General features: G+C 39.3%; 2 protein-coding genes across 2 annotated transcripts; both read right to left on the reverse strand.

The window, feature by feature from the left end:
- Nucleotides 1-6,955: 6,955 nt before the first annotated feature.
- Nucleotides 6,956-8,076, reverse strand: LOC138170616 (dimethyladenosine transferase 1, mitochondrial-like). Its single transcript, XM_069100073.1, has one exon. It carries the CDS (start codon nt 8,074-8,076, stop codon nt 7,054-7,056), a length of 1,023 nt encoding a protein of 340 aa, XP_068956174.1. The 3' UTR covers nt 6,956-7,053.
- Nucleotides 8,077-17,359: 9,283 nt separating this feature from the next.
- LOC138168426 (V-type proton ATPase 16 kDa proteolipid subunit c-like) lies at nt 17,360-18,646 on the reverse strand. Its single transcript, XM_069097455.1, has one exon. The coding sequence runs from the start codon at nt 18,504-18,506 to the stop codon at nt 18,048-18,050; it is 459 nt and encodes a 152-aa protein (XP_068953556.1). The 5' UTR covers nt 18,507-18,646; the 3' UTR covers nt 17,360-18,047.
- Nucleotides 18,647-72,089: the final 53,443 nt, after the last annotated feature.

Genomic DNA, 72,089 nt, shown 5'->3' on the forward strand with positions numbered 1-72,089 from the left:
AATTTCTTTTGGTTCTGAAGAGTGGGGATTCTTGACCACAAAGACCTTCTCTGTTAAACATGGGACCAAAATTCTGAACCTTCTCTAGATAGTATACTCTCTTAAGGAGGTAGCTTTAAGAGGTAGTATTCATATATTGTAAAGGCCACCAAAGAGGGTATCTGAACAGGCTGTGGGAAACCAAATGGCAGAAAAGGCTGCTAAAGCCATTGCTCAGAAATAGACCTTGATGACAACCCTGATACCTCAGGTTACTACCATTTTCATTCCTCAATATACCACTGAGGAATGATATCAGGGTAATGGATTTGAACTTTCCCCTTCTGGTTGGTGTAAGTCACCCTCTAGTCAATTAGTAATCCCAGGATCTGGAATGTGGAAACTCCTTTTTGGACTCCACCAGGTTACACATCTAGGAAAGCATGCATTTTATAATCTGGTGAAACCCCTCTTTACTGTACCTAAAATGCTAGAAACAATTAGGCAGGTTTGCAAGGCTTGTTCTATATGTGCCCAAGTCAACCCTGAAGGAGCAGTAAGACTCCCATCTCTCCTTGTACCTGTCCAAAATCGAGGGACCTGCCAAGGTGAGGACTGGCAACTACATTTTACACATATGCCACCCTGCAGAGGCTGTAAACATTTCTTACTGCTAATAGATACCTTTATAAACAGGGCAGAAGCCTTCCCTTGCTGCACTGAAAAATCTGTGGAAGTGACTAAGGTACTTTTGAATGAGATCGTTACCAGATTTGGGTTCCCTCCATCCTCACAAAGTGATAATGGACCAGCATTCACATCCCAGATCACTCAGGGAGTTGCTGAGGTGTTAGCCATAACCTACCATCTTCATTCTGACTGGTACCCTCAGTTCTTGGGCAACATTGAAAAAATGAACCAAACCCTAAAAAGGACCTTGACTAAATTGTCCTTAGAAATCTGGCAGGACTTCTCCCTCTAGTCATATTTCATGTCCGCATAGCCCCTCAAACAGACATCAGACTTTGAACATATGTATGGCAGGCCCTTCCTAACCACTGATATTCTCATAGACTTGGAACACCAACTCCTGACTAAGTATTCCCTCACCTTGGGGCTAATGCAAAAGGCATTATTTGACTATGCCAACTTATACCTCCCCAAGCCAAATAAAACAGTTTCCATCTTCTTCTTATCAGTTAGCCCCAGAGATATGTATGATTTATTTAAAATCTTAGAAGCCAGAGGGTACTGACCCTTTGGGGGTAAAATGGAAAGGGCCATGCAAGGTCATCTTAATAACCTCCCCCACTGTGAAGCTTAAAGGCCTCCTTAGCCACACTCATGGGTCCAGGATAAAACTTGTCTCTCCTCCTATCACAGGGCAGCCTGAACAGTACACCTGTGAACCAAATGGAGGCTCTTTAAAACACAAAGGAGTATCGTAATCTGCGGTGGTTGAGTGGCTACTTTGTTTTTTCGTTCTACCTTCTATTCCTCTGCTTTTGGTTCTGCTTGTAGGGACATTATAGTCTTCCTTTTCCTATCACTGATTCCCACCCTGTGCTTAGAGTCAGGCCTGCTTCCTTGTGACTGAAGTCTAATGCATTGATTCAAATATGGAACTCTGGCAGGGAGGAGTGAGTGACTGCTGGGTACATCAACTTTCAAATTTGACCCCTGAGACACCTTGCTTTTGGGCTGGGAGTGATCCCTCTTCCACTGGAATTATCTATATAGCCCATAAAAAGATTAGAACCAACTCGACAGGTCCAGGAGGATCCGATGGGGTTGTCCTTATCCCCTATGGACATTTGACATGCCTATCAGGTGATCCTAACAATACCAGCTATGGTTGTTCTTTGAACTTTACTTCTGCAATAATTGTTCCACAGGTTTGCATCCCACCCTCATTTTGGAGAGCTTACCTTGGTGGAATTTTTTTAGTTCACTTTGTGTCTTCTCATATATAGAAACTCCCTCTTCAGCTCCTGGGTGCTTTATATAGGGGTCTCCACCTTGGACTTCACTGGTACCAAGTTCAGACACCAATTCCCCCACCTGTCTGGTTCCCCTTTTCCTTAGGGACAGCTCTATGCCCCTTGATAGCAGAAAGAAATTACTCAAGAAGAGACCGCCATCCATTTTCTTGAAAGATTTCTTTTATCAATAATTTGAGGGGGGAATGATGAGGCTGACTTCTGCCCAGCAACAATGAAAGCTTTGCCTAAATCTAAATCTGCCCAGTAACAGGGGGCTTACCTGTTAACAAGACACATCTGCCTTTCCCTTTCCTTCCTCCCCTTCCCAACATACCTGCTTCCTTTTCTCTGTGCTTAATAGCCCACCCAGGAGCATACCTCACTCCTGGTTGGGTGCCCAAGATTTATGTAAAAGATCAAGCCCCTGTCCTCCAAGCTGCTGGTACCCCTAAGGACTAGCCTGCTGCTTTTGTGTCAACAAAACCCTCTTGACTAGAAGAACACCTGCCTCTTGGATTCTTTCCAGATGACCCAACTCCTGAACCTCATCCTCCTCTTCAATCTGATCTCACAACAATTCTATGAGGTAGATGCTATTATTATCCCATTTTATAGACAAGGTAGCAAGGACATAGAGATTAAGGCACCTGGCAAGAGTCACTCAGCTTGTAAGAGTCTGAGGCAGGATTTGAACTCGGGTCTTTCTGACTCCAAGACCCCTGCTTTACCCACTGAGTCGCCTAACTAGCATGACTTGGATTTGAATCCCAAGTCTACCTATGTGACTTCATTTCTCAAGACTTTAGTTTCCTAATCTGTCAAACAACAGGGATAGAGAAGAGGATCTCAAAGATACTATTCTTGACTAAAATGTGAATGACCTGTAAACCAGGGATGATAATAATGGTATATGCACCTAACACATAAGACTGAGAGGATCAGTTCAATTCAATTGAATCCATTTCAGTTCAGTTCAATGCAGCAAACCTTTTAGAGAATATGTTGAAAAGTACTTTGCAAACCTTAAAGTGTTATGTAAGTGTAAATTAGTCTTTTTAGTTATAATCTAAATGTTTAAGTGTGTGTGTGTGCGTGCGCGCGTGTGTATGAAGTGTGGCTGGACTTGCAGCTCCTCCAAAGTTCATGGAAAAGAGACATGCTATTCTTCCCCTCCCCCTTTTCCTCCACCCCCACAGCCTTGTTTCCCACAGATATTACCTAGCTACCAGTTGGGTGTATGTTTGGACAGTGGTGGTGGTAATACAGATTGGTATCCCTGGTAGTGGCGTCACCACTATACCTCTTTTCCTGTATGGTAGATATAGATGCTAATGTTTTCCATTAGCACCCTTCCACACATATACATACAGTTGCTCCTTGCAGCTTCACATCAATAACATGCAAACACCAGAAAGGATGGACATAGAGGATGGAGAAAAGGGCAAAATATATACCCCTTCCCACTCTAAAAGTCAGCAGGTTAGTGTTGTTTGAGGCCAGGGAACTGTACCCCCAAAGTGGTTTATTTCCCCATGATTGTTATGTTTGAGCAACTTTTCCACGATTTTTGGTTCTACTTTTCCTCTCACTTCATATCCCTGACAAAATAAGTAGTATCCGCTTTTAAAAGTATATTCTGTGTTGTTCTGGTGAAATCAAAAGGGTACAGTGGGAAGTCTACTGGATTCAGAATCAAAGGAATTGGGTTCAAGTCCCCAATCTGCTACTTTGGGTGAGTTACTTAACTTCTTTTGGCCTCAGTCTCTAAATCTTTAAAATTAGGAAGTAGGGGGGCGTCTAGGTGGCGCAGTGAGTAAAGCGCCCACCCTGGAGTCAGGAGGACCAGAGTTCGGTTCCGGCCTTAGACACTTAACATCCACACCAAAAAAAAAGAAAAAATAGCCGTGTAATCTTGGGCAAGTTACTTAACCCCAATTACCCTCCAAAAGGCAAAAAAAAAAATTAGGAAGTAGGGGGGCATGCAGAAAAGGGAGAGGGAGTGTTGACTAAATGGCTTTTTGAAGGTCTTTCTAGCTCTAAATATAAGATCCCAATTATTTTTTTATATTGCTTTTCTAATTAAGAAATGTGGCAAAGTATACGTGAGTAGACCCTGACTTTGTTCAAAAGCTACTTTCCTACTGGTAAAAGGTTCTTTGCTGTGCACTAGCAGTATAAGGAGTGACTATGAAATTATTAGATTTATTTCCATAGCCACATGTGAACATCAATTTCATAGATGTGAGAAGTTGGCTAATTCAATCACATTCTGTCCCAAAGGTATACCCAAAGGAAAAAGGAATTTTTTGATTGTACTATTCTTGATTTAATCCAAGGAAATTTGTGGAAATGAAATTTGTCATAATGATGAAACAGTTATTGATCATAGGTGGAGTTATTTTTCCCCCAATTTCTTCCAGCTGAGAAAAGATTGCTTCCCATAAATAACTTCATAGAGGTTTGTTGGTGAGAGTGTGATTGGTGAATTTCTTACTGGATTGAGTTAAATGGAACAAAATGTTAGTCCCATGTAGTTGATTGTTGGATGCTATATTTTGAAGGACTTTGATAAACTGACAAAGATTCAGATGGTAGAGGGCTCTGAGGATTGATTAAAGGAACTGGGGATATTTAGTCTGGAGAAAAGAAAATACATAGGCACATGAGAATTGTCTTCAAGAGTGTGAAGGGAAGTGTTATCTTATGGAAGTAGGATTAGCCTTGTCCTTCTTGACTTCAGGGGATGGAATGAAGAGTAGAAATATACCTGAGAGCCATTTTATCAATCTCATATAAGGAAAAACTTCATTAGACTCAGGGGACCCTGAAAACAATGAAAAAAAGTCATTGCCCTCAAGGACTTTATAATGTGCTAGGATGCAGATTGTGTGGGGATTTGGGGTAAGGTACAAGGTGGACTGAGGACCCTTCAAACTCTGACATTCTATGATTCTGTGTCTCTTTGATCATCTTCAAAATGCCTTCAAACACCTTCAAAATATCTTCATCATGATAATTACAAGAAACATAACACATGATCCTTTCACTCGTACATGTTATTTTAAAAAAGGTAGACTTTTATTAAGGTATATTTTATCAGTTATACTTTACATGTAATTATTTTAAAGCTGAAAGTAGTTATCATTTTGTCCTGCCCAGTCTAACCTACCTCGAGGTAGGAAGTACCATTTGGGACAGCTGAGAGTCCTCCATGGTGCTTGGTCAGTGTCCTTAGCCTCTGGGAATAATCATCTGATGGGGGGGGGGGGGAGGGTGTGGAGTCAGAAACATGAAAGAACTGGGGATTTTCTGTTGAGAAAAGATGGATAGTGGATGAGCCTAAATAATCAACAGGGCCAGAGGCAGAAGGACTAATGGGTGTAAAACAAGTGATGCGGGGGAGAGAGTGGGGCAACATGGGATCATAAAACAAGGAGGAGTAGCAGTATCAAAAAGCAGAACCTGTGGCAACTCCACTTGTTAGGAGCATTTCTGACCTTTACTACAAGTGTGAATGCCTCTTCTAATTTCCCTGATGGACAGCTGATGGGAGTGTCAAAAACTTACCACTGTCCAGAAGGGCTTAGAATTGTCATAGGACATGATCTTTTCATTTTACAAATTGGGAAACCCCAGAGGGGCTGTGACCTGCTTAAGAACACACAGCTAGTTAGTGACTGATCTAGAATTAGAACCCAAATCTCCTGAGTCCTAGTCATGGGTTATTTCTGCTGCCCCATGGTGCCTCCTTTCTATTTACATATGTCATTATAATGGTTAGCTCAAGGGTTAAAATAAAATGATTATAAGTACAAATCTAGTTCTCTTATACTTAGTTAACTGTTAAAAGTTTTCATAATGCTCTCTCTACTAAGAACATGCTCTAAGTTAATCATTCAGTCAATAAGCACTTAAATATATGCTAAGGCACAGTGCTAAGTTATTTCCCTGATAACAATTAAGTAGGTTCAGTGTACTCTATACCACAAGAAAAACCCAAAAACTTACACTAGGTCCCCTCATCATACATCATATGTGGAATTAACAGTAATAGGTGATTTTTTTAACCAAAAAGATATTACCTGTTTTCCTTTCATGCTTGCTCAATGCTTCCATTTAGTTAAAACCGATATTCTGGAAGAAGGAGATTTTGAATATTTGTCTACTAATATAGAGAGAAGGCTAATATATATATATATATATATATATATATATATATATATATATATATATATATATATATATATATATTTACACACACATATTTATATAATTTTCAGAATTTATTTACTTTTAGTTTTCAACATTCATTTCTACAAGATTTTGAGTTCCAATTTTCTCCCCATCTCTCCCCTACCACCACCCCAAGATGGCAAGCATACTAATTACTCTTTTCCCCAGTCTGCCCTCTCATATATCCCCCATATCTCTCCCCTTACTCCCTTCCACCTTACTTTCTTGTAGGGCAAAATGGATTTTTATACCCCATTGCCTATGTATCTTATTTCCTGGTTGCATGTAACAACAATTTTTTAACATTTGTTTTTAAAACTTTGAGTTCCAGATTCTCTCCCTTCTTCCCTCCTCACCCACCCCCACTGGGAAGACAAGCAATTCAGTATAGGTTATACATATGTAGTTATGCAAAATATTTCCATAGTAGTCATGTTGTGAAAGACTAACTATATTTCCCTTCCCACATTTATTCTGTTTTATATATCCCACCCTGCATTTATTCTATTTTCTCCTTTGACGCTGTCTCCAAAAGGCTATTATTTTAAAATTGTTTCCATGTTTTATTTATGTGGCTTATGATCAGCACAAATCCAAAGTGATCTTTTTTTTGGGGGGGGAGGGGTATTGGTATTTTTATTAATACTTCTTACTGAAATATTATCCTTATGAATGAGTCTTTAGATAATCTGTGTAATGCAGTATCTCTGTCCCAAATAGAGTAAATGGAAAAAAAATCCACATTTGAAATTTGACATTATGAATTTAAACATTATGTACATTATTATAGTTCAAATGACAGATATATATATATATATATATATATATATATATATATATATATAAAATCTAAATCATTTTAATTATCTGCATCTTTTATAGGCTTTTTGCTTTTGTTTTGCTTGAGTCCATTCCTGAAATTGTAGGTGAAAAGATTTGGGTCTTCATCGCACATTTTTCTGTAGACATCACAGAGGTTCCTGAAATGCAAGATGGAGAGCTGGGCTGGCCATAAAGTAGGATCCACATCAGCCAACATTAACATTTTTTCAGTGTTTTTTGACCGGTCAGCTTGTGGGAATAGGATTCCAATCCCATGATGGCAGTATTTCCTTCTGAACTGAAAAGTACTCTGAACAACTTTTTCCACAAGCTTAAATGGCTGATTTATCTGTGGTTGCACCAGGGGAGTGAAATAAACCACTCCCACATCCACCTCTGGTTTGGGAGCAAAAGCTCGACCTGGAATGGTAAAGGAATGCTGAACCTTGCAGAGATACTGGGCCATGATGGAAAGTTGACTTTGTTGTTTACTTCCTGTATTGGCAGTCAGTCTCTCAGCCACCTCCTTTTGAAAGGTCAAGGTCATCTGTGTCCTGCCATAAACAAAAGGTCCACCTCTTTTAGAAATATTTTCAAGCCACTTAATAATCAGTGGAGTAGACACACTGAAAGGCAGGTTACCAATAATATACAAATTTGGAGGATCATCTTCCCACTTTCTTTGAAGGTGCTCTGGAAAAGCCTTTTCTAATTTAAATGTCAACACATCCCCATGGACAATTCTCAGTTTTCCAGGTGCTGCATCAGATAGCATCTGTAACCCAGGAATAAACTGAGTGTCCTTTTCAACCACAAGAAGATCAGCTACTTGAGCATTAAGAATGGATCTTGTGATGCCACCTGGCCCAGGGCCTACTTCATAAACATGAGCATTTTTCAGATTGCCGGTCTTTCGTATAATCTTATCGGTCAGTCTCAAGTCCAGGAGAAAGTTCTGGGACAGCTGTTTCTGGGCTCGAAGTCCAAAAATTTTAATGATCTCCCCAATCATGGGCAAAGGCGGTAGGCAGAAAGCAGCTAGCTTTGCCTGGGCACCCATGAGTCCCCTCAGATAGGTTTGGGCAAAGGCCAAAGTGATCTTAAAAACATTGTTCTAAAAAACACTGCTTTTACAGTAAGTAATGATAATAGTCATGAGAAAGTCTATCTCTAAGCTCCATTTCAAAGGAAAATTTATAATTGTTTGAGCAAGGACTTTCTTGATATTTACCCAACATAGGATGGCCAAAGTTTTATGTTAGGAGTGAAGATAGGGAAGAATTTACAATATTGGTCAACACTTGATTTAGAATTGTAATCCATGGTTCTCTGGGCCTTGAAGTCTCCGATTTGAATTTCTACAGTCACATTGGGGTAGATCGAAATGAGAGAAGAGTGGGGTTAGACATGATGAATGTTTATGCCAGTAAGCTACCTCTCCAGTTGTATAAACATAACAGGAGAGTGACAATATGGGAAGAGTGAAGAGCAAAGAATGATACATTTTGAGCTGAAATGGACTTCAGAGCCAAGCCCCTTTATTTTGCAGAAGAGCCAACACATACTCAGAGAAATTAAATGATTTAGTTAAAGTCTCATAGGGAGTAAGTGGCAGCCATTTTTCATGTAGCTATGTTATGGTGCCTCCTAAACACACTGAATTTTCCCTATACCACCTAAAGAGTCTTGGACATTCACTCAGTGTGGCTAGCTAGAAAATTCCTTTTATTTTTATACTGAGTATACTTTTAAAAAGTTATTGATTCAGATTAGGAGGTATGTACCCTTACTCTCTTCCTCCCTCATTGTCATACATCCAAAATATAATAATATTTAGGGCATTAGGTTAAGGTGGGGTGGACTAGTGCTTTATTCTTTAATGTTTTTTTCTCTTGGAAATGGGCATATATCAGGTTCTCACCAAAAACTATTTGGATAAAATTTAGGAACAATGAAAAGGGGCCAATCTGGAAGGAGGGGGACAGAGCCAAGATGGCAGAGTAGAAACAGGACTTCTATGGGGCTCCCTCTTCCACCTCCTCTAATTCATGTAAAAGGTAACTCTGAACAAACTTTAGAGCTACAGAACCCACAAAATGACACAGAGAAGCTAACCTCCCATTGAGAACAGCCTGGCAGGCTAGCAGGAAGAGGCCAGCCCAGTGCTCTGGGAGCCAAGCCCAGCCCTGGGCTGAAGCCCAAGGTTCTAGCCTCAGGGCAGCCTCACCAGCTGCCGGCTAGAGCTGCCGGCTTAATAGGTAACAAATTAAAAAAGACATTTTTTGCTTGATGTCTAGAGCAAGAGTGTGAGGTATTGTGTGTAAAATAAACTAAGATCACCAGCAGCTGTGGCGGTTTCCAGAATTATCAACCCATAGATACTAACGACAAAGTGAGAGGTCAGTGCACTGTGGCCTTTGGGACCTGGGAATTCCAGAGTGCGGTTGGCCATTTCCCCTGGGTCTAGAAGTGGCTGGGCCAGCCCTGCAGCCATCTCCACCTGGTTGCTTCAGAGCTCCTGGTCTGCAGATTGTAGAGGGACGAAGCGACCAGTCTAAGGGGTAATCACTCTTACTTTAACCTGCTTGGATCTGGATTGCTATCTAGGGTGGAGGTCCTGACCAGTTTGCCAGAGCGTGGGGAGGCTTTAGGAAAGGCACCCAACTAATAGCTCCAGCAGCTGAGAAAACCCCAGTGATTTGGGACAAAGCTCTCCACTCTGGTAGCAGAGTTCTACTGAGGCAAAAAGCTCAGAAGTCAAGTAATTAAGTAGTGACATGAGCAAACGAGGGAAGCAAGGAAAGCACAGTAATATGACTTTGGACTCCTCTTTTGGGGACAAAAAGGATCAGGGCATGGAAGAGGAGGAAGACGATGAAGTCAGAACTCCTGCACCAGAAGCTTCCAAGAAAAGAATAAGCTGCTTACAGGCCATAGAGGAGCTTAAGAAGGATTTTGAAAACCAAATAAGAGAAGTGGAGGAAAAATTGGGAAGAGAAATGAGAATGATGCAACAAAATTATAAAATGAGAGTCAACAACCTGACTGAAGAAAATAACACTTTAAAAAATAGACTAACTCAAATGGCAAAAGAGGCTCAAAAAGCAAATGAGGAGAAGAATGCCTTAAAAAGCCAAATTCACTAGATGGAAAAAGAATCTCAAAAGCTCACTGATGGGAATCATTCCTTCAGAATTAGATTGGAGCAAATGAAGCTAGTGACTTTATGAGAAATCAAGATATTTTTAAACAGATCCAAACAAATAAAAAATAGAAGGCAATGTGAAATATCTCATTGGAAAAACCACTGACCTGGAAAATAGATCTAGGAGAGATAATTTAAAAATTCTTGGACTACCTGAAAGGCATGATCAAAGAAATCATCCTCCAAGAAGTTCTCAAGGAAAATTGCCCTGATGCTTTAGAACCAGAGGGCAAAATAGAGGTTGAAAGAAACCAGTGATCACCTCCTGAAAAAGATCCCCCCCCAAAAACTCCTAGGAATATTATAGCCAGGTTCCAGAGTTCCCAGACCAAGGAGAAAATAGTACAAGCAGCCACGAAGAAACAATTTGAATACTGTGAAAACACAATCAGGATAACACAGGATCTGGCCACTTCTACATTGAGGGATTGAAAGGCTTGGAATATGATATTCTGGAGGTCAAAGGAGTTGGAATTAAAACCAAGAATCACCTACCCAGCAAAACTGAGTATCTTGTTTCAGGCAAAATATGGTCATTCAATGGAATAGAGTATTTTCAAGCACTCTTGATGAAAAAACCAGAGCTGAATAGAAAATTTAACATTCAGATACAAGAAGCAAGAGAAGCATGAAAAGGTAACAGGGAAAAGAAATCATAAGGAAATTATCAATTAGAATCAGTCATACTGAAGCTAAGGACTCTATGTTGCATCAAGAATCAGTCAAACAAAACATAAAGATTGAAAAATTACAAGAAAGTGTAAAATATCTCACTGGAAAAACAACTGACCTGAAGAACAGATCCAGGAGAGATAACCTAAGAATTATTGGTCTACTGGAAAGCCATAATGAAAAAAGCAGCCTGGACAACAAACTCCAAGAGATTGTCAAAGAAAACTGTCCTGAGGTCCTAGAATCTGTAGCAGCAAGCACCCCAAGGGTCCTCAGGGTTGCTGCCAACATAGGTTCTTAGATCTGCTTTGTTAAAGGAAAGCAACTCAAAATGGGTTAACAAGCTTACTTTAATCAGTCAGATATGTATCGTTTACCTAGTTCAGGGGAAAGAGGTCAGCACCCTGAACTTCAAAGTATACAGGCAGAATTATCAAGACAGAAATAGATCAAATAGACAGCTTTCCAAACTGTCCAGTCATTACATCCATACCAAATCAACATCTGGGTTTCCACATCTGGGTTTTTCAAAGCCGGGGGGCTCTGGACAACGGCTTCCCAGAATCCATATCAAATCACAGAACACTTCTCAAAGTGAGCCCCAAAACAAAGCTACACATCAGGGCTTATATAGCCTTCTCCTGGCTCAGAGAATGTAACAACCTTATTGACTCACTGGCCAATCAAGAAATATCTACTGAAAAACAAGCCTCCCACCCCAGGTTCCAGGTGCACTTTAGCCTAGGGGCAGGGAAGATTTTTAAATTTGCATTTCCATTACATTAGAAAACTGTCCTGCGCTCCTAGAATCAGAGGGTAAAATCATTATCAAAAGAATTCACCAGACTCCTCATGAAAGAGATCCCAAATTGAAAACTCCAAGAAATGTAGTAGCCAAATTCAAGAATTACAAAGTCAAGGAGAAAATAATGCAAGCAGCCAAAAAGAAACAATTCAAATATCATGAAACTACAGTCAGTATTACACAGGACCTAGCAGCTTCTACATTAAAAGATTGGAGGGATTGGAACTTGATATTTTGTAAGGCAAAAGAACTAGGACTGCAACCAATCAACTGCCTGGCTAAACTGAGCATATTCTTTCAGGCAAGGAGATGGTCATTCAATGAAATAAAGGACTTCTAAATGTTGTTGATGAAAAAGCCACAGCTCAATGGAAAATTTGATCTCCAATTACAAGACTCAAGAAAGACATAAAAAGGTAAACAAGGAAAACACATACTCACACACACATACATGCACACATACACACATGCACACAACTTGGGATTCAATAAGAGTGAACTGTTTACATCCCTATATGAGAAGCTGATATCTGTCAATATTGAAATGTATGTAATTATTGCGACATTTAAAAGGGATATACATAGATAGAGGGTGTGGGCATAAATGAACTAATTTGAAGATAAAAAACCTTATTAAGGGGTACAAAGGTATTCTAATGGGAGAAAAGGAAAGGATGAGGCAGATAAAGGTAAACTGTGCCACACAAAGAGGCATAAAAATATACTATAGTAGAGGGGAAGGAGGGAAGGAGATGAACATCATAGGAACTTTGTTCTCATTGGTTCTGGTGCAAAGAGGGATCAACATAATCAGTTAAATTTAGGATTCAAACATGAAAAGACACAAAAACATTATAATAGAGGGAAAGGAGGGAGGGAGAAGAGCACTGTATGAAATTTACTCTCATTGGTTTGGGTTCAAGGAGGTAATAACATACTTCATTAAGTATAAAAATCCATTGTGTCCTACAGGCAGTAGGAGGGGTAGAACGGGGGGCGTGGTTAGAAGGGAGGGAAATAGTAGTAAGGGGAAAGAGTAGGTAAAGAGGAGGGGACAGGGAGGGAATACTGAGGGAGGTGGTGGTCAAATGGAAAACTCTTAAGGAGAAGGGAGAAGGAAGAAACAAAAACATAAACAGGGGAGGGATGGAGGGAAAGACACAGATAGTAACCATAACTGTGAATGTGAATGGGAAGAACTCTCCCATAAAACAGAGGTGGATAGCAGAAGGGATTAAAAACCACAATCCTACAATATGTTGTCTATAAGAAACACATTTGAAACAAGGGGATACATACAGGGTAAAGGTAAAAGGCTGGAGTAGAATATATTATGCTTCAGCTAAAGTTAAAAAAAAAAAAGCAGGGGCAGCAATCCTTATCTCAGATAAAGCAAAAGCAAAAATAGATCTAATTAAAAGAGATAAGGAAGGAAACTGCTAAAAGGCACCATTGAGAATGAAGCAATATCATTACTCAACTAATATGCACCAAGCAGTATAGCATCCAGATTCCTAGAGGAGAAGTCAAGGGAATTAGAGGAAGAAAGAGATAGCAAAACTATATTAGTGGGGGACCTCAATCTCCCCCTCTCTGAACTTGATAAATTTAACCTCAAAATAAACAAGAAAGAAGTTAAGGAGGCAAATAGAATTTTAGAGAGGCTAGACATGATAGATCTCTGGAGAAAAGTGAATGGGGAAAAAAAAGAATATACATTCTCAGTGGTACATGGCACCTACACAAAAATTGACCATGTACTAGGGCATAAAAACCTCACAATTCAGTGCAGAAAGGCAGAAATATTAAATGCATCATTCTCAGATCATGATGCAATAAAAATCATATGCAATAAAGGGCCATGGAAAGATAGACTAAAAACTAATTGGAAACTAAATAATTTAATCCTAAAGAATGAGTGGGTCAAACAAGAAATCATAGAAACAATCAGTAACTTCATTCAAGAGAATGATAATAATGAGACAACATACCAAAACTTGTGGGATGCAGCAAAGGCAGTTCTTAGGGGAAGTTTTATATCCCTGAATGCATACATGAATAAATTAGAGAAAATTGAGGTCAATGAATTGGGCATGCAATTGAAAAAGCTAGAAAAAGAACAAATTGAAAATCCCCAATTAAATATTAAATTAGAAATAATGAAAACCAAAGGAGAGATTAATAAAATTGAAATTAAGAAAACTATTCAATTAATAAATAAAACTAAGAGTTGGTTTCATGAAAAAAAAACCCAATAAAATTGATAAACCTTTAGTCAATATGATAAAAAAAAAGAAGAAAACAAAATTCCAAGTATCAAAAATGAAAAGGGTGAATCTACCTCCAATGAAGGGGAAATTAAAACAATAATTAGGAAATATTTTGCCCAATTGTATGCCCATAAATTTGACAATCTTAGTGAAATGGATGAGTATTTATAAAAAATTTAAGTTGCCCAGATTAACTGAAGAGGAAGTAAATTACTTAAATAACCCCATCTTAGAAAAAGAAATTGAACAAGCCATCAGCAAACTCTCTAGGAAAAAATCTCCAAGGCCAGATGGATTTACTAGTAAATTCTATCAAACAATTTAAAGAAAAATTGATTCCAATACTCTACAAACTATTTGGGAAAATTGGTGAAGAAGGAGTCCAACCAAATTCTTTTTATGACACAAATATGGTACTGATACCTAAATCAGGAAGAAACAAAATGGAGAAAGAAAATTATAGACCAATTTCCCTCATGAATATAGATGCAAAAATTTTAAACATAGGGGTGGCCAGGTAGCACAGTGAGTAAGAGCACCAGCCCCAGTGTTGGGATGACCTGGGGATCAAATCTGGGCTCAGACACTTAGCACCCACCCAGAAACACCTGGCTGTGTAACCTTGAGCAAGTTACTTAACCCCAATTGCTTAGAGGTGGCCAGGTGGCTCAGCGAGTAAGAGCACCGGCCCCAGTGTCCCCAGTGTCGGGATGACCTGTGGATCGAATCCGGGCTCAGATACTTAGCACCACACCCAGAAATAACTGGCCGTGTAAGCTTGAGCAAGTTATTTAACCCCAATTGCTTAAAAAAAAAAAAAAAATATATATATATATATATATATATATATATATATATATAGTATTAACAAAAAGACTATAGCAACTTGTCACAAAAATAATACACTTTGATCAGGTAGGATTTATTGCAGGAATGCAAGTATGGTTCAATATTAGGAAAACCATCATTATAATTGACCACATCAACAATAAAACTTGTAGAAACCATATGATTATCTCAATAGATACAGAAAAGGCTTTTGACAAAATATAGCATCCATTCCTATTAAAAACATTAGAAAGTATAGGAATAAATGGAATCTTCCTTAAAGTAATAGGTAGCATCTATTTAAAGCCATCAGCAAGTATTATATGTAATGGTGTGAAACGAGGATGTCCACTATCACCCCTCTTGCTCAATCTGGTTCTAGAAATGTTAGCAGTAGCAATTAGAGAAGAAAGAGAAATTGAAGCAATCAAATCAGGCAAAGAAGAGACTAAGCTATCACTCTTTGCAGATGATATGATGATATACTTAGAGAATCCTAGAGAATCAAGTAAAAAACTACTTGAGACAATAAATAAATTTGGCAAAATTGCAGGATATAAAATAAACCCATATAAATCTTTAGCATTCCTGTATATTTCCAGTGAAATCCAACAGCAAGAGATAGAAAGAGAAGTCCTATTTAAAGTTACTGTAGACATTATAAAATATTTGGGGATCTACCTGCCAAAAGAAACCCAGGACCTATATGACCACAACTACAAAACACTTTTCACACAAATAAAGTCAGATCTAACTAATTGGATAAACATCAATTGCTTGTGGCTGGGGTGAGCTACTATAATAAAAATGACAATTTTGCCTAAATTAAGTGACATATTTAGTGCCATAACAATCAATCTACCAAAAAATTACTTTATAGAACTAGAAAAAATAGTAACAAAATTCATTTGGAAGAACAAAAGGTCCAGAATATCAAGGGAATTAATGAAAAGAAATACTAGGGAAGGTGGCCTAGCCATACCAGATTTTAATCTGTATTATAAAGCAGCAGTCCTCAAAACTACTTAGTACTGGTTGAGGAATAAAGTAGTGGATCAACGGTATAGATTGAGTGCAGGAGACTCAGCAGTCAACGACTATAGTAATCTACTGTTTAATAAACCCTAAGACCCCAGTTTTGGGGATAAGAACTCACTATTTGATAAAAACTGATGGGAAAATTGGAATATAGTATGGCAGAAACTGGGCATAGACTATTATCTAACACCATATACCAAAATCAAGTCTAAATGGGTGTGCAATCTAGTTATAAAGGTTGATACTGTAAGCAATCTGGGAAAGCAAGGAATAGTTTACCTGTCAGATTTATGGAAAAGGAAAGACTTTATCACCAAACAAGAGTTAGAGAGCATTATAAAATGCAAAATGAATAATCTTGATTACATTAAATTGAAAAGTTTCCATATGAACAAAGCCAATGTAACCAAGATTAAGAGGGAGGTGGGAAATTGGGAATTTTTATAACCGGTGTCTCTGATAAAGGCCTCATTTCTAAAATATACAGAGAATTAAGTCAAATCTATAAGAATACAAGTCATTCCCCAATTGATAAATGGCTAAAGGATATGAATAGGCAATTTTCAGAGGTAGAAATTAAAGATATCTATAAGCATAAGAAAAAATGCTCTAAATCACTATTAATTAGAAAAATGCAAATCAAAACAACTCTGAGGTACCACATCTAACCAGTCAGATTGGCTAAGATGACAAAACAGGAAAATGACACATACTGGAGAGGATGTGGAAAAATTGGAACACTAATGCATTTTTTGTGGAGTTGTGAACTGATTTAACCATTCTGGAGAGCAATCTCGAAGTATGCCCAAAGGGCTATAAATATTTGCTTACCCTTTGACCCAGTAATACCACTTCTAGAGTTGTATCCCAAAGAAATCATAGAAGTGGGAGGAACACCTGTATGTACAAAAATATTTATTGCAGCTCCTTTTGTGGTGGCAAAGAACTGGAAATTAAGGGGATGCCCATCAACTGGGGAGTGGCTAACCAAGTTGTGGTATATGAATGTAATGGAATACTATTGTGCTATAAGAAATGAGGAGCAGATGGACTTCATATTTACCTGGAGAGATGTATACAAACTGATGCTGAGTGAGAAGAGCAGAACCAGGAGAAATCTGTACACAATTACAGACACAACATATGTGTGATGGCCAACTTTGATAGATTGGGCTTTCTCAGTAATGCAGGGTTATAAGACAACTCTGAAAAACTCATGATGGAAGGAGATGTCTACATTCAGAGAAAGAACTAGAAAGAACAGAGTTTGAATGCCTACTGAAGCAAACTACCTGCTCTCTTTCTTTTTCCTATTTGGTTTTGTTTCCTCTTTCCCATTGTTCATTCCATCCTTTTCAATCCTTCTTTATGACCTAACTAATGTCTAATGTGAAAGTATTTGCAGATCCTATACTTGATTGCATGCTGCTATGGCAGGGAGTGAAGGCAAGGAGAGGGAGTGGGAGAAAATTTGAAACTCGGGATTGTGGAACTGAATTTTGTAAACTAAAAGTATACAAACAAATTTTTTTTATTTTTATTTTTTTTAATTGATTTTTTTTTCCAGTCAGAATTTTATTTGGAAACATCACTGTGAGCCCTGGCCCTGTGCTACACAGTACCACTGGAAACACATGTTCAACATGTTCCCAAATCATACAATTCTTACTAATACCAGAATACTACAGCAATCTTGAATTTCAAATTATCACATCCAAGGAATTCTCAGCACTTGACATTTAACCCCACAGTGCAATAATCTACCTATATTTAAGATTAATATATAGCATGGGAAATTGAAAATTCTTGCTCCATAAACGTTATGAACATATCAAATCTTTATAAATAAACATCCAGTGAAGAGAAAAATGACAATCTAATTCATCTTTATACACAGAGTACTAAAGGCAAATGGGCAGGGAGATTGCACGGCTGCCTGGCCGATCCCAGGAGGCCTCAGCCCCAGCCGGGCCCAGTTCAGGCACCATCCAATCCGGTGCGGTGCGACACAGACAGAAGAGTCACTAAGACATTGCGCATTTACAAGACCAACTACCGACTGGACAACTGCACCAGGTGTCAGGCCATTCGTTCTGGAGCGAATTGGGAGGGATGGGGTGGTTCAAGGCGGGTCTTTACATCATACTCTGTGGCTGAAGGGGTGAGTGGAGGGAGGGGAAGGTGGGGCACTGGGAAGAAAGGGAAAAGAGGGTCTACTTTGTAGAGAGAATGAGGGCCACAATCAGGCTGTACAGCCCAAGCACCTCAGCGAAGATCAGAATCAGGATCATCCCCACGAACAGTCGGGGCTGCTGCGCTGTCCCCCGAACACCAGCATCACCTACAATGCCAATGGCAAAGCCAGCTGCCAGCCCACTCAGGCCCACACTGAGGCCTGCTCCCAGCTGAAGGAAGCTCTTGAACAGGGTGATTCCCGGTGTTAGAGAATTGGCAATGAGAACAGCCACCACCAGACCATAGATAGCGATGATACCAGCCATGACGACGGGAATGATTGACTTCATGATCATCTCAAGTCGCATGACTGACATGGCTGCAATACCAGTGCCACTTTTTGCTGTGCCATAAGCTGCACCAAGAGCGCTGAAGACCATGGCGGCCGAGGCGCCCATGACCGCGAAGAAGGACGCGTATTCAGGACTCTCGGACATGTCTGCGCGGGGTTGGTAGGCCGGAAGGAGAACGGGGAGAGGGGCGAGAGGCAAGGGCACGGGGCTGGGTAGCGGGTAAAGGACTGGAGGGCGGGTAGGCGGGTGGGACAACGTGAATTCGAGAGACACCGGCTCCGCTCCGCTCTAGATACCACCACCGCAGAATAAAATGGCCCAAACAAATTAATAAAGACAAAAAAATAATTTAAAAAAAAGTGAAAAAAGAATGAATGAAAGCATTCTCAAGCCCCCATCCCCACCAAAAAAATAAAAAAAAAAAGTCAGCCCTACACAGAGGTATGCTGGTAAATGTTTAATAACCAAATCTCTCTAAAATACATCTTTGAATTTAATTTGCAATATTAATGTTGTCTTCACCTTTTTTTTTTTTTGACTTTTTGGAGGGGAGAGGGCAGGGCAATTGGGGTTAAGTCACTTGTCCAAGGTCACACAGCTAGTAAGTGTAGTTGGATTTGAACTCAGGTCCTCCTGACTCCAGGGCTAGTGTTCTATTCACTGTGCCACCTTGCTGCCCTCATCATTTTCTTAAGACCAGACACTCAACAAAACACCAAATCACGCTTTGATCAGTAGATTTCTATGGCATAAATTCTCACACCAAAAAATTGGCCAGTCAGTTTTTGCTCTAGCTCCAGCATACCCCTGGTACTATACCTACACCTAACCGAATATAATTGAAAACCTAACTGATAACATTGTTTGCTTCCCTCCCCCTGCCAAGATAGGATTTATATAGTTTTTAACTTAAATACAGAGAAAATATTAAATTCCAATTTCAAATATTTTACATGATACATTCAGGCATATGGAGTCTGAATTTATCTTTGACAAAACTTTAGAAGAGACCTCTTCTGTTGGTAGCAGCACACAGCAATTCAAATGCAAGAGATCACTTGTGCTTACAGCCTTTGGATAAAATCACCTTTCCCCCCCTCCCCCCCCAGGAATAATTTTGGCAGTGTAAACATCTTATAATAACACACTAACCAATCAAATCAATTAGTTTTATCACTGAAGATGTGAACAATATCTCAAAGTATCATAGGAGAAAGTTTAGAACTGCAGGAGACAATAGAGATGATCTAGTTCAGCTCTCCCATTTTTCAGATGACAAAACTGAACCCCAGAAAAGTTTTTAAAAAATCAGTCGAAGTCACATAGCAAGTTAGTGGTGGACATGGGATTAGACCCCAATCTCCTGACTTCTAGTCCAGTCTATGTTCTTTTTTACTACCCTGCCTCTCTGACCTTGATAACTTCACATTCTTTCATTATTTAACTAAAGAACAATTGAATGACTATTATATATTATATATATATTATATATATATATATATAACAATTGAATGACTATTATATATTATATAGCCTTCTGTCAAGAATTAGAGTTGATCAATAAAATCTGAAAGAGAAAACTTTGAGTTGGGAATGTAAGAAACAAGAAGTCAAATTTAAATAAATTGAAATCAGAATACACACAAAGGGTAAGGAGAATAACACAGATCAAAAATATTTGGAAACGGGGCGGCCAGGTGGCTCGGTGAGTAAGAGCACCGGCTCCAGTGTCGGGATGACCTGGAGATTGAATCCTGGGCTCAGATACTCAGCACCACACCCAGAAATAACTGGCCGTGTAACCTTGAGCAAGTTACTTAACCCCGATTGCTTAAAAAAAAAAAAAGAATATTTGGAAACACTAGTCTTGGGTTCCAAGTATGAATGTTGTGATTTATAATCTATCTTCTTAGACCTTTATTTCTTCATCTCTCTAGGTTTCAGTTACTTCTGTAAAATATGGAGGCTTGACTGGATGATCTCTAAAATCTCTTTAAGTTTTCATCTATGATCCTTCAGTATGACAACTAGTACATAAGGATTTAACCACTCTGAATCCAAAATTACCTGAGGTTTGGGAAGGATTTAACCACTCTGAATCCAAAATTACCTGAGGTTTGGGGGTGGGGTGTTTCCAGATACCCTCAGAGTTTAGCATAGCAAATATATCTTGCTCCAATAAGATATGATATCTATAATGATATGTTAAGTTTTTAGGTAGGTGGTGTATCTACTAAATGATAGAATTCAATTTTGAGACAAATCACATGTTTTAGGAAAAAAATTCTAAGTTGTTTCATGATTCGTGTATTTAATTATATTAATTTTTTGAGCATTTCCTCCACTTAGTCCTTCTCTAATAACTCATTGTGATATAGAGGTGATCCTAGATTCTCTAAAGCTATGCCAGAAAAGCATACATTTTGATAAATTTTACCAGGCTGAAAAAACTGAAGACATTTTGGACAGACATTTTAAAAGGACAATAATTGGGCCCAGAATTGAACAGGAAGAGGAGAGGTGGTTGGATTGCCTTTTGGGGAATTGCTCAATTATTTTAAGTAAATCAATTTTCTCCTCGAAATGAAGGTCCAACTTTTTAACCCCAATAACCTCTTGGTTTTATTTTTGTCTATGAGTAATGGACTACTATCCTAAGTGAGAAATCAAAGTTGAGATAAAGAAAGTATAATGGAAATGGACAAGGCAGGCCTTACTAGACTGTAATACGTCAAAAATGAGGAATTATGCAAGAGAAGTGGAAAGAAGCAATTCATCAGAAATATGAACAACTGGGAAAAAAAAGAAGGGCTAGTGATCTAGCAAGAGTAAGGGATAACATGGAGGTCCTTCATCCTCCACTGGTGTAAATGAATCGATCAACAAGCACTTATTAAGTTCTTACGTCGTACCAGGCATTGTGCTTAGTTCTCCTTGCATGTCAAGAGAACTCAAGAAAGTGTCTCAGTACATTAGATGAATCTCCTATTGTAGATTGAGAGGAGAATCTGGACGTGAGTCCCTCAGGGTTGTAACCTGTATAACAGCATATTGCTGTTATACAGATCTATTGGAACATCAGAGAACACCTTTAAGACCATTGTTTCAGCTTCTTAATGTGCAATCACCCGCTTTCAGTATTAAGTCTCTTGCTCAACATTACACAGCTAGTAAGCATTAGAGTTGGGATGTGACCCAGGTCTTCTGACTCCAGAGCTAACTCTCTTTTTACTGCACCATTCTTTTTTTTTAGGGACGGTGTGGCAAATATAAAAAACCATGGTTTAGTGGATAGAACACTGGACTTGGAATCAGGAAGATTTGGGTTGAAATCCTACCTCACTGGTCATGTGACCTTGGGCAAGTCACTTAACCTCTCTGTGCCTCGGTTTCCTCATTTGTAAAATGAGAGGTTTAGATTTAATAGTCTCTAAAGTCCTGTCCACCTCTAAATCTACAATCCTATCATAAAAAAATAAAAAAGTCTATTGGTTGCTGGTTATCTCAAGCACTCAGGAGCCTATGGAAAGATTCCTAAAGGAGCCTTTGGTTCAGTTACATGAACCAAACATCTGGATATGTAAATTACCAGATACATGAATGTGCCATTTACCACTTGCTTGTCATGTATGAGCTTTTCAACATAAATTTCTTTTATACTATAATCAAATAACCTCTTTTGCAACTGTATTAGCAATTACAAAAATTCCCTGGGAAAGTGGTCTTAACCAGAAGTTAAGACTCTCTGCTATGTTTTTGCTATCTTGCAAATGTTTGATATAATCCTATTGATAAGAAAATACTCCTATCTTGATCCAGCCTTGGGTCTAAGGAAAAAACCTCTTCTCTCTCATCCTGGTGTTATCTATGAACTAATCAAGACCAAGCAAGGTCTATGTCATGAAGGGAAAAGGATAAAAATTTGGCATTTCAACAATTTTTGCATGTTATTAATACTTGTATTAGGATGTAGATCTTGTTTAAAATCATTATATATAAATTTGTGTAATAAGTGTAATGTTATAATGGTACATAGAAATGCAGGCATAGTGTGTGTGTGTGTGTGTGTGTGTGTATGTGTGGCATAGTAAAGCCTATGTTCAAATTCTATCTCTGATACTAACTAGATTTCTGGCCATGGACAAATTATTTACCCCTTTAGAGCCTCACACAATTTCTTGAGATTTAGCTCCTAAATTGGAGGCAGATGATTCTCTACAGAGTGGGAAGAAGAATGCCCACATCCCGACACCACAGGCCCTTGATATATTGAGGTAATAATGATTCCTATTTCTATAAGGATTCCAAAGAACTTAAATCACAACAACCTGATGGAGGAGATAGTAGAAGTACCATTTTACTGATGAAGAAACCAAGGTTGAGCCCCTTGACAGCTTCTGTTCCAGATGAGGAGGCTGAAGAGATTTGCCCATATTCAGCACATGTGGGAACTGGGCTTATGAACCTAGTTCTCCCTATTTCAAGTTTAGTCCTTGCTCTACTATATCCCATCCTGATAAATGGTCAGATGAAGGAAACGTAGTCCCTTTCTGCATCTGCCTCTGGTTCTGCTGTTGGATTCTCTATAGAAGGAGTTATTTTGGGTCTTCTTCCATTAGCAGTTCTGTGAATCAAAGATATTTTATAGGGCTTGGAACTCTGAGTCTTGAAAGGGGTTTTTTGAGAAGAGTGAATGTAATTCATACTTAAATCGTGAAGTCATTTCTTCTCCTTATCTCTTGAAATACACAATGACCCATTTCATATCAATCCAACACAAAGTCATGTTGGGTTAAATATGATTTCTTTTGAAAGGGACCACCTACTGCTAATGCAGGTTGCATACCATAGCTTAGGAAAAAAAACAATCTGAGTTGCTGTCTGTTTTAAAAAAAATTCCTCACATGTACCTGGAAACTACTTCCTTTATTAACTAAAAAGAACATTCCTGATTGAGGAGGAGGGATGGGGATTTCCCAACCAGACTGATTTGAGAGGTGCACGAGGTTCAGATTGTGTCATGGAGAGCTGTTGCTGCAGGCATGAACCCCTAATTACTGAAGGGAAAATCCATTAGGAGCTCTTCAAAGCCAAGATGAGATGATTCTCCTCTACAGACAATGATGATAGACAAAGCGTTAAACTGTCTTTCTGGAGAAAGTTTGTCAGTCAAGAAACTATTTCCTGTCAGTGAAAATATCTTTTTATAACTAGGAGAAACTTGGGGAAATCAACTGTTAAGCCCAGGAAACAGGCCTATTTGTTTGTTTGCTTTGGCTCTTGGAAATGTTCTCCCTGTTGCCGGAGACCCTGGGGAAAACATGCCTGAGGACAATTAGGAGGCATGTCCCAAATTGACTCTGTAAAATAAGAGCAAGGAACACTGGAGCATTTGAAGGAAGCCAAACTTGGTCACTGAGACAAAGGAAGGGTACAATGGAATGTTGGGGATTGGGGGGGGGGGGGGGGAGCTATACTTCCATGAAGGCCAGAGGTTCCACAGAGGTTTTTAATTTTGCTACTGGTAATCAATGGACTGTTCTGAAACTTGGTTCCCAAAGAGGAAAAAGTATCCTATTCTTTGTACTCAATTTAAACTTAGATATTATATGTTAAGTGGAGAAGGGAAGAAGCTGCTGCAATCCTCCATAGGGAAGAGGTTGGAAAGGCATGATGATGTGCAATAGAAGTGTTCTACACCGTGATTCAGATCGTGGCCTCGTGTTCTGTCTGTTCCATAAATGGTTCCAAATGATGGAGAGATAGGTTGTTGATTGGCCACAAAACTGTACCTGGGGGGCCTTAAAAAGGCAGTAGTCACCCAGGACTTGGCTCTTGGTCTGGCTCTTTCCTGCCTCTACAATACTGGGAGGTAGGTGCTATTATTATCCCCATTTTATAGATTAGGAAATGGAGGCAGAAGAAGTTAAATTACTTGCCCAGGATCCCACAACTAGATAGTGCTCAAGGCTGCATTTGAATTCCTGTCTTTCTTACATCTAGGGCCAGCTGAGCCACCTATGTACTCCTTCACAGTAAATATCCCTTTGTAAAAGTCAATTAATTAAGTGAAACTGGGGTACAAATTACTGGCAGCTAATAGTAGGGAGAATATGCCAGAATAGGGGCTCAAACGGATCACATTAGATACCCTGACCCCTCAGAGGAGAGGATCTAGAGTCATTGTTAAGTGTACTATCATCACAGAGTCTGTTAATAATAGTACTGCTACTATTACACAGAGTACTAGTAGAGTCATAACCGAGGCAGCTCTGGAGAACCTAAAGGATTTTTACATGTAGGAGTAATTGCATATCATGCGACTCCATATACTAACTGTTCTGGAATGGACTTAGCTCCAACCCATTGGGCCTTTACCTTTATGTTTTTTAAAGATACTGGGAGGAAGCAGATAGGATATGAGGAAACAAATGCAAATACTGGTGAGTCCCTGTGGATGGTCAGTAAATTCTTGTCTCCCTTTCAGCCTAGAGATCACAAACCCATTTTGGGTTTATACCATCTTGGGGTTCTTGACAGCAAGAAGAGACACACATATACAAATATTTGTAGCAACATTTTTTTGGTATTAACAGAAAGCTACAAACTAAATACATTCCCAAAGATTGAGAAAAAAGCTGAAAAGAAATGTGATAGATGAATATCATAGATTCATATGATATATGAATGAAATGGAATATTTTACATAATGAGAAATGAAGAAAATGAAGAATTCATAGGAAGAAAATAAAGCAGTTTTTTTTCCTAAAATGAAGTGATAAGAAAGAAGACAGAATGATTGCACATATTTAACAAAAGACAAAATGAAGAGGAAAAATTCAGGTCTACTACATGGACTCTGTTGGTACCAAGTTATTAAGGTTAAAATACCCATTCATGCCTTCTGTTAATAATTATGTGGTTTTGCTTAACTCTTATAGTTCATGGGAGATTTGTCTGGGGACTAACTGGGATATGTCTGTTGTATCAAAACAAACTACAAATAAAAATTTAAAAAGATGATCCAGAGGTTCTCTTTCTACTACTCTCTAGATGTCCATTTTGAGATGGTTGTCTTGTCAGTAATACTGCAATATTTCAAAGACCTGTGATTTCATCAATTAAGGAACTTCTTCCAATTAACACCCTACCCCATATTTGGGTAAGATTACTTTTAGAGTGGTCGTTTAGGTCCTCAAATGGCAGCCCCTAAAAGGATTTGTTCTGTAAAGTTTAGATTCAGTCAAAGGGTCACACTTGAGGACCTAGAGGGCAACATGTGGCCTGGAGGCTGAAGGTTCCCCACCCATGTACTAGAGTGTTTTGCCATTTTCTTCTCCGGCTTGTTTTTACAGATTTGGAAACTGAAGAAAACAGGATTAAGCAAATTGGTCACACAGCTGGTAAGTGTCTGAGACCAGATTTGAACTCACATCTTCCTGACTCCAAGTCTAGAACTCTATCCATTGTTCCACTTAGCTGCTCAATAGTAGGAAATGGAGCCAAGTCAGAGCTCCAAGTTGATTAATAGTGAAGTCAGGTCTCTAAGTGGCTACTGTATTTCCAGCCTGGGCAAGATAGGGATACCTAGTCTCAAAAAACCCTCCACAATAATGACAGTTTCCTTTATTTTAATCCTTGTCTGCTGCTTTCATCATGGCATGACTGGGACCTTGGTTTCTTGAAAGTTATGCCAAAAGAGCCATGTAAGTCTAGTTTGGTGGGCCATATCATACTGGAAAGATTTTTAGAATTGACCTAGAAAAGACTGTGTGTGTGTGTATGTCATGGTGAGAACTTATGGATATGTTGGATCTCTTCCTCCCTGCCTCCCAAGTAGAATACAGGTTCTCTGAAGCAAAGGAGTTTTTTTTTAATCTTTATATCCCCAGTGGTTAGCATAATGTTTTTTACATGTAAGTGCTTAATAATTTTTAACATTGAATTGATATCTATGTGCTAACCTCTTAAAGTTCAAAGACATCCCTCATAAAGTTGATTACTGAGTGAAGATTATTTTAGGGCACAGTAACTCATATAGACATCTACATGGCATTAGATTCTGAAATATGCACACCAATCAAATCACAGACCTTTTGAAGTATTCAAGAAGGGACATTGTATGATTCCTCTTGTCTTTCTCACAATGGCTACCCCACCAGAATAATGGTACATGAAAGCACTCATTTGAATTTGAATGAAATGTCCAGCAAGTCACAAAGATCTCTCCTTAGATTCCTACATCTATGCATAACATAAGAAGTGGGAAAGGAACAGGAGGCAGCATGGGAAAGTAGATGGCCAAGACTTTAAGCAAAGAAAGAGCCTGACAGCTGAGTCTTTCTCTCTCCTGTTTGTGGTTCCTTCTCTTTGAAGCTCTGACTGAGTTGGTACAGTATGACTCAGCCCCACCTTTTGAACATGTTTCCCACCACTGAGGTCCTTGACACTGTCACATATTCAACATCAGAAATGGATATGGCTTTATCAGTGGAAATAACATTAAAGAAGATAATATCTTCTTTTACCATCACCTTTGCTGTTGAACACTAAAGAAAGGGGGGAAAGTGGTATTTTTCCATTTGTCCTGCAACTGAACCTCATGTGTGTATGCATGTGTACACATACATGTAAACATATATGTGTATGTGCATGTATATTGTCTTCTATTAGAATGTGAGTTCCTTTAGAGCAGGGAGTGTGTGCGCATATGTGTGTGTGTATTTTTTCTTCTATCTTGTATCCCTACTTAGCACTTAGCACAGTGCATGGCAGAAAGTGCTTCAATGATTGTTGGATTTGGCCTGCTCTTTCCATGCTGATATTGGCTATTTCAGTTTTTCCTCTGGTGCAATGGGACAGTGATGATGGGATCAGTGCCTTGAGAGAGCTCTCTCCACAGCTAGTCTTGTGTTGTGAGTCTTTAGCACATGATAGAAGCAGTAATGAGGGTTTCTGCGTGAAATGTAATTTTCTAGCTTCTTGGAGAATGTGACTCAGCTCACGGTCCAACCAATTTGAATTAATTTAGCAAGTAGCTTTTTTCCCCCTCTACAATGTGTCAAATGCTCTTCTAAAATTAGACTATCCAATGAAAGCCTCTTATAGAGACTGAAAAGGCTGAGGGAAGGTTTCATGAAAAGCAAGTTGTTAGGTTGGGTGTTGGGAAACTTAAAAGAAATCTTGGTCTTCAGACTATCTCTTCTGGAGATTCCTTCTCTTTCTCTCTTATATAGCCATGCTGCCCCTTCTCTGAAATCCCTTGATATCTGAAATCTTCCTTATGGAAAACTTCCTTCTACCATCCAATGTTGGTAACTGGTACTCCCCTGACTGTGACATCAGAGGGGGGAAACCAAGCAGATATATTTAAATGGAATAAAAAAGCAGCTATAGGGGCAGCCAGGTGGCATAGTAAGTAAGAGCTCCTGCCCCAGAGTCGGGAGACCCAGGATTGGTTCTGGACTCAGATACTTGGCACCCACACAAAATAACTGGCTGTGTAACCTTGAGCAAGATACTTAACCCCAATTGCTTAAAAAAAAAAAAGCAGCTACAGTGTATTGGGATGGGGGAAATCATTCCTGAAGTGGAATTAATATTGTTAGCCAAATATTAATAATTGTTATATTCATAATGATTGATATGTATGAATATGTGATATAAATTATATTGCTAATAATATTATATTTAGATATTAATATTAGTAAGTATCCTATTCTTCATGACCCCATTTGGGGTTTTCTTGGTAAAGATACTGGAGTGCTTTGCCATTTCCTTCTCCAGCTCATTTTATGATAAGGAACTGAGGCAAACAGGGTGAAGTGACTTGCCCAGGGTCACACAGCTAGTAATTGTCTGAGGACAGATTTGAACTTAGGAAATGGGTTTTTCCTGATTCTAAGCCTTAGCCACCAGCTCCAGTGTTCAAATCTGTCCTTATCCTGTTCCCATATCATTTTCATCTCCTATTCTACCTCTCTGCATCTTAAAGCTTTTCTTTCCATTTAGTTTGGAGTTTATGAGCGTTTGTTATGGCAACCTCTAATTAAGACATTCTTGTTTTTGATGATGAATGTAATTATTAGCTGATATTTGTCAATCAGTCAACAAGGCTTTATTCCATGGCAGGAATTCTGCTAAGTGCTTCTACATTCCCCTCCCTTTTAGCTATACTCTCTTTAGCTGGAATATGTACCCTTTTGAGCTCTTTAGAGTCAGAGGGCTACAGAACTCAATCAGCTAGGCAAAGATCCTTGGTTTAGGACTGTTGAAGCTTTTATTCCTTTCCAGGCTCTCAGCTGTACTTCTGTTTTATTGGGAACTTTCTTGTTTGGTGTCATATGGAGTCTTCACACCTTCAATGATTATCAATCATCACTTCAGTGTTATGCACATTAGTCTTTCCTGGTTGATATTCTATATTGAACTGCTACTACCAGTGCTGCTACCCTTCTCTGTTAGGCAGTAGCCAATTTGGCACTGATTAAAATATAGCTGTGGATTGTTATCTTTTCACAGTTGGAAATCCATAGTTTTTAAGCTAATCATGATAGCCCATTTGGAAGCCAAAAACTCTAGCTTCTGTTCAGGCTACTGAATCTCATTATTATTGAATCTTGTTAGTAAGTGCAACAAATTTCTAGTGACCATCACTCTTTTGGTACCCTACTGCTCCCATGTCTTCTGAGCTAACATCTCTCTATCTGTCTGTCTGTCTGTCCATCTATCTATCTACCTATATACCTATCCTCGAAAATGTATGTACCTATTATGAAAGATTTGCTTAAGTCTGCATAGGCCAACACTGATACCTGTGTAAGGCAATTGACTACATCTTTAATTGCCTGTTCACATTTTCCATCCCTACTGTTTCAAAATGTCCTTTGTGGGTTTAAGCCAAACTGATCTTTCTTGTCCTGTTTTTGGATCTTTCCAACTATATCCTTAGGTGAGATCATTGTGAGATTTAGCTATAGTAATGTAGTTCTTCACTCCTCTATGTTACTCCTTCCTCTGCATCTAGGCTCTACTCCTGACTATCCAATCCAGACTCCACAGGATGACTGCTCAATTGCTGTGGCCCTTCCTCTGAGTGGTCAGTTCCCCTCAAAACTTCTGCTTTGTAATGGACAACCGAGAAAGCAAGACAGCAAAACCAATTATAATTTGATAGGAGTGTGTATTAACCGGCCGGTGACTGCCTCCCCAACAGGGAAGACAGCACTGAGTCTTCTGTAAGATACACTTATATAGAGTTAGGTGTTGCTAATCAACAAAATGTGGTTCTAAGGTGGGGGTAATTCCGTTAATGCTGTTTCTAGTGAAGCCTTGATTACCTAGCAAAGCCCTGATACAAACATAAACAGACCTGAATCTGGGGCATGTTCCTAGCAACACAGGTGAAATGTTCCCTCACTATTATGGCCTATTAGGTGTTTTCCAGGGACCCTGGTCACCTTCTAACAGGTTTAGGGGGATTTGGTGTATAATTTCTGGTGGACACTTCAGCTTTAAGAAAAGTGCCCAAGTCAGTTATGTTCCCTCCTTCATTTCACTTTTGGCTCCACCCTTGACAACGCAGACTTTTTTCTACCGTGATCATTCCTTTCAGCTTCCATTAATGCATTGTCTTCTCCCATTAAAGTACAAGCTGATTGAGGACAGGGATTATTATATTTCGCTTATATATATATTCCCAGAGTTTAGTGCCATGCCTAGCACATGGCACCACTCATTTGTTGACTGACATAAATTTGCTTTAGTAAGCCACTGAGTCCTCAAAAAGTCCTCAATTCTCATGGCTTCTTTGGATGTGGCTAGCTGAGGAGAGCCTCTATCACCCCTGGACCAAAGCCCACTCCTTGTCGAGCTATCATGTGATTCCAAATACTTGAGGAATTTTGCCAAATTCAAATGTGTCAGTTTGCAACTTCAGACCAACTTTGTCTAGCTCAGAAGTTATGAAGCTGTCTGTGATCCATGGACTGGGTTTCTTTTTAAGTATCCAGATAATTGTATTTCAATCTAATTGGTTTCCTTCCTAATCCTGTGTACTTTATTTTATGTATTTAAGAACATTATTCCAGGAAGGGATCTGTAGGCTTCACCAGATTTCCAAAGGGATCTATGACACACAAAAAGGTAAGAACTCTTGCAATAGAAAACATAAAAATGATGGTAGAACCAGGGCCTCCTTCATCCATTTTCCTTACTCCATGCATGTGGCTTATCTCTGTAGATGTGGGATCCCTCTACTGATCATGATCAAGATTCATGATTCGTATAGATTTCTGTTCTTCCCATTGGGGGCAGGCTGTATATATACTTTAGTGAGAAAGAGTTCCAGGTTTATAGAGAGAATGAATGTGTTTTTCTTACTGTTCTAATTCCCAAAATGATGGTAGTTCACAGATCTGGCGTCTGAAGGGGCCCCCTGAAGGGTCATCTCATCTAAACACCTCACACCTCATTTTATTCTTTTGCTTTAAATTAAGTAAGCCCTCTGGTCCATTTACTTTATTTTTTTTAATTTATTTTTTACTTTTTGGAGAGGGGAAAGCAGGACAATTGGGAGTAAGTGATTTGCCCAAGGTCACATGGCTAGTAGGTGTTAAGTATCTGAGGCCAGATTTGAACTGGGTCCTCCTGATTCCAGGGACAGTGCTCTATTCACTTTGAAACTTAGCTGCCCCACTGTCTATTTACTTTAAAAAAAAAAATTCTAGTAGGCACTTGCAAGCTATGGTTTGGAGAAGATACTGACCCACAAAATACTCAGAACCTAGGGTAGATTTCTGGCCACCCACAGGTAATAAGGGGAGGGGAAATAGGAACCTGGCTGCTACATGATTGTGTACTTTTTTGGAGACATGAGAACCTGTTCTACAGAGTATTTGTAGGCAAAATTAGGCAGTGTGGAGACAGTGAAATCAAGGGAGCATGTGGTCCAAGTAAGCCCTAACATTTCATCAGAGAATAGAATAGGAGGATAGGCAGCTCTTTCAGGACCAAGAATGATTCCTGGGAGTCTCATATTGGCAGAGGCCCCCATGGTGCTATGCTGGGAGATATAGGGATTTTAAAAGCAACAATAACATGACAAATTGAAATGACACACCAAAAGAAAGTTCAATGGGCAGTTTAATAGAATTTTTTTTTAACAAAAAAATAGCTACTGATCAAAATGAACATGCCTTACAGTTCTCATGCTAGAAAATCATTCCATTTCAGTGTAATGACAGAAGAAATTGAATATAATCATGGGCTCCCTTCAGTATTGCTTGTGCTGTCAGAGATATTCCCACCTGTTCTTGCCATGGCATTTTCTCTTATAAAGCTCCTTTCCTTAATTCACTGTCCTTTGCTGTTAGCTTGCTGCTGTCTAGCACAGTGACTGAGGTTTTAAGTCTTTTTTTGTTAAAAAAAAAAACACCTTTTTTTTAAACAATTGCCTTTCTTTGCTCTTCCTTTTATTTTCGTACTCCTACCTCTCCCCTGCCCCCAATTTTAGATCAGGGTGCTAATGGAATGAATGTAGTTGTGATCCCAAACCCTTAATATATTCCTGGTGGAAAATTCCTCTTAGGAAATCCTTGTGACTCATAATTCCCATCAAGTACAAGAAGGAGCCGATAAATTTCACCTGACAAAGTCGGAGAGGCATACATCACTAGAAAACAACAAGCAGATGAGGGTGGGAAATAGCTAGGCAGAGAGGAATGAAAATATCATTAGCCAGATTTACAATGGTTGGAGAACAGAAAGTTCTGTTCATGAAGTAAGCTAGCATTAACAAAAAGATGTTGATAACAGAGAAGAACCAAGGTAAGCTTGCAAATGTAGAGTGAAAGAAGTTTTTATAGCAATCCTCTCACAGGCATGGTTAAACAATAAAATCACAAATTGCCTTGAGTACTTAGTTGTTGCATTAATGAGTAGATTAGTTACAAGTCAACAGATAATGAATGCTCTGATCAAGGTAGTTAAGTACCAGCTTCACTGATCAAATCTACTTTCATTTACCCAAGTATCAAGTGAAACAAAGGTTGTAAAAGTACTTGCTTATGATTACTTAGCTAGTAAGTATATACGTTGAGATTTGAACTCAGGTCGTCTTGACTTCACACCCACCGCTCTATCCACTATATAACCTAGTGTAGCACCAACACAATATTCACAGTGTATATTCTGCCACTGTATGCAACCACTAATTACAATTTTTTTGAATGACTCTGTTGTGTTTCTGTATATATAGTATAGTTGATTCTGTGTTGCTTGGTTTTTTTTTTCCCCCTATGTGAAGATTCTAGAACTGTTGTGTTTATGCAGGTCTCACGTGATAGCTCAGTTGGATAACATGTGTTGTTGTAATGTCTATATATTCTAATAAGCTTGAAATGAAGAAAAAACAACTGGGTTCAAATAGCTGTGTCTGACACCATGGGCCAGTCATTTAACCTTCTGAGCCAAATTCCTTATCTATGAAATAAGGGGGTTGGGCTAGATGGCATCTAAAGACCCTTCCATCTCTAAAGCACCCCCCTGCCCTCAGCCAGCTAAGAAACACTTGTCTTTGGTCACTAGGAGGGAGTGTACTGAGGGCAGACCCAATCAGCACTGTTTGGGAAACAAAAAAATTGGTAATTGGTGGTAAAAAAAAAATTCCTCCAGTGTTTCTCAAGTCCTCCAGCGATAAGAATTCTCTACCTTTATTATTTATATTCCTTGCACTTACAATAGAACTCAATGGGAGGTCAATGGTTGGTTGTTGTCCTTTATTTTCCAAAGAGGACCAAAGTGACATCACTGTGTTAGAGTCAAGGTACAGTGTGTCTGACTGTGACTGATTAGACCAACACAGGCTCAGAATGTTCTACCACAAGTTTATTCCCAAGCACAAATTGTCCATGTGAGAGTTGGGGCAGATTCTCTAAATCTGCACCATCTTAACATTTCTTTAATTCTGCTTTGCTCACAGAACATGGCACCTTCTTTGTTAACGTCACGCCATACTGGGTGGTCCTGGGCCAGTGTCTCCCATGTCATACAATCAATTCCAAAGGTTTTTTTTTTTTGCTTTTTTTAATATATATATTTTTATTTTTTAGTTTACATCATTCATTTCCACAAGATTTTGAGTTATGGATTTTCTTCCCATTTTCCCCCTACCCACCACCCCAAAACAGCAATCCCACTGAATATCCCCTCCCCCAATCTGCTCCCTCTCATATCTTTCCCTATCCCCCCTCCAGACTTTCCAGTAGGCACAGTGGATCTCTATGCTTCAGTGCCTGTATATCTTATTTCCCAGTTACATGTAAAATAATAATAATATATTTTTTAAACATTTGATTTTAAACCTTTGAATTCTAGATTCTTTCCCTACCTCCCTTGTCACCCAAACTTATTGGGAAGATAAGCAATTCAATATAGGTTGTACATGTGTAGCTATGCAAAACATTTCCATAGTGGATATATTGTGAAGGACTGACTATATTTCCTTCCATCCTATCCCACCTCCCACTTGTTCCAATTCTCTACTTTGATTCCATCTTTTTTCAAAGGTGAGTGCTTCCAACTTCCCTCCCCCCCAGCCTGCCCACCCTTCCATCATCCCCCCCTCTCATCTCCTTCCCCTCAACTCTCCTGTAGGGTGAGATACCCTATTTAGTGTGTATATCATTCCTTCCTTAAGCCAAATTCATTGACTTTCACATTAGACATTAGTCAGGTATCAGATGGAATTAACAATGGGAAAGAGGAAACAAACCCAAAGAAGATAAAGAAAAAGAGCAGGTAGTTTGCTTCAATCTGGATTCAAACTCTGTTCTTTCTAGTTCTTTCTCTGAATGTAGACATCTGTCTCCGTCATGAGTCTTTTGGAGTTGTCTTACAACCCTGCATTGCTGAGAAGAGTCCAGTCTATCAAAGTTGGTCATCACACATACTTGATGAGGTATGGGCTCTGGGAGTCCCCTGAGCTCTCAAGGAGGTACAGGCTCTGGGAACTTCCCTTGGACTCTTGATTAAATCATCCCATTTGATGAGGCATTTGCATGAGGCAATAAGCCTTACTTGGTGCCTAGTTACTAACTGCTAATTACTAGCTTAGTTGCTAGTCTAGCCCATCATTGTCTGTAATCTCCAGATGGCCTCCTGCCCTTAATCACTCATTGACCTCATTCCAGGTGACTTCCCTTAAGGGAAAAAGCCCTGAAGGTGATGTGGGGACAGAGGTTTGGGAAGGGAGATTGAAGTCCCACTTACTGTGAGAGAGTAACTGGGGGGTGCTGGCTGTACTGGATCAGACTGAAAGACTGGGGGAATCTGGCTCTGCCTGGGGGGTAGGGCCTGAGAGCTAAGTGGGTGTTGCTTCATGGGGAGGGGCCACAGAGGGAGGCACTTCAGCCTGACCAGTGGCTAGGACCTGAGCAGGGGTCCCTGAGAGGGAAGGGGCCATACTGGGAGATGCAGGGTAGGAGATATGGATGGTGTTGGGGTGTAGCAGAAGGGGCTGGGGGAGCTGCCTCAGTGGCCTGAGCAAGAGTTGCTGAGGGGGGAGGGGCTAGGGCTGAAGCCATAGGAAAGGGTGACCCCTTTTAATTGGTCCCCGTTGCCCCTCTGTGGAGGGGCTCTAGCATCTCAGTCTTTCCTGAGACACTTGTTCTGAGAAAGTTCAACAAAAACCATTAAGTAGGCAATTTCTATCCATCTTCTTTCTCTGCGACAGTATGATTCTAACCGCAAGAGAGTATTCTCTCTTTTTTTTTTTTCTTTGGATCTGTTTAACAGCATCTTGATTTCTCATAAAGTCATTAGCTTCCATTTGCTCCAATCTAATTCTGAAGCAATGATTCTCCTCAGTGAGCTTTTGAGATTCTTTTTCCATCTGGCAAATTCGACTTTTTAAGACATTCTTCTCCTCATTGCCTTTCTGAGCCTCCTTTGCCATTTGAGTCAGTCTGTTTTTTAAGGTATTATTTTCTTCAGTCAGGCTGTTGACTCTCATTTCATAATTTTCTTGCATTGTTCTCATTTCTCTTCCCAATTTTTCCTCCACTTCTCTTATCTGCTTCTTAAGGTCCTCTATGGCCTGTAACCAGCTTGTATTTTCCTTTAAAGCTTTTGGTGCAGGAGTTCTGACTTCACTGATTTCCTCCTGTTCCATGCCTTGAGAGTATTCTCTTTTAAAGTCCCCAAAATAGGCCATGATTAATTGTCTTTTAGGCTATACCTAGGCCAAACTGTGTTGCAAAAAAAAAAAACAAAAAACCCTGCCGACTTTTCTTTTCCAAGATCTCCAGAGAAAATAATTTTTTTTCCAATGTTGTAAAAGACAACCCAAAGGCGAACGTTTGGGAGCTACAGGCATAGGACCTGGAAGTCCCTTCCTCCATAAAGGAAGGTTTGAGAGTAAGCCTTGAAAAACAAACAAAAAAAACCCCACAAGCCTTGAAAAACAAACAAACAAAAAAAAGCACACCACAAAAAAATACCTGAAGAAAACTTCTCCAGAGCATGGAGAGAGCTGAAAGAATTACACTTCCAGATGGGGCATCTGTCCTTATCTTGCATTCTTCAGAAACTGCACACATGTCCATGTTCTCCAAAATAACCAAATAGGACTGAAAACCTGAGATCAGTCTGAGCACAAAACAGCGTCCTAGCTGTCTGACTTAATGGGACCTAAGAGGTCAGGTCCAAAAAAAACATACACACACAAAACACAAAACAAAACAAAACAAAACAAAAAACCCCCCCAAAAATCTGTGCTTCCAAGGTACTAGGGAAAGAGAGAGGTTTACGTAAGTCGTCTGAGTTGTCTTCCAGGCCACTGTGCCAGTTGCCCCCTCCCCCCCTTCCAATTCCAAAGTTTTTAAGAGAAACCTTGACAGTTTCCTTGTACCACTTCTTCTGACCACCCTATGAACTCTTGCCCTGTGTGAGTTCTTCATAAAATAGTCCTTTAGAAAAGCATACATTTGGCTTTCAAACAATGTGACCAACCTTTTTGTGTCACTACTCTCTGCAGCAGTGTTTGAATGCTTAGCAGTTTAGCTTGAGAAAGGACCTCAGTGGTACCTTATCATGCCAGGCAATTTTCAGAATCTTCCTAAAACAATCCAAATAGAAGGATTCAGTTTCCTGCCATGGCCTGTTAGACTGTCCAGGTTTCACAGGCATACAACAATGAGGTCAGCATGACAGCTCTGTAGACCTTCAGTCTGGTAGTCAGTCTAATACCTCTTCACTCCCACACTTTCCTTTGGAGCCTCCCAAACACTAAGTTAACTCTGGCAATGCATGAGTCATCCTTATTATCAATGGGTACATCCCTGGAAAGTATATTGCCAAGGTAAGTGAATTTATCCACAGCATTCAAAACTTCTCCCTTTGATGTAACCAATGGGTATTGTGATGCTGACTGATGGAGTACCTCTGTTTTCTTGGTGTTAATTGTGAGGCCAAAATTAGCATAAACATCAGAGAAACATTCATACTTTGTTACTTCTGGGATCAAAAAGCTTTTGGCAAAAAATTTCATCCAGTGTTTCTCATGCCCTCCAAGGATAAGAATTACCCCCACCTTTATTATTTATATTCCTTCCACTTAGAATGAAGCAAAGGGAAGGTCAATAAATACTTGCTAGTTGAGAGAAATTCCGGTCTATTTTCATCTGAAAGAATTTGATTTCCTGTTTTTCTTGTGTTCTCTTTTTCTTTTGGATTCATATCAGGTACATCTTGGAAAACCACCCCCACCCTAGCTAATGATTATATCAAAATAGTCCACCTAGATGGGCTGAGCCACCATGAGTGACAACCGTAAAATAGATTACCAGCTGTTGTTTTTCTCACCAAGAGGGAAGTCCTTAGAATAAGCATTAAAGTTAAGAGGATTGTGCACAGTGTGTCAGATAAAAATTAGCCTGTCTTCCTGATCAGCCTGCCCAGATCTCTGGGCAGCTTGGGCATTTTCAGTGACCAGGGGGATTACATGTATTTTTCTGGAGTCAGAGAAATGGAAGGTGCCACTACAACCATTCAGAAGCCTGCACAATGGTTTGGCATCATGGGAGTCTATCCAGTCAGTTCTAGTCAATATGTCAATTTGTGGCTAAAGAATAGTCATCTCTGGTAGTCTTAGTACTTCTATTGCCTCTGCCATAAAATACAAACTCTTTCATTTGGCACCTAAAGCCCTTCAAAATCTGGTTCCTGTCTATCTTTCCAGACTTATTTGGTTAACTTATCCCATTTCCCTCATCTACTATATTCTTCATTTCAACCAAATGCTGCTAGTTATTGCAATTCCTTTTATACAACATCCACTTCCATGTTTTTGCATAGTCTGTTTCCCATTTCTAAAATATACTTCCTTCTCATCTCCACTGCTTGAAATTTTCTTTAAAGGTTTAGCTCTATCATCCAGTTCAATAAGCTCCAATGGCTCCCTATCACTTCTAGGGTCAAATATAAAATCTCTGACCCCCCTGTACCCTTCTAGCCCTATACTTTACCCTACATATTGTGTTTTATCCTAGGCAATATAAGGAGGCATAGTCTTGGAAAAAAAAAAAGATCAACATCAGTGAAACCATTGGCCCAAGAAACCTAGAAAAATATTTCCTACTCATTTTCTTTTACCTTTAGAGAGAAAATTAAAATTTCTTCCTAATCTGGACCCAAAGCTATCTTGTCCTATATTTTAGATCTTGGCATTTCCCTTAGATTTATCTGGTAATCATCATCCTGTGAGCTCCTAAAAACCACTTTTTCGCTGGTCTTATAACAGCTCTCTTATGGCTGGTCACAAATCACTGTTAGTCAACAAACATTTTTAAAATGCTTACTTTTATGTCCTATGCACTCTGCTAAAACCAGGGAATACAAGTGCAGCAAAGAGAGATGGTTTCTGTCCTGGAGACACTTACATTCTGATGAAGAGCTGAAAAGCAGTGGGGATAGAAGCCAAAGGGACCAAGTTTGGGCATGGTAGAAGATGGAGCTTGGAGAGAAACAGCAAACACATGGCTGATCTGGGTACCCCCTAAATGAAGGTTTAGGGAACAGTCATCCAGCTAGTGTTTTTCTCATCAAGAAGGAACTCCTTAGAATAGGCATTGAAGTTAAGAAGGGGGTGAACAGTGTATCAGATAAAGGCTTAGTTTGTCTTAGCTCATTAAATGGAGGTTTGGGGAAGAGTCACATGATAAAAGGGAGGGGCCCCAAGGATAGAAGGTATTTTCAAATTCCAGATTTCAGGTCTGGAGTGAACTTTCAGCATGAAGAGATCTATGGGATGTGGTAGAGAAGGTCTAGAGTACAGCAAGGTACTGTTGAGATTTGGGGGTGCACAAGACCCCAAAATACCGACACTCCAGGTCCTGCCAGATGAATTCGACTTGTCTTCTCTCAGCCAAAGTAAAGCAAAGTTTATTAAAGATTTGCCATAATAGGTAGACACTTAAGGAGCCTAAGTATTGGTGAAGCTTGTATTGACAAGCAGGCCAGAATAATCTGACACAGAGTGAGTCTGCCTTAGATTAATCTCAGCACCTTCATGGAGGCAAGATGGATCTTATATATAGAAAGACTGTGGGAGGGATCTTGGGGTGGTTTGGAGGAGGGGTTTGGGGAGGATCTTGAGGAACTGAAGTCAGACTCCAGGAATGGGATTAACGGTGGGAAATAGCTGAAGGCTACCTGGAGATGATTTGACGACTGGAGGGCTAGGCTAATTGAAGGGCCACAGATTTGGGTACAAATATTTTGATAGGATCAAGGGTGGGAAGTAGCTGGACAATGGAGGGCTACAGTAGGTTAGGTTAAGACTAACAGAGATTTGGGCCTAGCCATAATGAAAAACTTATGGTCTCAGGCAAATGCCTCATCAAGCTGGAAGATTCAAGGGGGTTCCCAGAGCCTAAACCCGATCAGTACTAGTTCTGGTTCTCTCCTGACTCTGAAGTTACCACATCCAACTATGTCCTCCTGTTCCATGTACGATTTACTTTCTCCATGTAACTTGAATTGACTGAAAAGCTCACTTTTTGGGGTGGCTAGGTGGCACAATGAATAGAGCACTGGCCCTGGAGTCAGGAGGACCTGAGTTCAAATCCAACCTCAGACACTTAACACTTACTAGCTGTATGACCTTGGGCAAGTCACTTAACCCCAATTACCCTGCCTTCCCTCCTCCAAAAAGGAAAAAAGAAGGTCATTTTTGGTGAAAACTTTTTACTGCAGAATTCTGATTTAGTCAAAAATTGCTTCTAAGGCATTACCTGCAGATTTGGAGTGTTATGCCTTCCTTGAACAATAGCAAGACACTGCACATGAATGACTTGCAATGAGTCCTGTGTATTATCTTTTGCAGCACAGCAGAGAATTCAGTCACTGTTCACTCCATGAACTATTTGCCAAGGCTTTCTATTTTAATTCTCTACTCCTTCACATTATGTATCATGTTTGAACTCAGTGTATTCACAGTGGGTCATTTTTGCCCCTAGGGAGCCAGTTTCCAGAGCAGATGCAAAACTTTTTTGAATGTTCTTGGGAAAAATCTCTGAGTACTTCCTAAAACGTGTATCTTTGGAAATGTAATCACCTACCCCTCACTCCCTTCTCTCCATTACTTTGGAACTCATCTCTATGGAGAAGATTATAGCTGGTACTTTTATAAGGGTATCAATCAAGAAACATTTTGTAAGTGCCTACTGTGTGGAATGCAGTAGGCACACAAATACTAAGAATGATAGATACTGTTGCTATTCTCAACATATTATTATTTAAAAATTTATTAAAAATTATTTTACTCGGAATTTAATTTAAATTTTATTTATTCTGAGCTTAAGAAATAAAATAGCTGTTTCCATACCATAGTAGAATAGAAAAAAAGATGATTGCACATGAAATTGCAAATCTATTATATACAACTTTCTATTTCTTTTGAATATATATTAAAGTTATATAACTTTCTTTTTAAAAATATATTATTCTTAAAACACGTAAATTGAACTTCAGATGGGATAATGTATTTTATTAACAGCAGCAGACTTTTACTTCTAAGAAATAGAGAGAACATGGAGTAAATGGAAATAATGTTAGGTTTGGAGCCAAAAAAACCCAGAGTTTGAACTCTACTATTTATTTACTTACCGTATGACCTTAGGAAAGCTATTTAACATTTCTGGAGTTCAGTTTCTTTGACTCTAAAATTCTGATAGGACCAAATGATCTTTGAAAGTCTTAGTTCTGAATACTTTGAAGGTCCTAATTGATCAACCTCATTCTTTGCATACTTTTTCCTTAGTGGTCCTCTTCATTACTCCATTTCTATTTTTCCCTTTTCAAATTCTTTAATCTTAATAAATCAAGGTTTAACCTTTCCTTCTCTTCCTCCTCCTCTTCTCTCTCTCTCTTTCTTTCTTTGACAATACTTTTAACTATCATAACATTGCTTAATCTCTCTACATTTCCTTTAGCCTACCTTCCCAGCCTTCTCCCATACTATTGTGGTAACACCCAAAGTCTCTGGTTTTATGGCAGTAGCCTTTCATGTGATAGGCTGTTTGTGTATTCAACATACTCCTTTCTTCCTGGTACTCTTCATTTCTGGAACCTTCCTATCTCTGCCTAAAAATTCTTATGCCCCCATGCAACCTTGATAACTGATAGATACTTCCTTAGCTGTGACATCAGATATGCCCAAGGGAGCTCCTGCCCTCACTTATACCTGATTTCCTTTAGCATCCCAAGTAACCTTTTAATGTGGGGCAACCCAACAGTCTTTACACTGAATTGGGCAGGGCGGGGTTTGGGTAGTAGTGAGAGCCTAAGGGCAGCTAGGTGGATAGAGCACCTTGTCTGGAGTCAGAAGATTTTGTTTAAATATGATTTCAAATAGTAGTTGTGTGACCCCAGCCAAGCCACTTAACCCTGTTTACCTCAGTTCATCTATAAAATGAGCTGGAGTAGGAAATGGCAAACCACTCCAGTATCTCTGCCAAGAAAATCCCAAATGGGGTCACAAGGAACTGAACGTGACTGAAAACGACTGAACAACAGTGTGATCCTGGCACAAACTGGAGGCCTGGTTAGCCAAGTCATTGATCCCTTTGCCATGCTCTGAAGATCATCTCACGCCAGACCCTTCCCTCTTCTCCCAAGGCTCAGGTGTACCATTCCCTCCAGAGGGTATGTTATAGCCTTGTCTCCCTAGTGACTGATCGACATGATTATATCCTTGCCTGCTCTTCCTTTGGCTTCTTCCTTATGCTTCTGAGTTTTTTTAAAGTTAATCCATAAGCTCTCTTTTTCTTCTGAGTTAAAAAAAAATATGTTAAACAAAGGTATTTTGCTTTCAGTATTTACTGACTGGCCTATTGCTTCTCTGGAAATCTCAAAGGACCAGAAAAACAGCTGCACTGAGCTGGGCCAAACTCCCTTCCACATCCTCTATACTCCAGCCAAACTGAATTATCCTCTGTATCCCCCTCTTGCAATTAGTGCTTTGCCCCTCCTACCTCTCTGTCTTTGCTCAAGCTGTTCCTTAAGCCTGGACAGGGTTCCCTCTTCTTCTGTATCTAGTGAACCTCTCTCTGCTCATTAGTTAAGGCCCAAATCAAATGTCACCTCTTCCAGGAGTCCTGATTTTCTTGGTAACAATCTTTCCGCCTTTGGGTCTAGTATAGCATTTTAAATTTATTATGATCATGTAAGTGCATCTAATATTCCACTAGTAGACTGAAAGCTATGTGAGAGCGGGGCATACCTGCACTCTGTATTACCCTAAGTATCTGAATAGATACTTTGTTATTCTGCTCCTCTGTTTCCACTGAGCACTGAAAAATTCAGTAAGTCAGATGACAGAAAAAATAAAACCCATAAGCATTAGAGAATGTTCATTTGCTTCAATAGGACTTGTAGAGTTTTAATTATTCATGCTGACTATAGGAGAAAACTGCCTTGGCCAATCTATTTTAATTCTAGCTTTATTTAAAAAAAATGTTTTACATTCTGTAGAAAAATAGAGTAGGTTGATGAAGAATGGCCCATACTGTTAAGAGTGTCTAGGGACTGCTGTCCCCCTTCTTCCACTGGAGACTCTTTTTCTTTGTCTTTGGTTGAAGCAATGAAAATGGAAAAAGCAGTAAAGACTGAATAGGGATTCATCTCTAGTCTGAGAGCCAAGTAATTGCACAAATGGACATGGGTGGAATGAAGGGATGGGGGGAATATAGTCAACATACTACTGGGTAACCTTTGCTTCCCTTCAGCAAAGGACCTGGCAGGAGCTTTTGGAAGGAAAGGGAAACTTCATTCCTTGTTGTAAATTAAGCTTGGGTTTCAATGATGGTGAGAGCAAATCCTAACCTCTAGACCACCCAGGGAGACTGCCTGAGGTGGGATGGGAATGAATTTTGACGAGTTGCTTAATATTCATCAAGCTCCCAATGGTCTCAAATGACATAGTTCCTATCCTTAGAAATTACCCTCTTAAGGTTATACAAAGTAAATCTCCATGGTCTATTGGATAGTGGTACAGCCTTCATAGCCGACAGAAGAAATCATCTTCCCTGAATTCTTCAGGGGCTTACTGAAGAGCTAAACTGCATTTACGCCTTTCCAAATCTTCCTTATTACAGAATTCTGATAGAATTTTTATCCTCATTAGGATGAAGACCAAAGACTTACTCATCAATATTAAATCCAGCTATGCATATTATTGCTGAAATGAACCACTCCTAAGTTTGTCAGTAACTGTCATTGGATAATGTTCATAATGTGCCCCAAAGCTTTTTACAATTTTGTCCATCGCAACTCCTTCATGCCTTTCAAGAATTATCTTTGAGCTACTTTTTTTTTAAGTCAATGCCTGTTGGCTAAATATATGGTGATTAGAATCTCCACATTTTGTTGAGCTGACTGTTGGAAGAGAGCTAATAATTACTAGGACCATGCTTAGAACCATACCATCTTGGTAGTACCAACTAGAGTTTGTGTCCTGTTAGCACTTTTGAGAACCCAAGATCATGTCTATGCTCTGATGAGTTAGGAAAGTAATACTTTACTGGAGGAACATAGGATCATGGTGTTAGAGTTGGAAAGGACCTTATAGGTCATCTTGTTTATCTCTCTCATTCAGAAGAAAAAGCACTAAGGTAGACATAGGTCAAGTGATTTGTCTAAGATCACAAAGATAGTAAGTGACTGGGCCAGGCTTTGAATCTAGATCCTGCAACAGGACAGTTGTCTCTGTCTCTCTTTCTGTCTCTCTCTTTGGGCCTTTCTCTTTCCCTCTTTCTCTGTGTCTTTCTCCCTCTCTCTCCCTCCCTCTCTTTCCTCCCACATACACAACTGTATATATATCTTCCCCATTGATAAATCTGTCCCTAGGATTGTGGTGTCCCAGAAATGACATCTATATGCCAATCATACTCTTAGTAGGCAGCAGCTGATGATCCCTTTCCCTCTGTTGTAGACACTTTCAACAAGTCCCAGTCATCTGAAGTTATCTAATCCACCCAGTCTTTCCCTAAACCTGAATTGCAACAAACACCTCAGGACAGATTCCTTAGTACCCTTGACTTGAACTGTGGGGGTCCTAACTCACATCTTTCATATTTAGTGTGGGAATTGTGTAGTCCACTATGGTAAACCAAATAACAAGGAGTTCCACAACTATTTGTCTTCTACTGCCACCTGCTGGTGACTAGGAGGAATGGTTTTGTTCCTTACTAGTTCTCTTCACAAAGGTCTGGCTCCTGCACTTACCACATGTCCAAGTAGTCATGGATCTCATTGTGTGGCTAAATGCCTGAAGCATATGGTGATTCCCATTTTTTAATTCGAGACATTAAGTTACTTATATTTCTTAATTTGCTAGATAAGTTCTTACAAATAAGAAGAATGAATTGTCATGTATTCTATCCTATGAGGGTGTCACGGGAGTTTATTGATAAAGATATGCTCACAGATAAGTATATGGGTCCCCAAAACCAGATTTGGAGTGTCAATACAGGAGATGCTGGAATTGAAAACTGATACTCAAGCTTGGCATTGAACTAAACACTCACCATATCCCTTAACTAACCATACCAATCACCTGACTCTCACAATGTTTCAGTGATCAGGATGAAATATCTCTTTACCAAAGGACTGTTACCTTCATGGAGTGAATTTTCTATTTAAAGAAGCACTTTTTTTTAACAACATGAAAAAGTTCACTGTGTAACATATTGATCATTTTGAGTAAATTGACCTTTTAATTAATAACAATACACCTTTTTGTGGGTAGGGAAGAGAAGCTATTTAACTGTGAATTTATTTTCGGTTGTGTTAACCCCCCAGCCCCATAATTAATTATATACTTTAAAATTCATCTTTTTTCCATTTGGGTTGTACAAGGCAGGAACATTAATATTTCCCTGTGTATATCTCATCTCTTACCTCTGTACGTGTGTACAGGGAGTTCCTGGAATATACTTTTTCCTGATCTCTGCTTCTTACAATCCCTAGCTTCCTTCAAAATGTAGCTTTTTTTCTAAGTTACTCTATACATAAGACCTTTCCTCATATACACCAAGCAGTTGTCAAGTCTCTCCTTCTCAAAACCACTTTATATAACTTGGCATATATTTATCTATGTATATAGATGCAATGTACATAGAAGCAGAGGGCAAGGGACTGTTTTGTTTTTGTCTTTGTGTGCCTTAGCGCCAAGCTGATGTCCTGGCACATTCGTTTTATTGAATTTGAACAAATGAAACACAAAGATGACGACACTGCTCTGTGTTAATATATTTTGTTTGATCCTGGATCCTAGAGCTTTACCTTTGTGGTGATGGGCAATATACAAATTACCTGGTATTTCCTATACTGTTTTCATCCTGTTTCTCTTCTTAGCATAGTCAAAGTCATTGTGTTTTCAAAAATAGATGACTGTAGTGTTCTCTTGTTTCCAGGATGCTGCGCTAAATTGTCCTTCTCTTGTACTGTGGATGTTGCTGTGGTTCAGTCATTTTAGTCATGCCCACTCTTTGTGATTCTATTTGGGGTTTTCTTGGCAAAGATACTGGAAGGGTTTGCCATTTCCTTCTTCAACTCACATTATAGATGATGAAACTGAGACAAACATCCTGTTTGTCTTGCCCAGGGTCACACAGGTAGTAAGTATCTGAGGCCATCTTCCTGACTCCATGCCCAGCACCCTCCACTGTGCCACCTACTTGCCCCTGTACTTTGGATAGTATGTGGCTAGAGAGACATCACAGTAAGAGACCCCTGGGTGGTGTTGGTGTTGGTGTTGGGGATGATTGTGTCAAGTGATGGCACAGGTGATTAAGGATCATAAGGCAGAGCTCAGGGATGGCATTTACCATGGGGAAGATAGATAGATTAGATAGTCGCATACTCACTGTGTGCCACCTACTTGGTTAAGCACTGATGATATAAATAAAAGGAAACAAAGTCTTGTTCCTACCTCAAGAAATTTGCGTTCTGATGAGGAAAGATAACAATACATAAAGGAGAACTGGGTTGGGGGGGGAATAGAGAGAAGTCTAGAAAGTGAGAGTCAAGCCTGGAGTTAAATGAGCATGGCTGGGACCTCTCATGAAATGGTGGTTTCCATTGGACACTTAGCAGAGTGAGTGTCAGGAAAAAGTTATGTCGAGGTTAAGATTACTGGTGAGGAGGTGAAGTAATTGAGGGAGAGAGTGGAGCCCAGACTGAAGTGAGCATGACCGGGGGCCCTCGTATGTCAGTATCCTGAGGCAAAGCCCTATGTGTCCAGCACGAGTTACATATGATGAGAAAGGAGGCAGGAAAAAGGACCAGGAACCTCCGAGTAGACCCAAGCCCACCAAAGAGAGCCCCAGTCAAGGAGAGAACATAAAAATTCAACGCTAGCTTCTGATATGGTGCTTGCCTAATCATGTTTCTGCCTCTTTTTTTTTTTTTTAAAGCTTATTCCTATTCATTAGGATGTTTCCTATGGAAATTACTTAACCTCTTTACCTCCTTGGACCTCAGTTTCCTCAAATGTGCCTTGAGACCAGATGATCCCTCTGCTTCCTTCCAGTTCTCACCATCCTTGGCTTTGCTACTTGGCGACTGATTTTTGTTTTCTGAGACATGAGTCTGATGTAGGTGTCTAGTCTGGGGAAATGAAAAACAAAAATAGGTAATGCTTGTCACTTACTCAGCTTTGGAAATGTTAATTCAGGAGAAGTGAGGTAAAAACATGGAGTAGTGGGGGTGGAAAGAACCTTTTACTTCATGGGCACTGAGGCACTGAATATGGACAATATTGAGAGCAAAATAGCCCCTCTTTCCCTACTATAGCATGAACTCCCAAATGGGATCTCTCTGAAACTGCACGTGTATGTGTGTGTATAAAACATATAATTAGTGTGTATTTTTTAAAAAATCAATTAGGGTTAAGTAACTTGCTCAAGGTTACAAGGCCAGTTATTTCTGGGTGTGGTGCTAAGTATCTGAGCCTGGATTCAATCCCCAGGTCATCCCAACACTGGAGCCGGTGCTCTTTACTTGCTGAGCCACCTGGCTGCCCCTAAGCAATTGGGGTGAAGTAACTTGCTCAAGGTTACATGGCCAGGTGTTTCTGGGTGGGTGCTAAGTGTCTGAGCCCAGATTTGATCCCCAGGTCATCCCGACTCTGGGGCCAGTTCTCTTACTCGCTGTGCTACCTGGCCTCCCCAATAAGTGTGTATTAACGTACAATGAAAAATAATAGAAATTATATACCCTTATGTTTTATACAAGGCAAATATGGTCAAGAATGGAAGGAAGAAAATTGTGACCACTATTTGGACTATCCAATCTTCTTTCCTTGCCATCTCACGTGGTTGCTCACCCTTTCTGCTTTGCAGATTTGAATACTAATATGCCAGTAGTTAAGGAAAAGTCTTCTGTCTAGAAGAGTATACTTTCCTCTATATTTTTGTTCTTTTAATAGTTGATGCTTCCTCCCTCCCTCCCTCCCTCCCTCCCTTCCTTCCTTCCTCCTTCCTTCCTTCCTCCCTCCCTTCCTCCTTCCCTCCCTTCCTTCCTTCTTTCCTTCCTTCCTTCCTTCCTTCCTTCCTTCCTTCCTTCCTTCCTTCCTTCCTTCCTCCCTTCTTCCCTTCCTCCATCCCTCCCTCTTTACCTTTCTTTCTTCTCTTTCTTTTTCTCTTTCCTTTTCCCTTTCCTTCTCTCCTCTTTTCTTTTCTTTTCTTTTTCTTTATTGGTGACTCACATCCTCCCTCAAGTGGGAACTCTGTAAATGTAGGAAAATCATTTATTCAGGATTCCTTGTTAGAAGGGTGTGAAAGAATTCTTCTGTATGGGCCATTTGTTTCTTCTATTTCTGGCCTTTTGTTGGTTGTGTAGGTCTTCTGTCAAAGGATCTTTTATTATTATAAATACCTAGGAATGAAGATGGTGAATACAAATACTTGATACACAGGACTCACACAGGAAAAAGGACTGATTCAATATTAGGTTCTGTGACCACTTATTTATGTGACCTTGGGCAAGTCACCTTTTTGAAACTTTCTTATCTGCAAATGGAGGATGATAAAACTTACTACTTACCTCTATGGTACTGCTTATTTAACAACAGCAAAAAAAAGCATTTTGTAGGCTATAAAGTAATGTTTAAATGTGTGTTGTTATTAAATCTTCTGTCACTTTTCTCCAGACTAACTCCTCCCAGCTTCATTGATTTTCCTTATAGATTGTTGTTGTTACATCTGACTCTTTGTGACACCATTTGGGGTTTTCTTGGCAGAGACACTGGAGTGGTTTGCCATTTCCTTCTTCAGCTCATTTTACAGATGAGGAAACTGAGGCAAACAGGGTAAAGTGCCTTGCCCAGGGTCACACAACTAGTAAATGTCTGAGGTTGTATTTGAACTCAGGTTTTCCTGACTCCAGGCCTGTCACTGTGCCACCTAGCTGCCCTTATATGACCTGTTCCTAATAATTGGCGTACTCTAAGCTCAGTCAAGACAGGTTCAACATTTTGTCTCAACTTTATGCCTCCCCCAATTGCTCTGCACACAATGTCTTTAAAAAATATCTATTGGTTCTACTCAAGCATTTTCTTGAATAACTATTATATTCAAAGCACAAAGCCAGGCAAATGACATAAAATGATTGTCACTACTCTTTAGGCAGCCAATGGGGCAGTGAATAGAATACCAAGCTTGGAGTCAGGAAGACCTGAATTTAGATCTGGCAAACACCTACTAGATGTGTGACCCTGAGCAAGTCACTTATAATGAAGCTAATAATAGCACCTACCTTGAAGGGTTTTTGTGAGGATCAAATGAGATGATAATTGTTAAATGTTTAGCACAATGCCCGGTACATAGTAGGCACTCTATAAATGTTATCTATTATTATTATTATTTAGGAGATAATATTTTATTGGGAGGTATATTGTTAATTTATTTTTGTTTAATGGGAAGATCTTTCCCATCTATTAATAGACCCATGTGACCTGCTTGAATCACATGGAAGCCTGAGACACAGGAGTCTGTGGTGGGAGGAGCTTGCTGTATCAACAATGCAGTATTCACAATGCCTATGGTAACTATAAATATGCTGATATGGTTATTAATCACAAAATGTAACAGGCTTTCTACATGGAAGACATAGCTAAGGTATTTATTAAAATACCAGAAAACTGAGTCTGAAGACCAGGTCAAAGGCATCACAGTAGCTACAGAGTTGGCACATGTAGTTAATGCAGTAAACACCCACATTCTCAGGCCTTTAAAACAGAACAGGCTACCTCAGGCAACGATCCTCTTCTCTTCACTCACAGCAACTGCTCAGCATCCACGTAGCTGGCTCCAAGCAGCTCCGGCCCCCTGCAATTCCCATCCCCAGCAGTCCTCAGCAGGAGTCCTTAGCAAAAATTCTGGCTGGCTCAAAAAAAAGGAGTTCGCGCTGCTGCTGCTGTGACCACCCCACTGCTTCCAGTCACTGCGCTGGCTCCAGCCAGGCTCTTACTTGGCTCTGGCTCCTTTCTGCCCCACCCCTTCCTGCTACATCAGCAAGTTCAAGGGGCATGGAAGATCTTTAAATCCTATTATCATAACACTTGCTGAGTGGGTGGAGCAGGAAGGAACAGGAAGAGGTGGTGCTGGAGAAGAGCTGAGAGAGAAAGTTGGTTGTAGTAGTTAGAGCTGAGGGAGAGAGAGGAAACAGACAGAGAACTGTGAGTGTTCACTTGTGGGAGCACCCTAGGAGGGGGAAGGCTTGGGAATGGTGGTGCCCTCTGCATTGTTATTGTATATAGATTTCTTTGTTGCTATGATGGATTTGGCTTTCTGGTGTTGGGACTTGACTTTCTGGTGTTTGAATAGATGTTTTGGTTCTATCTTCCATGTGAAGAGTCTGTTATGTTTTGCAATTCAGACTTACGCTGGCATATCCATAGCTACCATAGGTGCTGTGAATATCATGTTGGCACTACAGGAGGATACACATTCATAGATAATTAAATGCAAAGTATGTATAAAATAATACAAAGTGATTTCAAGCGGGAGAGAGTGCTTCTCTCTGGAGGTCAGGAAAACCTCCTGTAGAAGTGGCACCTGAGGCAGTGCTTTGAAAGAAGCTGGCATTCTAAGAAGGGGAAGTAAATTAAATTGAATTTCCAATGCTTCTATTGTTTTCAATACTCTTTTCCAAAATCTTTCTATAATCTCCATAGCATTACTAGAAAAATAATCCAGTTTTCTCTTGAAAAGGCAAAAAGGGAAGAGGTAAGGGACAGCAAAACCAAACGAGGCCACTTATATGATCTGCTTCTCATACAAACAGGGTTCATGGAAACCATCTTCCACCTGGAGATATAATGGCCTTTTCTCCAATTTCAGCTTCCCTGAGTACATCATGGCTGATTTTAGTTAAACTCTTGGCACCAATATCTTGCTAGGAGTATCAAAACAATTTTGTTCTATGAAGTTTGGATTCAGGATCTAGAGGGCCACATGTAGCCGCCTGAGAAGAAAAAGCTTGCAAGCTGGGACAGTATCAGTGTTATGACTTGTTCAAAGTCTAGTTGGAAAGAGTGAAATATTTATACTTTTTTGGTATAAAGAAAGGATAAAAGGTGGGAATTTGAACAGATCCTAGCCAGGAATCCCCAGGAAAAAAAGGAAATGAGAAAATCCAGATGTCAGAGCTGTGACCCTTTGATACACAAATGATAAGGCATTCCAAAGCTTGTGCACAGACAGCAAGCTTAGGAGATATTTCTAAAAATCATAAACAGGATTTTTGTCTGAGAGCTCCATAACCAACAGTTAAGTGAGTCTCTGAAGACATGGGTGTGTCCTGTAGGTCCATAAACCACCGAATGGCTCAGGGTCTGTTTCAAAATTTGACGTTAGTTTAGCTCAGATATTAGAGAGGGAGAATCAGAAGACCCCTATGCTAATTTTTCTCTAATATTGTGTGGCAAGGAGAAAAGCCTATTGAATTCCTCCTTAGAGTGAAGCAACACATGAAGAGACTAATACAGATAAAGGGTGTGGATCCTGAGAATGCAGGAAAAATTATATGAGAGAGACTGTTCCAGGGATTGGTACATGGCCCATATACAGCTGATTGTGATCAGGTCGATGCAGACACAGAAATCATTACCAAAAATGGCTGAGATGAGACAGACACTCCTGAGCTTCAGGTTCAATATAATTGACAGGGCTCAGTCTCAGCAGCCTCCAGGCCTTCTTACTGTGGGCCACAGGAGCAATGCAGGACAGCAGCACTACTAGTCTGAGCTTTAGTCACAGAACCTGAGATTATCAGGTAAGAGACAGTACATGACCAATCTCATTCTCCTTGGAGAGGTAGAGGGCCAAGGGAAAGGAGGGCACACAGCACTGATGTAAGACCAATAAGAGTAACAGATCCACTTTTTGTTATAATTGTAAATTAGATGGATATACCTTAGTATTCGATCAACTTTGGGAAACTGGAGCAGGACCAGGGAAATATGTTACTATGGGTCCCTAAGAACAATTATATTGACCTCATCATCAGTTCCCTATGGGTCTATTCCGTCTGGACTCATTGGATTTTGTACAGAGGTGATGATAAATATCAAGAATGAGGACTCCAATGCTGTCCTGGACAGTGGATCTCAAAGTACCATTATTTTCCAATCTTATGACAAATACTTGCATAAAGTCTATGTAAAGCCTATGACAGGATTCGCATCACTTGAGTGATAAAGACTATCCATATGTGGGACACATCCAGGTGAGTTTGAAATTCCTCAAGGAAGTTGTTTTTGTTAATAGAAAAGTAGACACTTTGGCTCCAATATGTCCAGACCTTCCAGCATTCACTGTAGTGTCAGCACTGGTTGAACTGATTTTAATCTGTTCAAAATTCTAGCAGGATACTGCAAGTGACAAGCTGGGATTCCATATTTACATGCTCTGACCATCCATGCAGAGACTTACAAGCAATTAGATGCAAGAGATTCCAGTGAATGTCACTGGAGCCCTAACTGTTCACCTTCTGTGCTGGATCCTGAGGTATTTGACTTTGGGGACCCCCTGGTACCATAATAGTAGAAGGCTAGGTTGAGGCTAGAATTCAGCAAGATGATAGGTATGTTCTCATTTACATGAATGGGATATGGGTTGTGCTTGAAGTGCAAGACACAGAATACAGCTCAACAATTCCAGACCATTCAGATTTAGGAGGCTTCCTTTGTATATAATGGAGAATCTTAGAGACCATCTAAATGAAATTCAGGATAATGGCACCATCACAGAATTCAGCAGCCCTTATACCTCATCTGTGCTGTTGTGCCTAAGAAGAATGGAAAGATATAGATGTGTGTTGGTTACCAAGCTTTGAACAAAAGGACTACAGTGGACCAGTACATTATGCTCTGAGTGCAAAATTCCCTGGATTGTCTACTAGGCAGTCAGTGGTTTTCATTTTTAAGCTTATGTACTGGATGCTACCAGATTTCTGTATCTGAGGAAGATGAGGATAATAAGCCTGCTTTCATGAATCAAGAGACTCACAAATTAGCTGACCAATGGAAAGCTAACCCGTACGAGATACTGGAGAGAGTTGGCAACCTGCCTGTTTACAAAATAGTCCTAGATGGACTTTCTAATGAACAGGTGGAGAAAACTGATGGACACTTGACTAGGGAAAGGCTGAGAAAAAAAGACTGTCCAGACAGACCCAAAAAGACCCAGACAGACACTGAAAGTGCTGTATCCAGTGAAATGTCTGTATTTATTACAGGACAGGAGAACTGAACCCAGAGGTAACTACTTTCATGCTAGAGACTTTTAGGGTATATATTCAACCCATAGAACTTAAAAATACTTATAGCCAACCCGGAATGAGCACCAGCCTAGGTATAGACAACTCTATAATGATTCTGATGGTTAGCCCATACTGACTATTAACTCTGGTATAGGAACAGAAAGAGAAGTGAGAGGAGAACCAGGCCTGTTAGACCAGTCGCTAGGCTAAATTATATTTCAGGTAAACCTGAAGATGTAGTCTCTAGGCAACAATTCTAGAGATTGCTCAGGTGAAAAGTGCCTTGCATATAATTGCATATGTCTACTGATACACGTGAATTGCTGAATGTTTAGAATTCTTGTTTTATTTTGTTGTCACTTTCATTAGACTGTTTTATGTTCTGTTCATGTTATATAGATGTGTGGTTGCTGGTTGTTTTGCACGTACAATATTGCTTATTGATTCATATTTTACATATAAACCTATTGTTAGTGTTGTAGCTAGGAAGCTTTGCTTTGTTGGTTAGCCATGCCTACTGATTTTAATTGACTGCTGTATACTATACATGTGCATGTATAGTCAATTTTTTACATTCCCATTTCAACTTTCACGACTTCAAGCATTTGCATGATTTTATTACCAATTTCATTTTCACTTATGAGTAGGTAATGGAAATGCACAGTAGAAAAAAAATGAGAGGTGCTTTCTTGGTCTTTTTCACCCTACTATTGTAAAAAGTTTCCTTTGTAGTCATTGCAAACTTTCACTGTTTGCCTTTAAAACTCACTTTTCATGTTGCAATTGTGCTTCCCAAAATATAGTGCAAGTCTTTGGAGCCCAAGCAAGCATCAAGTAAGTGATGTGGCTTAGTGAGAAAATAAAGGGGTTAGATAAACTTCAAGCTGAATGTCTATAAGCCACTGTTGGCCTAATTGAACAGCTGACTAGAGACATCTGCCAACCTTGTCATACATCACAGTCTCAAGGTTAAATGTCGATTTGCCTTTGTTATGCTCCCATACTCAAGACTCTCAAGGAACTCAAATGGCATAGGAAGCAGACATCACCAACAGATTATTTTAAGCTGGTATGTCCTTCACAATCTTCTATGCCACCCACCAGCCATGAAGGACAGAGTGCCAGAGGTCTTAACAGAAGTAACTGAAGTCCCAGCAACTTCCCCCTCGGTTTTAAGAAAATGACCAAGGTAGAAAGGTTTACAGCAGTATAGCATATGGTACATTGCCCTGGCACCACCATGTGACATAGTGGAAGGTAAGATTCTAGTTAAAAATGTTTTAGCATTAAGAATTTTATTTGCTGTATAGTATTTCTGGTACTGTAGATTTCATGTGTAATAAAAAGTAGATATTGTCTGAAATCAATTTTAAAAATTGGGTTGTTAGCACAAAAGATCACAGAATTCTAGGAGATTACTAGTGAGAAAAATGTTTTGCATGTTACCAATTTTATTTTGTGTATTGAATTATATGGGCTATTTATAGTAATTGCTAGAAAAATGCATGTTATCAGAATTAATGTTTTGTTATAAAGAATTGTATGTAGAAAAGTGTATTTTAAGCAATGTCTAGGAAAACTTTTTTTGGTAGTTATGGGAACCTAATTCACTAATCCCTATAGGTTCAATGTATCAACATTCTTGTTTTTCACTTTAATGCTATTTTCTAGGAACATTACCCCTGCTAAAGTTGAAGATTTACTATAGTTCCGAAATGTGCATGTTTTATATATCCTATATGTAATTAGGCATGTTGTCACTATAGTATCCTCCTAGATGATGCTTTATATTATGCTATATCTACTGTGTGTGCACAAATTGGCATTTGTTTTATTTCAGTTTCAATGGCACCAAAGGTTGGTTGCCTGTGATGCTAGGAAAATCATTCTTATTTTAAAATGTGGATATTTGTATTTATATTGTATTTTTATTAGTTTTTGACCTGCCCCAGTTGTCTTTGCAAGGGACTACAAAGAATTTCAACCCAGGGAATGTAACCCTTGTCCCAAAGTCCATTGTCTTGGGACTCTCTCCTTTTTGATTGAGATAAGATGAGAGGCATGGCAGAATTGACAAGAGGTTAGCTAGTTGACTGATCAAGCTTTTGGTCTTTTTTTTTTTTTTAAAGCAATAGGGGTTAAGTAACTTGCTCAAGGTTACACGGCCAGTTATTTCTGGGTGTGGTGCTGAGTATCTGAGCCCGGATTTGATCCAGGTCATCCCGACACTGGAGCCGGTGCTCTTACTCGCTGAGCCACCTGGCCGCCCCTAAGCTTTTGGTCTTCTTCAAGTGACATCATTTTGGGCTTTGAGAGAGAATATTGAAGAGGCCAACCCCACTTCAGGTTGCTGAAGGAAAAGACTGGGAAGAACTGAGAGCAGTAGTTGTTCTCTATCATGCCCCCATTTTCAGGTTGTTACCTTAGAACCTTCAGAGATCATTTCCCTTGGGTGACAACTAGGGTACTATCTTGGTTGAACTGTTACCTTGTTTCTTGTGGGAGAGCTCCTTCACTCTGTATTTTCTGGTATATAGTCTCCTATAAATACCTTCTCCAACCTCTGTTTTGTTGCAATTTAAATAAATGGGCTTCTTTGCTATTTGCTATGTGTATGCATTGAAGAATTGGCATTAGTGGGAGAGGGTGAGCCTTAGATATAGAGCTTGGGGTTTCTTTTTCCTCCAAAATGACAAAGTGATCAAAAGTAAAATGGAACCCAGTCATATCCTTTAGACTAAAAATATTTAAGGAAGCACATAAATAAACTCCCATTTCAATACCTCCTCTTTTTGAGGAGAGCAAAATGGTAGCCATTGGCCTCAACCTCCTGCTTCCTCTCTCAGCAGGAATGAAAATATTCTCTGGAAATGGGTAGAGGGCAAAGAGGCTAGAGATGTCCATTCTGCCTCCATTCAGGCTACATATTGTGCAGTAAGGTGTATATTGGTCCATAGAAGTCTGTCTCTGGTGCTTGGTGCTTGATTTTGCCAGTAGTTGGTCATTTTGCTACCTGCCAATGCATATAGTAGAGCAGTCCATCTTTAATCTGGTCAGAATCTGCTCTAGTTTTTTTTCCTCCAAAGCAAGTGATAAAGTAAGTCATCTTACTGTTGGCAGTGGGGCCATTTCCTCTTGAAAAATTATGGACTATTACATATGTGTCTTATTCAAGAGTTCCTTGAATGTAAGCAATGATCCTTATATACATATTTTATTCATGATCACATAGTTGTGAAAATGAAGTTTTTCTTTCAGGACAAAAATAAATAAATTCTTTCACTTCTGTTGGGTTCCTTGGGGAATAAAATAAGTGCAAGAGAACTGGTCAGGGTTCAGATTCCTGATTCCCAATGTAACTAGATGCTGTGGTGGATAGAGTGCTGGGTTCTAGCAGAAAGTCCTGTGTTCAGATTTGACCTCAGACAATAGCTGTGTGACTGAGGGCAAGTTACTTAGCCACTTACCTCATAGGGTTGTTGTTGGGATCTGTAATGGCAAGCACAGAACTCAGAGCACAGCTTGCTTGGAGCTCCTTAGCTCTGGAAAATAGGGTGTTTCCTAATATCTTGACAATTTAAATTTTTTCTTCTGTTTCCTCCTTTTTTTTTTTTTACCTATGAGCAAATGTTTTTCTTTCTTTCGTGTTCTGCCAAGAAAAGCTAGAATAAACCAAATTATCCTAAGTAAGGATTACCAGGTAAATGTATTGCACTTTAGGATATAAAATCTGCTATTGATTGGAAATAGTCATCTCCTTGAGCCACTGTTTCCTAGGTGGTGTTGACACAGACATGTTCTGACCCTTTGGACCCTTACTACATTGATCTCCTTAGGATCAAATAGGGTCAAAGGGGAGGATATTTCTAGCCTCATGATGTTAGTACTTTGTTAGGCCACTTGGTGCTTTTAAGTGTTTGATCATGGTGCAGTCCACTGGCACTGAACTGGATGCTATGAGCTCCCAAGAGTCTTTACAGAGACCAATTTTGGACTTCAGCGAGAGGTCTTCTGGGTCTCTCAAGAAAATTTGTTTTTGCATTTTGTTTATATAGTCCATTCCTTGAGGATAGAAAATTTATCTTTTTTTTTTGTTGCCCTCAAAATAGAGATGGGCACATGGGTACCTGGTAGGGTTGACAGATTAGCTAGCCATGAGTTCAGCAAATGAGCTAGATGAGTGACTAGCATTTATGAATGGGTCTTACAGCTAGCATGGAGTCAAAGTTGGACCTATTGGCCATTTAGCTTTCTTCTTGTACATGCAGAGGAATTTAAAGGTAGTCAAGCACTGTATCATTGGAATCCTGCAAACCCAGGTCCAGAAGTTAGGCCATTTGTGTAAGAGCATTGTCAGTTTGAATCTAGACTAGAAGAAAGCTTGTTAGGTCTCTGTCTGGCAAGGAGTTACTGATTTTCTAGAGTTTCAGAAAGACTATGTAGTCTGTCAATTAAATTTGATTTAGGAAGAATTTTATCAAGTGCTTACAATGTGAATAGAGGACTGGGCCTGAAGTCAGGAAGAACTGAGTTCTAATTTTGCCTTAGATATTTACTAGGTGTGTGGCCTTGGGCAATTTACTTGAGCTCTTAGTCACAGTTTTCTAAAATGGGGATAACATGAGAACCTGGTTGTTGTGCGAATCAAATGAAATGTGTCAATATGTAAAAAAAATGCATTATAGCACTATATAAATGCTAGCAATTAGTATTAAAAATAATTTTTTATAACCAGTGTCTCTGATAAAGCCTTCATTTCTAAAATATGTAGAGAACTGAATAAAATTTATAAGAATACAAGTCATTCCCTAATTGACAATAGTCAAAGGATATGAACAGGCAGTTTTCAGAGGAAGAAAGGAAAGGTATCTAAAGTCATATGAAAAAATGTTTTAAATCACTATTGATTAGAGAAATGCAAATCAAAACAACTCTGAGGTACAATATCACACCTATCAGATTGGCTAACCTGATAAAACAGAAAAATGAGAGAGGAGATGTGGGAAAATTGGAACGCTAATGCATTGTTGGTGGAGTTGTGAACTGATCCAACCATTCTGGAGAGCACTTTTGAACTATACCCACAGGGTTATAAATCTGTGCATACTCTTTGACCCAGCAATACCACTTTTAGGTCTGTATCCCAAAGAGATCATAAAATGGGAAAAGAATCCACATGTACAAAAATGTTTATAGCAGCTTTTTTTTGTAGTGGCAAAGAATTGGAAATTGAGGGGATATCCATCAGTTGGGGAATGGCTGAAAAACTTGTGTATATAATGTAATGGGATACTATTATACTATAAGAAATGATAAGCAGGCAGACTTCAGAAAAGCCTGGAAATACTTACATGAACTGATGCTGAGTGAAATGACCAGGAGAACATTATACACTGTAACAGTCATATTGTATGATGACTAACTTTGATTAGCTCTTCTCAGTAATGCAAGGATCTAAGATAACTCCAAAAGACTCACGATGGAAAATGCTGTCTACATTCAGAGAAAGACTGCTCTCCTTTTCTTTTGTTGTTTTGTTTCTTCTTTCTTGTGGTTCCTCCTATTAGTTATAATTCTTCCTTACCTCATTACTTATGTGAAAATGTTTAATATGAATGCATAAACAGAGCCTATATAAGAATGTATGTCATCCTGGGGAGGGGGAGAAAATCTAAAACTCAAGATCTTAAGGAAGTGAATGTTGAAAACTAAAAGTAATTTATAAACTAAAAAAAAAAGTAAAATTGATTTGCAAACTCTAAAAAAACCAAAACCCCAAATCTTTGATTTCCATGTCCTTACTCTTCTTTTGGATAGAAAGCATATATACAGATAAGAAAATATAAACATATGCCAGATGAATTCAAGATAATTTTTTTAAGGAGATGAAGTTGGGAGATTCCCAAATTAAATTTTTTTGACATATTTGTATATATCATATATGTTATAAATACATATTAATGTTCTAATTAAAAGGCTAAACCTAGGGCTGCTTGGTTACATATATGCATCTAGCAGTGATGTACTGGAAATATTGCCACTAACTTTGGTCTTGAACTCAGAGGAAATGGTGGGAATTTCAGCTCAGGTAAGTGAGGCTGACACTTCCACAGAAGGGGGGTGGTTTAGGTAATTTGGAGATGTATTCTTATGGTGTCTATCACATCAAAATATATAGGTAGACACTTACTCTGCCTATGTGTAGGGTGGCCCTGCCAGAGTAAATTAACACCCTTGGTTCTTTACCAGAAACGACTCTTCTAGAAATAGTAGACAGAGAGAATAGTTAAGGTTGATTAGGTTCCAATGGACTTAAGAAGTCTGGACCTACACATCTATGAATCATATATCAAAAACACTTTGCTAGGTATTAAGGTATTTGCTAGGTATTAATGAAGATGAATCCAAAACAGTCTCTGTGCTCAGGGAGTTTACATTCTACAGAGAGAATACAACATATATATATGTATATATGTATATATAGATATAGATATATAGATAGATAGATGGAAAGACAGATATTTAAACATAAGGTATATGTAAAGCAGTAAAAAATAATTTCAAGAGAACTGACAACTGGCGCAATCAGGAAAGGCATTTAGTAAAAAAGTGTCACCTGAACTTTGTGTGGTATTTTTTTTCTTTTGTAAGGAAATCAGGTTAAGTGACTTGCACAGGGTCACACAGCTAGTGTCAAGTGTCTGAGGCCAGATTTGAACTTAAGTTCTCTTGACTCCATGGTTGGTGCTCTATCCACTGTGCCACCTAGCTCCCCCTGAGCTGTTTTTTGAAAGGAGCTACATATCCTTCTCACCTGGTGGCGAGAAGTGAACTTGTCTCTGTATTTGAGAGGAAAATTATGAAATAAATTCGTCTTCTTCAGTTCTTTTCTTTGCTTGCAAATTCATTCTCCTTTCATTAAGGAGTCCCATGACCATCTGGCCAACCTCCTTGAAGACAGGTACTGTCTTGGTTTCATCTTCATATCCCTAATGCCTTGCAAAATGCCCCAGGATCCTTTGTAGAATTCTAATCTGTTTAGGGACATAATCTATTTATGGAGGTAGTGTCCACCTGCAACTTCCTATCATCCCCATTTATTCTATTCTCTCCTTTGACCCTGTCCCCCCTCAAAGGTGTTTGCTTCTTAATACCCCTTCCTCCCATTTGCCCTCCCATTTATCACTTGCCCCACTTTTATCCCCTTCCCCCCTACTTTCCTGTAGGGTAAGATAGATTTTCATACCCAGTTGAATGTGTATGCTATTCCCTCCTTAAGCCAAATCCAATAAGAGTAAGGTTTTCTCACTCCCTCTCATCTCCCCTCTCTTCCCTTCCACTGTAAAGGTTTTTTCTTGCCTCTTTTATGTGAGATAATTTACCCCATTCTACCTCTCCCTTTCTCCTTCTTCCAGTACATTCTTCTCTCATTAATTTTATTTTTTAGATATCATCATTTCATATTAAACTCATACTGTGCCTTCTGTCTCTCTCTATGTATACGGATAGACATATATGTAAATATACATATAGATATGTATGTATATATTCCCTCCAACTACCCCAATACTGAGAAAGGTGTCATGAGTTACAAATATAATCTTTCCATATAGGAATATAATCAGTTCAACTTTAATAAATACACAATCATTACTCTTTCCTGCTTATGTTTTCATGCTTCTCTTGAGTCTTGTATTTGAATGTCAAATTGTCTATTCAGCTCTGTTATTTTCAACAAGAATGCTTGAAAGTCCTCTATTTCATTGAATATCCACTTTTCCTCCTGAAGTATTATACTCAGTTTTGCTGGGTAGTGTAGTGCCAATGCAATATTTACAATGCCCATGCTCAAGATAAAGACTGTGACTATAAATATTCCATGGTGCTCAATCACAAAATATAACAAACACTTCACATAGAGGACAGAAGCAAAGCATTTATTTAGACACCAGAAAACCAAATCCCTAAACTAGTGAGCCAATTCCATCATAGTAGCAAAGAAGTTAATAAACCGTAACACAGAGAGCCACAGCATCCTTTAGCCTTCCCACAAACCAATATAAGATCAATATTTATTCACAAACCTTTCTATCTCCTTGCCTGAGTGTCCTCTCTCTCCCATCATCTCTCTAGCTCTGACTCCCAGCTTCCTGTGGCTCTGCTCCATGATTTAGAAAACTCCTCCCACCACAGGCTCCATGTGATTACATTCAGCCTATTAGAGGGCATAGTTTACTTGCAAAGCAGGGAAGGTTTTCAAATTCCCCATATGCTTACTAAAGGGCAGGGAAGATCTTCAAATTCCCATTCTCATTAGAGGTAGGTGATTCTTCATTTTAATTCTAGCTCCTTTGACCTCCAGAATATCATATTCCAAGCCCTTTGATTCCTTAGTGTAGAAGCTGCTAGATCTTGTGTTATCCTGATTGTATTTTCACAATATTCTAATTGTTTCTTTCTGGCTGCTTGCAATATTTTCTCCTTGACCTGGGAACTCTGGAATTTGGCTATAATATTCCTAGGAGTTTTCCTTTTTGGATCTCTTTCAGGAGGCGATCAGTGGATTCTTTCAGTTTCTATTTTCCCTTCTGGTTCTAGAAAATCAGGGCAATTTTCCTTGATAATTTCTTGAAAGATGCTGTCTAGGCTCTTTATTTGATCACGACTTTCAGGTACTCAATAATTTTAAAATTCTCTCTCCTGGATCTATTTTCCAGGTTAGTTGTTTTTTTCCAGTGAGATATATCATATTGCCTTCTATTTTTTTTAATGTTTTGGTTTGTTTGATAATTTCTTGATTTCTCATAAAGTCATTAGCTTCCATTTTCTCCTTTCTAATTTTTAAGGTATTATTTTTTCAGTGAACTTTTGGACTTCCTTTTCCATTTGGCCAATTCTCATTTTTAAGGTATTCTTCTCTTCATTGACTTTTTGGACCTCTTTTGCTATTTGGGTTAGTCTATTTTTTAAAATGTTATTTTTCTTCAGCATTTTTTGGGGGTCTACTTTAGCAGGCTGTTGACTTGTTTTTCAAGATTTTCTTGCCTCACTCTCATTTCTCTTCCCAATTTTTCCTCTACATCTTTTACTTGCTTTTCAAAATCCTTTTTGAGCTCTTCCATGGCTCATGACCAATTCATACTTTTCTTGGAGGCTTTGAATGTAGGAACTTGGACTTTGTTGTCTTCTTCTGTTTGTATGTTTTGATCTTCCTTATCACCAAAGTAAGATTCTATGGTTTGATTTTTCCCCACTGTTTGTTCATTTTCCCAGTCAATTACTTGACTTTCAAACTGTTTGTTAAGGTAGGAGTCTGCTTCCAGGGTGGAGGGTATACTGTCCCAAGCTTCAGGGGTTTTGTGTGGCTGTTCTGAGAGGTCTGTGCTCTGGTCTGTGAGTAACCACAAGAATTTTGCCTTGAGAAGGATTCCCTTTCCATTGCCACCACAAGCTCCACTGCACTAGTGCTATTCCTTGCCCCAGGACCACCACCCAGGACTGTGACCCAGATTGAAGCATGAGAAGTGAAACAAGAGAATCCTGCCTCAATGCTAGCAAAGAGATCCCTGCAATCATCCTCTGATCAGTTGCTTGATTCCTCACACTGTGGGCCAAGAGCTGCCACTGCCACCACTGCCACCACTGCCACCCTGGGGCTGGGTCCAGACCTTCTTCCTCTCTCACCCAGGTCAGACAGACCTTTCCTACCGACCTTCTAAGTTGTCTTTGGCATTTGTGTGCTGAGAAGTATGGAAAATGCCACAGCTTCCAGTGATTCAGTGCCCTAAGGTCCGCTCTGGGCTTGCTAGGGCCCTGGTCTGTGCCAGCAAAGCCCATACTAGATTGTACTCTTCTCTCAGACTAGTGCAACAGGCCTTTCCTGTAGACCTTACAGGTTGTCTTGGGCTGTAAATTAGTTCCACTCTGTCATTTTGTGTATTCTGCTGCTCTAGAATTTGTTTAGAGTCATTTTTTACAGATATTTGGAATGATTTGGGGGAGAGCTCAAGGAAATCCCTGCTTTTACTCTATCATCTTGGCTCCTCCCTCTCCCCATTTCTTTTTTGTTCACCACAAAGCTACTGCTGGATCTATTTGGCATCAGAGAAGGACTGTTGGAATTGTTTCTGTGCCAGCTGTTCATTGATAATTTCATGATACCCATGAGACAGTTAAGGCACTCTGACAGACACCATTTACCATTAAGTCAAATTGCTATCTCTCAGAACCCAATGGAGACAGCCCAGGACACTGAACCCAAACACCTTTGAAATATCAACATTTCTAGCCTGTTGATCTTAGCTATCAGCTTGTGAAGAAACCCCTGTAGAGATGCATCTTCTTTAGGTGCTATAACCCCAGCTATTGAAGACCCAGAAAGGAAAGTTCTTGCCACCAAAACCCTTGACACTGTCAAATGATTCACCAGAAACTGAAATGATTTTATCAATGGTGATGACATTAATCAGTCAGTCAATAAACATTTATTAGGTGCTTACTATGTGCCAGGATTTTGCTAACCACTGGGGATACAAAAAAAAGGTGGGTTCTTGCTCTCAAGGAGCTCATAGTCTAATGAGGGAAACAATATACAAACAGCTATGGACAAATAAGCTATAGATACCATAAGATAAATTGGACAATATCAAAAAAGAGAAGGCACTAGAATTAATAGAGTTAATGAAAGGTTTCCTGTAGAAGATAGTATTTCAACTGGGAAAATCTAGAGAAACCTGTAGGTAGAGTTAAGAATGGAGAGAATCCAATCAATCAGTTAATCAATAAACATTTATTAAGCACCTACTATGTATCAGGTAGCAAAGTGCTAAGCTGTGGGGATAAAAAAAAGAGACAAAAGATTTCCTGCCCTCAAGAAGCTTACAAGAATGGGGGACAGTCAATGAAAATGCCTGGTTTCTGAAGACAGAGTTCCATTCAAGTAACAGTAAGGAGGTCAGTGTTAAATTCAAATACACAATTGATAAAAGAAAAAAAAAGCATATCATAAACTTAAATATTGAAACTTAAATACAAAGTTAGAAAATAAAAGCATATCATGTGCACAGCAGAGCATAAGAGAGAATTCAAGATATATAGCAATAAATTTCCATTGAAAGAAAGCCTATATAATAAATATTATGTATTTGTTATGTTGTGTTGAGAACTGTCCATCTTTTCTTTGCTTCCTTGTTAAGTTTTCTTCTGTTTTCTGGTGTGCACTTTTTACTTTGTTCTTTTTTTCCCCTTCCTCCCTGCCACGCCTCCCCCCCCCAGAAGGCTACAATTAAGTGTGGGGATAGATAGATATAGACACAGATAGATAGACAGATTGATAGATAATACACATATACACATACAGATATACACACACATAAATACATACATACATAGATATATACTTTCCTTAACAAATTCTACTCCTGATCTTTGTTTTTATGTTTGTACATGTCTCTTATTTCCTATCCCTCCTGACTCATCTACATTCTTTCTACCTGCTACCTTGCCCTCCTATTACTTAACCTACTCTACCCCCAATGATCCCTCTCCCCTCCTCCCATCCCCATTCCCATAAATATAAATACCCTTCCATACACCCATTTGACCTATTCCCTCACCTTCCCCTCTAGAGATCCCTCCCTTATCCTTTCCCCCCTCCATATCCTTTTAATGTTTCATTTCTTTCTAAATGGAGAAGACTTTTATGCTCTTCTAGATATATATGTATTGTTCCCTCTTGAACACATTTCCAATGAAAGTAGGCTTCTAGAACTATCAGTCCACCTCCCCCATCTAATTCCTCTGTTTGCTTCTTCCTGTGACCTCATTTGCATAAGATAATTAATCTTTTAGCTGTTCCTAAATGGTTTTTCTTTTTAAAGTCATATACCCAGTCTATCCCAATCTTCTTATGAACTACCTAATTACTAATAACAATCTCAGATATAAGTTACATTTTACATACATAAAAGTTAAGCAGTCTGTCCTTATTGAATCCCTTGTAATTAGTCTTTGGTATGTACCTTATATTTTTCTTGGTTTTTGTATGTCAAATCTTCTAGTAATCCTAAAAGTCTGATAGTTGATTAAATGTCCTTTTTTCCATTCAGGATTATGCTTAGCTTTTCTGGCTATATTTTCAGTCAGAACCCCAGTTCTTTTGTTCTTCAACGTATAGCATTCCAAGACCTGTGGCCCTTTAAGTGTTGCTGCTCCTAGGTCTTGTGTGATTCTAATCGTAGTGCTGCCATATTTAAATTGTCTTTTTTTTTCTTTTTACTCTTAACATTTTATCCTTGAGATTGGGATTTTAGAATTTGACTATAATATTTATGTAGGTTTTCCTCATAGGATGTCTTTCAGGTGATGATCAATGGATTTTTTTTCTATTTCTACTTTCTCCTCTTCTACTAATGCTCTAGGACAATTTTCTTTAACTATTTCTTATATTTTTGTGTCAAGATTCTTTTGATTATAGCTTTCAGGTAGTCTTTTTCTTATGTTTTCTCTTCTTGATCTGTTCTCCAGATTAAATTTTTTAGGGGTGAAGGCAAAGAAATTGGGGTTAAATGACTTGCCCAAGGTCACACAGCTAGTAAGTGTGTCAAGTGTCTCAGGTGGATTTGAACTCAGGTCCTCCTGACTCCAGGGCCGGTGCTTTATTCACTGCACCACATAGCTGCCCCTAGTTGTTTTTCTTATAAGATGTTTCGCTTTCTCTTCTATTTTTTCCATTCTTTCTATTTTGTTTTATTATTTCTTTAAATGGGATTTCTCTTTCTACTTCTTGCTGTTGAGATTATTTCTTGATCTCTTATAACTTTGCTACCTTGCTCAGTTCTAATTTTCAATTTTCTTCCTTAAGATTCTAGATCTTTTCTAATTGGTTGGCTTTTTTTCATAATCTTATTGTTTTTCTTGGATTGTTCTTATTCATTTATTTATTTTAGTTTTTCCTCAGTCTCTCTTATTTGATTCTTAAAGTCTCTTTAAAGTTCTACTATGAATTCTTTTTTGGCAGGTGACCATTTGATGTTACTCTTTGTGGTAGAAAAGGGTTTCTTTGCTTTAGTTTTTTCCTCTGAAGATGAACCCTGGTCTTCTCTATTCCTATAGTAACTCTCTGTGCTTGGATTCTTTTTCCTTTGCCTGTGCATTTTTCTTGTAGTGTTATCTTAATTTTTTTAATCACCTCTGGTCCTGGGGTATGAGGGATGGTGTCTCTGGCCTCAAATCTTCAGTTCTCCCCTCTAGCCTGGGCCCAAAGCCAAACCTCCAGCCTCCTATAAGTGCCCATAGCCACCTGTGTCCCTGCCCCACTGCTTCTGCACTCACCAGGGCATGTGCTAGTCCCTTCTTACCCCAGGCTGCATCTCTGCAGCACAGCTGGGTCTGGCTTTCCTTGTCAGCAGAAGTTTCCTCAATCTTCCAGGCCTAGCCTGGAGATGTTTACTTTTAACAGGGACCAAATCTTGTCCTGGGGTTTTTCTTCAGATCTCCAGTTATCCTAGTAGGAGCACCGTTGTGCCCTACTCATTTATTCTTTGACCTGCATTTTTGTTCACTCTGAGGCACTATTTTATCTCTTTTGTGGGGGAAAATCTTGAGAGCTTGGAATTTTCTGACCTACTCTGTCACCTTCCCAGAATCCTCTGGTGGGGAAGATTATTAAAGGCTTTGAATGCTGATTTGCAGCTGAGTGGAGGATGGAGCAGAACTAGGAGAGACCTGTGGTAGGCAGACTAATCAGCAGGCTATCGCAATAATCCAGGCGAGGGGTGATAATTTCTGAGAGAAGAGAGTACAATCATTGTTTCCTATATTGCTTCCCAGTTTTCACAAAGCTGAACCAAAAGGGTAGAAGCATAACAAGAAATCTTCATGCTTGAGGCAGCCTCCTGTCTAAAATTAGGGATGGGGTAGGCAGGGACACAAGAGAAAGAAAAAAGAGGGGAGTTAAGTTCTTCTGACACATACTGATTCTGTGACTTTAGTTATGACATCTAACTTCTCAGTGCCCCAAACATATCTAAAACTTTTGCTAACCTATGTCAATGGAATTTCCAAATTGGAAATTTACTATACTGAAGAAATCCTAGGTTTAGACTGTAACTAGTGATGAGCATGATATTTTATACACTGAATGTATTTAAGAAATGTTTATTGAATTAAAAATCCCAATACTATTTTTATCTTCTATAGTGAACATCAGCAGAGGAGAGTTAACAATTAGACGTAGTGGCAACTGACTAAAATGTTTAATTTCTAGATCTAGAAATTTAGATATTAATCTTCATTAGCATTAGTTTCTTTAGAAAGATCAGTAACCATTTAATTCTGATTGAATGAATAAATGAATAAAGCATTTATTAATCACTTACTGTGTGCAAAACACTTTGCTAAGCCCCAGAGATACAGAAAAGTAAGGCTGTCCTGTATTCTAACAGAGATAACACATGAAAGGTTCCAGCTGCAAGTCAGATGTGTCCCATGGTTCTTAGGGAGCTCTGGCAAAATAGATGGTAATGCCTCTTCTTTAAGTTTCCCTTCAAACCATCCCTCCAATATCTGACTCTAAAATTACCTTCCCCTTCCACTGTGTCCTCTGAATGTCTGCTTCATAGGCAACAAACTGGCTTTCAGCTTAAATCTTTTCCTCTTCCGTTCTTTCCATCTTCTGGCTCTTACTGAAAATTGACTCCCTCCTTGATGACACAGCCTTCATGGCTTCTTTGCCAGCACTGGCTGCACTTTCACTCATTCCTGCACCCTCCTCCTTCCCTCCAGTGCACTGTTCAAGGAGGGTGGGTTGGAATACTCCTTGTTCCCCATTGCTGCCTTCAGGTGCTCTTTCTACCACCATCACTCAATAACCTCCCCTCCTTTTAGGTTCACTCAATTCTACCACCTAATCAAAATTCTAGTAGTTGTTATTTACTGATCTCCAGGACATGCCTTTTCTTTCTTCAGTGAATTCCATTCCTGGCTCTCAGTCTTTTTCTACTCCTCAACCCCTGCTCTCATACTGGGGATTTCTCTCTCTCTCTCTTTCTCTACACACCCACCCACCCACACACACACACACATATCCACACACAAACACATATGAAGAAATTCCATAAAATAGAATAATCTCACAGTTCTTCAATTTTCTTATTTCTCATGACCTTCTCCTCCATCTCACCTTACTCATACACAAAGATGGCCATACCATTGATCTTGTAATCACCCACAAATGCACCACTTCCATATTCATAAACTCTGAAATTCCTCAATCTGACCACACCTCTTCCTCTGCTTTGTAATCCTAAACCCTATTCTTTGTCTTTACCATGACCTCTAATCTCTCAACCCCTAGGTTCTTCTTCCCCAGACTGTCACTCCTGCATTATTAGTAGTACACTTTTTCTCTGTTCCCTATCTTAACCTCTTGGTACACTATCCTCCTCTCTAGTTTTCCTTGCCTTGCCAATCTCAGTTTTTGATCACTTCTACCATCCACTGACTTCACTCCTACACATATGCTTCTGGACAAAGCTAGAGAATATCTTGAAACTAGGCTGATCAGTTCCACTATAAATTTAAGTTACATAACCTAAGCTGGGTTCTTATTACTGCAAAATAATCATTTTACATTCCCTAATTATATATTCTATTCATCATACTGGCTATTCCAAACCTTTTCATCCCTCCACAAACTCATTATGACTCCCTTTCTTCCAACCTTCCCACCTGAGAACCTTGCCTCATATTTTACTGAAAAAAAATGAAGTCATTAGTCAAGAGCTCCCCCTTTCCCTCTCCTTAGCAGATCACCCAGATGCCTTTCACTCCTATCTCGAATTAATGAGATAGTCCTTCTTGCCAAGGCAAACCTCTCTACATGTACAAGCGATCCCATTCCATCCCAACTTCTCCTGTATCATCCCCAGATTCTTATCTTCAATCTCTCCCTGTATACTGGCTGCTTCCCTATTGCCTACAAACATGTTCATGTCTCTGTCATCCTCAAAAAGCCTTTCCTGGATTCATCTATCCCCAGTATCATCCCATATCACCTCCTTTTTGTGATTAAGTTATTTGAGAAAGCACACAGCTCCCCCTACACCATCCCTGCCCCAATTCAGTGCAAGAACAATTAAGTTTTCCTACATTAAATGGTTACTTGGGGATATTGAAAATGATCAGGTATTTTTACAAGTCTCACTTGGGCTTATCTGATTAGTTTCCCACTTCTGCTATCATAGACAAGGAGGTTATCAGTTATCTTGCCCACTTCATGTTCTCTTTCCTAGAGGAAGGAAGCCTTATCTGATTCTCATAATGATTAGGACTCTAGGATATTCACAAAAGTTTGACTTTTTCCTTCATGGCCCAAGGAAATAATTTTGGAACACCCAGTAGGGACCTAGGGATTTGTAGTCCTGGGGGAATAAATAGCTATTGCAGACTTTGTGCAAGAGGGTGGAGTTTTCACTGAGATAAGATGGATTTGCTGTACAATAGAGAGAGAAGGGAGGGACACAAGACATAAAGAGGGCAGCAGCCATGTGGGACACTTAATAAGGACTGTCAGTGAGCATTGAGTAGCTGTAGTTTCCCCTGGTTCACCATGCCACTCATTGAAAGAATCCTACTGAAAGGCCATGGAAATGTTCCATCCTGAGATTTTAAGCAGCAGGTAAAATGTCTTTTTTTCCCTTTCCCTCCCTGTCAATCCTAAAGGGCAACTGTTTAAATGGAAAAGTTCTCTGTTTCTTTTAAGTTGTTCATTTGCTATTTTCATTTGTACTTAAAAGCTGGCTTCCTCAAGATAAAGATAAGACTGATCTCCATTGCTTTTAAGTCATGCATGTCTTTAATCGCATGTAGAGAAGGCAAATTGGGCTTGAGAGAGGGCAAATCTTAGCCCAATGCTGGGCTTGAATATCTAAGAATTTAAATAGGTCAGAGGAGCAAGCCTGTCCTAATGATCAGACTTCAGTTCTGATCTAGGAGCACTGAGCTGTGATTATTTTATTAATAACCTCTGTTCTTAAGCTCCCTGAAATTTCAGAGAAAAGGATCACATGCATTTAGGTCCTTGCTCTTATGCTAAAATATCAAGCTTATTGTTAGCTATAATCAGGTCACTTTAAATGTAAGTTAGTCAAGAAAGATCTAGCTGCCAACATGGAGAGAGTCAGGGATGGAAAAGGGGGTGACCAAAGGGAAAATTAAGCCCCTAAACCAGCTCAATGGAAGGAGAAAGATATGGCTGGGAGGAAACAGCTATTTCTCTTACCATTTGGGAGGATAGAAAGCCCTACTCAGGCAAACTTTGCCCTCTATAGTGACCCCTGCTAACAACTATGATACTCTGAAAGATTATTGCGATGGGGAGATGGTTAAGAAGCTTGTGCCACTGATCTAGTCAGACAGAACCACACGATTCATACCATGATTTATTTATTGTTGTTTAGTTTTGATTTGCCCAGACCAGTGAATTCACTTTTGTAGAAAGAGCTCCCAGGTAGAAACTTGTATGGTGTACTGTTGCATGTGTCAGGTACAGGGCTTATACCTGGGCCTTCCTGACTCTAGGACTGACCCTCTGTGCTGTGTCTTATCACATGAAATGACATCTTGAAATTGAGAAGGAATTTCAAGGTGTCGTTGAAATGAAGTCATTAGAGAGGAAAATGAGATCATAGAGAGTAAATTCCTAACAATAAACACAGGTTCTGATTTGATATGTTCCCAAGAATGTTAAGACACAGAATGTGACAGAAAAGGCCAAGGAGATATTCCACATGGGTAGGAAATCTCTTCCCTTTTCTTTCCTTGTTCTGTACCTGTGATTTCATTGGCATGGGCTACTTCTAGCATGGAAACTGCCTCCACCAATGCAGCTCATCTGTAATTCAGTTTTAGAGAGTTAAACCTCAAGCACCAAGCACTTAAGTGATGTACCTGTGATCACACAGCTAATGCATGTTAGAGTTAGGACTTGAAGGTCTTTCTGATTCCGAGGCAAGCCTTCTATCCCCTAGGTCAGGTTGCCACTCAGAAGACTCCTTCATAGTAGGAATTATTTCTCCTCTTACCTTGATACCCTCTACTAGAGCCTCTGTATATTTAGGGCACTGGAGAAATGTTGGTGGCTAAATGACCAGTTTGGAACAGAACATTCCAGGAAGTGCTGGCTATGATCCAACATACCATATCATGCAGGAACATCACTTGGTGCAAAACCCACCTGGTTAGCACTATTAGGAAGTTAAAGTACAGCACAATTGGGCCCACCAGCCAGCTTTGACTATCAGTCTTGTTAGGCTTCCAAATCACTGAGTAGGGTTAAATCTCTGTGGGTATGTAGGATCACCTTAGAAACTGCTTCTTTGAGACAAACAAAACCAACAATGGTAGGAAATCTGAAGAAGTCAAACTAAAACATCAGAGAGATTTCGCTTCATGAAAACACTGAATATTATAGAGAACAGAGAATGGGAGGAGAGGAAAGCTGCTTTGAATTACTTCAAACTACAAAGATATGTGATTCAAGCTCACACACCATCTTCTATATGAAATCTTTGCTAATCCTTCCAAATGCTTAGGGCCCTCCCTCGCAAACTATCTTGTATTTAAGTACTTTGTATATGTTTGTGTTTATTTACTTCATATTCATACTGTATGTATTTATATATACTTGTTATCTTCCCTCTTACAACATAAGCTCTGTACTTATATCCCCAGGACCTAGGAGAGTGCTTGACACATAGTGCTGATTAAGTTATCATTTTGAGTCTATCCTTTGCCAACAAAAATCATGACCATTCTATAGCTTATTAGATTTTTTATTGTCAGTTGTGTGGAAATATTTCTTATTCTGCTCAAATCTGGCAACGGACTTCTTCACTTTTAGCTAGGCTGGCCCTTGGATGACAGGAATACAGTCTATCACCATCACCAGACTCAAAGAGTTTCCAGCTTGGTAGATGTTGCCAGTTTGCTGGTAGTCTTTAAAAATCCTGAATTACATTTGATAATGTAACAGAGTGTGACTTTTGTAGAGGTATATATATATATATATACACACACATATATATATATATATATATTTAAATTAAGGCAGTTGTTTCCAATTCTTTTGTCTTCAGAAATCCTATTTGCCTAGTGTGAAAGGGCAGAATTTATATGCTAATGTAATGTAATATATAATAATAATAGTAAATGCTATTCACATTAGTCTTTTTGCTGTTCCTTGTATACAACACTCCATTTTCCACCTTCATGGTTGTGATTTGGCTTTCCCTGATGCCTGGACTACTCTTCCTTCTCATCTCTGCCTTTTAGTTTTCCTGATCTCCTTTAAGATTTACTTCAAATCCCACTCTGTAGAAGCCCTTTCCTGATCTTCCCTTCCCT

The sequence above is a fragment of the Petaurus breviceps genome, unplaced genomic scaffold (genome assembly GCF_028583685.1).
Source record: "Petaurus breviceps papuanus isolate PSGF00001 unplaced genomic scaffold, PetGlider_PUasm1.0 126, whole genome shotgun sequence".
In the NCBI taxonomy this organism is placed as follows: Eukaryota; Metazoa; Chordata; class Mammalia; order Diprotodontia; family Petauridae; genus Petaurus; species Petaurus breviceps.

Bases quoted from the DNA above. Each gene is read 5' to 3' on its own strand.
- LOC138170616 (XM_069100073.1), bottom strand. From the start codon at position 8,076: ATGGGTGCCCAGGCAAAGCTAGCTGCTTTCTGCCTACCGCCTTTGCCC.
- LOC138168426 (XM_069097455.1), bottom strand. From the start codon at position 18,506: ATGTCCGAGAGTCCTGAATACGCGTCCTTCTTCGCGGTCATGGGCGCC.